General features: G+C 37.0%; 8 protein-coding genes across 10 annotated transcripts; 2 read left to right on the forward strand and 6 right to left on the reverse strand.

Annotated features, from left to right (window-relative positions):
* Positions 1-2206: 2206 nt before the first annotated feature.
* On the reverse strand, positions 2207-5447 carry LOC113702017 (probable serine/threonine-protein kinase PBL26). Of its 3 annotated transcripts, none has more exons than XM_072060225.1 (7): positions 4616-5447; positions 4324-4527; positions 4151-4219; positions 3936-4004; positions 3568-3630; positions 3152-3468; positions 2207-2945 (listed from the first exon to the last, which is right to left on the reverse strand). In XM_072060225.1, the coding sequence occupies exons 1-7, from the start codon at positions 4806-4808 to the stop codon at positions 2406-2408; spliced, it is 1455 nt and encodes a 484-aa protein (XP_071916326.1). In that variant the 5' UTR covers positions 4809-5447; the 3' UTR covers positions 2207-2405. The 3 variants fall into 3 exon arrangements, with proteins under 3 accessions (XP_071916326.1, XP_071916325.1, XP_071916327.1); XM_072060224.1 differs by having other exon boundaries at positions 3152-3474; XM_072060226.1 differs by having other exon boundaries at positions 2831-3002; positions 3152-3474.
* A 7325-nt stretch (positions 5448-12772) lies between these two features.
* Positions 12773-14791, reverse strand: LOC113700946 (NEP1-interacting protein-like 1). Its single transcript, XM_027221375.2, has 5 exons — positions 14496-14791; positions 13677-13855; positions 13433-13516; positions 13183-13350; positions 12773-13085 (listed from the first exon to the last, which is right to left on the reverse strand). The coding sequence occupies exons 1-5, from the start codon at positions 14656-14658 to the stop codon at positions 12963-12965; spliced, it is 717 nt and encodes a 238-aa protein (XP_027077176.1). The 5' UTR covers positions 14659-14791; the 3' UTR covers positions 12773-12962.
* Positions 14792-32361: 17570 nt separating this feature from the next.
* LOC113702273 (probable prolyl 4-hydroxylase 10) lies at positions 32362-37033 on the reverse strand. Its single transcript, XM_072059656.1, has 9 exons — positions 36898-37033; positions 36528-36807; positions 36318-36408; positions 35467-35564; positions 35244-35341; positions 34412-34541; positions 34128-34315; positions 33770-33858; positions 32362-32754 (listed from the first exon to the last, which is right to left on the reverse strand). Exons 1-8 carry the CDS (start codon positions 36926-36928, stop codon positions 33785-33787), a joined length of 990 nt encoding a protein of 329 aa, XP_071915757.1. The 5' UTR covers positions 36929-37033; the 3' UTR covers positions 32362-32754; positions 33770-33784.
* Positions 37034-39161: 2128 nt separating this feature from the next.
* On the reverse strand, positions 39162-41174 carry LOC113701059 (uncharacterized). Its single transcript, XM_072059778.1, has 3 exons — positions 40697-41174; positions 39693-39820; positions 39162-39540 (listed from the first exon to the last, which is right to left on the reverse strand). The coding sequence occupies exons 1-3, from the start codon at positions 40949-40951 to the stop codon at positions 39393-39395; spliced, it is 531 nt and encodes a 176-aa protein (XP_071915879.1). The 5' UTR covers positions 40952-41174; the 3' UTR covers positions 39162-39392.
* A 517-nt stretch (positions 41175-41691) lies between these two features.
* LOC140011178 (uncharacterized protein At4g08330, chloroplastic-like) lies at positions 41692-43145 on the reverse strand. The gene is made up of 2 exons (XM_072059779.1): positions 42992-43145; positions 41692-42270 (listed from the first exon to the last, which is right to left on the reverse strand). The coding sequence occupies exon 2, from the start codon at positions 42244-42246 to the stop codon at positions 41866-41868; it is 381 nt and encodes a 126-aa protein (XP_071915880.1). The 5' UTR covers positions 42247-42270; positions 42992-43145; the 3' UTR covers positions 41692-41865.
* Positions 43146-44953: 1808 nt separating this feature from the next.
* Positions 44954-54205, forward strand: LOC113701806 (DNA-directed RNA polymerase II subunit RPB1). The gene is made up of 14 exons (XM_027222618.2): positions 44954-45246; positions 45374-45637; positions 46930-47229; positions 47380-47538; positions 47694-47855; positions 47934-48154; positions 48237-48378; positions 48453-48788; positions 48885-49171; positions 49479-49737; positions 49825-52916; positions 53142-53213; positions 53366-53419; positions 53519-54205. The coding sequence occupies exons 1-14, from the start codon at positions 45163-45165 to the stop codon at positions 53637-53639; spliced, it is 5553 nt and encodes a 1850-aa protein (XP_027078419.2). The 5' UTR covers positions 44954-45162; the 3' UTR covers positions 53640-54205.
* Positions 54206-55252: 1047 nt separating this feature from the next.
* Positions 55253-58747, reverse strand: LOC113702089 (uncharacterized). Its single transcript, XM_027223075.2, has 2 exons — positions 58556-58747; positions 55253-57834 (listed from the first exon to the last, which is right to left on the reverse strand). The coding sequence occupies exon 2, from the start codon at positions 57698-57700 to the stop codon at positions 55748-55750; it is 1953 nt and encodes a 650-aa protein (XP_027078876.1). The 5' UTR covers positions 57701-57834; positions 58556-58747; the 3' UTR covers positions 55253-55747.
* A 2859-nt stretch (positions 58748-61606) lies between these two features.
* On the forward strand, positions 61607-69130 carry LOC113702018 (phospholipase D delta-like). The gene is made up of 10 exons (XM_072058691.1): positions 61607-63447; positions 64207-64323; positions 64927-65121; positions 66219-66524; positions 66605-66673; positions 66852-66999; positions 67141-67289; positions 67410-67568; positions 68158-68358; positions 68543-69130. The coding sequence occupies exons 1-10, from the start codon at positions 62491-62493 to the stop codon at positions 68843-68845; spliced, it is 2604 nt and encodes an 867-aa protein (XP_071914792.1). The 5' UTR covers positions 61607-62490; the 3' UTR covers positions 68846-69130.
* Positions 69131-69708: the final 578 nt, after the last annotated feature.

Here is a 69708-nt window from a genome sequence, read left to right on the forward strand (position 1 = left end):
TAAGAAAAACCAGCCAAGATAGAAGAGGAAGTTCATGGAAAAGGAATAGAATTGTTTTTACTACATACTTCTTGTACGTATTTCAGTTTGAGGTTTTGAGGAGAGGTGCGGTTTCTTTCACAGTGGTAAAATGCAGAAATAATACTCGGTCCAAGAAGAAGAGGAAGAGTGGTTAAATTTATAATTCCAGCATCCATCTCTGGGGAAATCAAATTAATTTCAACTCTGAGTAAAGATGGCGGATACTACTAGTAATTAATGGGGAAGTTGCACGGGAACAACCTCGGATCCGTGGTGTTCGACCACCCGACTCCCGGCGGAGGGCGTCAGTTTAAGATTTGGTCAGCCTCATTCCGCCGTATTATACTGGACACAGTTCAGTGCGGGACGCGGCAGCATCATAAGCTCAACAACACTGGCAAATTAACCATCCAAGAGCCCAAGCTGGAGCCCGACATTGATCTCACTGTAGTCACAACACTGAGATATGAGTTGAGTAAAGGTAGTATTAGCAGTGGGATTAAGGATCCAACAAACACACCGCCCTCCGAATCTGACAAGTTATCAGACCTTCTGAAGCTATCGGAAAAAGAAAACGAACCGGACGAGGAAGAGGCGGAGGCGGTGAAGAGGAAAGTGGAGGCACTGGAGGAATTGAAGACAGTGGTGAAGAATCTCCAAAGTAGCAGTAGTGGTAGCAGCAGCCAACAACTCGAGGAAAATGAAAACCATGGCTTCTTAGCTCCAGATGTTCGCGTGTTGGAGGCAGCCAAGGAGATTAGAAGGCTCGCTAAAGGCGATTCTCAAGCCAGAACCACTCGTGCTTTGCTCGGAGCAATATCCCCGCTCGTGGCTTTGCTGGACGCCCCCCCGCAATTCTACTTGTAGTACTTATTCATGTTTGTTCCTCCTTCCTAGAGAAATTCCTCGAGGATCCCAAATTCGAGATTGAATCTGTAATCCCAACAAGATTACAGATTCACTCCAACAGGATGTAATCTTGTTGTTACCCCAGTGAAGAAGGAGGAGTTGTTCCCTTTTGCTCAGAAGATGCGGACAAAAATGCCCTTTGAAGAAGCACACTGGCATTCGTGTAAATTGGCTTTTCGATTGTAAAACCGGATAAATTGGTTATAAAAGGGTCACGGTGCCCAGTTTTACAAGTTCGAGAGCTCAAAGTCAACCAAAAATAGATGAGAGACTTATTTTTATCTAGATAAAAAGTTCAAGGGCCAATTGGATAATTGACCCTCAAATTTATGGGCTTTCAAGGGTATGGAATTTGACATTTTGAAGGTGGTTTTTACAAAGGAATTTTTTGGGCCTATTTGATGGAAGCGCAGATTAGCTATTTGAGCAAAGGTTTGTTAATTTGTTCATTTATTTGAAATTGTTAAAGGTTTTATTTCTAATTTACTATTTTCCTAGATTTAATATTTAATATTTTTGTTATGTGATTTGCAAATTTATGTTACATATGCTTAACAATATAATTACTTAGACTAGATTTATGGTTTGTTCAACAAATTTCTCCTTATATGTTATCATCAGCTCGAGTGCGATTAATATTGTGTTGTATAAAATATAACGGTTTTAATCTTATATTTAACTTTTGATATCATATAAAATAGGAATAAAAGGTGTTCTTAATGGTAAAATGATTTACTTTTAATGCTATAGATCATTAGTTACAGTAGCATAAATTTGTTTAACTAATTAGTGACACTGTAGGTATTTAACAAATCTAATTTGATAATTGTACTTGTTATGGTATTTTCTATTTTGTAGTAAGTTTTTCATATTTTTTGAAAATTTTTATGTGCTGTAACGTGCATATCATCTGATATCCAACCGACATGTCACGACGGATATGGAACAACCGCAATCACGACATGAGACCTGCGACGGCGAACCATGTATCCAAGGGTCCAGAAAAGCCAGAAACCTTTAAAGATGAATTTGAAATCATGTCAGATATCTAGAGCTGGAAAACCAGGCTGAAATGCAATGATGGATGCAATCTAGTTGCTACTTTGGATGCAAGAGACGACGAGAGAATTATCTGAAGCAACTTTTGAACTCTGTGGATGACATCGATATAATTCTTCAAGAAATGCTGCAAATTTTCACTTCCTATGCAAAGATATTATGCCTTTTCAGCTTCAATATTTCACGAACTTGAATGCTTACGAAAGAGAAAACCAAGAAAACTAAACTGGAGAGAAATTCTACTTAGAAAAGTTCTTATGTACATGTGCCCCCCAATCCTTGAAATTGGACAGTGAATGCAAATAATCCTCAGAAGAACATAGGATTCAAATCTACCCAGTTGGCAACTCAAGTACCAAAATAACCCTTTACAAACATACAAGCAAACCTTCTCTCTTTCTCTAAAACACACAATGTTATAATGGGTAATGGCAAATCATGCTAACATCATAGTCTAAGCTGAATTCATTTGCCCCTGTGACCTTGTCCTCATCCATGCTTATACTTATCTCCTCAGCAATGCCTCTTAGATTCTTTGCAGCAGCATCCATGTTAATGCTGTGCTCGAAACACGTCAAACTCGAACTCCGGAAAGAGTGACTATCTATGTCTACATGAAATTTTTGAAGTCCAATTCCATCTATGCTTATGGAACTTTGAGAATGACCATTGTCAATCGATCCGCGATCCCGATAACCAGTTGATCCACTACGGAATCCTGATAGTTCCTCGGAATACAATGAAGATTGTTTAGGTATAAAGATTTCTACTGAATCAAGAGCTGTCTCTAGTTCTTGCCACACTTGAGTCATTGTAGGCCTCTCTTTCGGCATCTCCACCACACATCTTAATCCAAGTTGTCCCATCTTCAACATTATCTCCATGTTACATTCCTCTAGTAGAATATTTGCATCTATGATTTCGTCAACTCTTCCTCTCTCCAGGCTAGACCTCGCCTGCACTTTTGGAAGAAAAAAAGATCATTCCATTTCTTCTTTCTCACTCGATCATATCTGGATAATGCATGTGTTGGTGCAAAATACACAAAAATCAGCGCGGACAGCATGATTGCAACAAAAATAAGGACCAAAAGGGGCACTTGTATGTAATGCTGGTATTCACGTTTATTCTACATAATAAGATAGCCGGATCTTTTACTTACCCAATCAACAACATGAATATTAGGGTGTTTTCTAGATGAATCGACTGCAGGTCTAGCAGTAACAAGTTGCAGAAGAATGACACCGAAGCTATAAACATCGGTAAAAGGACTTAAATGGAAGCTTGCACAGTAGGCAGGGTCAAGGTACCCTGGTGTCCCTTTAATCTGACTGCTTACATGTGATTGATCCCCCACAGGACCTGATTTAACAAGGCCAAAATCTGAGACCTTAGCCTCAAAATTCTCGCTTACTAAGATGTTACTTGGTTTTATATCTCGATGGATTATACTTGGCTTTACTCCTTCATGCAGATGAGCTATCCCTACAAAATTAAGCAGATGATGCAGTTTAGGAATTGACCCCTTCTTGTACTTTTTATCATTGAACTGTAAAAAGAGCTCTCGTTAGAACTCACCCTTGGCTGCTCCAATTGCTATATTTACTCTTTGCCTCCAAGTTAAGCTCTTTCCTCCCCTTCCTGTAACAGCAATCATATATTCATTAAGAATATTCATGTACATTATGACAAAAAGTAACTTCAAAAAAATTTTTTTTTTTGAGTTACTGAGATTTGACTAATACCCAAACAAGTGTTACAGAATACAAGGGGTATGCCCCTGGCACCAACACTAATTCAATCCATGGTAGGATTAACAACAAAACACCCACCCAAATCTAACACAATCCCAACTTAAAATCCAACACAAGTTATACAACAATAGAAGATCATTAACGAAAATCATGGTATGTTAGTAACCAAGACATCTTAGGTTCAAAACTTACCCATGATATAATCAAGTAATGAACCATTGCTGACATATTCATAGACCATTATCTTTTCTGCTCTTGATCCTGATGAAACGCAAGCTAATTAGACACTTGGTGCATGATACATCTATGTGCTGTTAGGTAAATATCTCATGTTTAGGTACATCATCTTACAACATTAGTCTGCCTACGCAAGTAAAAATCAGACATTTATCGGTGTTATAGTTTACCAGCTTGCTCGCAGAACCCTACCAGACCAACAAGGTTCTCGTGCTTCACTTTTGAAATCAACCTGACCTCTGTTTCACAAACAAACCTATAGTGAATCAGTTTTACAAATCGGATGGAAAACTATGTGGCTATGAAAGAAATAAATGGTATAGCACAAGTTATGGAGCGTTGCCATTTCTAAATTCCTCGATGCTTGTGCATGACGAAGGATGAAGCTTTTTGATTGCCAATACTCCCTCGGCTTCAAACGATCCTCTATATACATTTCCAAATGCGCCAGTACCAACCAAGCAATCTTGGCTAAAATTATTAGTTGCCTTCTGTAGTTCTTCTAACTGAAATCTTCTTGACCACATCTTTCCCGCAACCAGCTTACCTAAACATTGCCAAGAACTGGCTCAGCCTTTTCGCGTTGAACATGCCTTAGAATCTTATCAAACATAACATAAGACTAATTGACTTACCTTTGCCGTTTTGTCGTAACTTACAGCCTGCATAAAGCTTCCTCTTGTAACAAATAATCAACCAGCCAATCACAAATACGGCAACAATAACTATGATAATCCCTCCCCATACATGTTTGCGCGCAAGAAATGAACCACGATTTTCAGTTTGTGCAGGTGCTAAAGCAGGCAAAGATGGTGTTTTTTCTGCCATGATGCGTTGATATCGTTTCCCAATTAGAAAAATGGCATGAAATCCAACTCGTAAGTTTTAATTCTTGCAAGTCTATTCGTTAAAACTACTACTGAGTTTACTCTCTTCTGTATATTAATTACTCGCTCTTTCAAATGAGCAGTAGCATTATTTGATTCCTCTTTTGCAACAGCTGATTGACTAATTAAGAAGCAATCAAGCAGAAGAAACAAAGAAACATAAAGGCAGATATATGGGGTGGGGGGAGTTTAATCTCAGCCGGCTACCCTCAACCTCAAGTTCAATTGTCGCAGTCCAGTCTCATCTCTGACTCGGTCACTGAATTCTTCTCTCCAGACGGCACACCAGGACAAGGAAGCATGCAATCAAACAATTATTTTCCATAAAGAAGAAGAAAACAAACCTACTCTTAATTCAATAATTCTAAAGATAGTTCAGCCAACTGGTTAATCAACTTCGTGCATTTTCTCAGACATGAAACAGGATACAGCTTGCATGCAAACTGGCTTGGCAGAGGATATTGTTTTATGAAGTAAAACAAGTAGGATGGCCTGTTTCCTCTAGCGGAGATCATTTCTGCTTTTCTTCTTGATGACAAAAAGAGGGGGCAGAGGCGACCAGCAATAGCTCCCATGGTTGTAGACAGGGAAACAAAGGGAGAATCAGAAAAGTACCGAATTTTATTTATTTAGCAAGTAAACTTCAACAAAGAACAAAATACGACTTTGGCAAATTTGTCCATGCATACAAATTTTCTAATATTACAAGATTAGGAGCTTGAAAACGATCCATAATAGTCATAATTTCTTAATCTGTTACTTCAGTATATCGTTCAATTTTTTAAACGAGACATCATAAATATTTCTACTACATTAAGTTTTTATGTTTCTTAATAGTTCCATTGAGCTCTAAACAGCCTTTCAATTGACGGTCTTGTGAATCATTAATTTCTTTGGTTTTAAATTCAATGAATCATACAAAATACAGAAGCCGATCATGATGAACTAGAAAAAGCCATCAACCTTGGATGTCATCCCCCTCGTTTATTTTCAACCGAAGATAATGACCAGTTCTTTTTGAAGAAAGAGGTAATCCCTCGGACTTTATCAAAGTATCTAATAGCTAGTTTGGGAGGATGGAAATGAAAAGAAAAGAAGAGAAATGATAATTTAGAAAAGAAAAGAAAGGATCAAAGTTTCTATCTAAGTTGTTTGGGAGTTTTAAAAAAGAAAAGAAAGTGAGTAATTTTCCTTTGTTTGGGAGTTGAATGCAAAGGAAAGGAAAAGATACTTAAACAAATTATTTTATAAATATGCCCTTTCTATAAACAAATGTGAGAGGGATTCATCAGGTATTAAAATGTTTTGTATAGGATTTTAAGGGTAATTTGGTCATATTAAAAAATTTACTTAAACTTCTGTCCGTTCCTTCCCTTTCCGCCCAATGTTGGGCGGAAAGTTTTCCAAAAGATGTAGGGCGGTGGAATCTTTTCTATTCTTTTCTTTTCCTTCTCATTTTAACTCCCAAACAATGGAAAAACTTTCTTATCTCTTCAAAACCTTTCTTTTCTTTTCATTTCTATCCTCCCAAACTAGCTATAAGTCTCTCTATTAATTAACAGTTTGGGCGCCTACCAGGCCCTCGTTAGTAGGGTTTGAAGGGTTTGAGGTGTTAATTTCTTTAAAAAGTCATTAATTAATTAAAAGCACATACTCCTTCCGTCGCTCCCATTTGAGGTGTTAATTTCTTTAAAAAGTATAGGTAATTTGAGAAGGAAAGTGTCTAAAGACAGAGGATTATATTAATTGTGAATGTGTATTAATATAGTAAGTTAGGTGTCATTGATTAATTAAAAAGCACATGCTTCTTCTGTACAGTCCAAATTACAGTTCACTTTCTAATTGAAGAATATAATTAACTTATAATTTCTCTAAAATAACCTATTTTGTTATCAATGACTATAACCTATCTTATTTATTAATTGTTTGGATTCATGCCTTGAACCGTACAACTTTTCGTAGTACAATTGTTGTAATTAATGTAAAAGTATAGTAATTAGTTATACTCCTAATATTAATGTAAGGGTATTTTAAGAAAATAGTAGGTTAGATTTACTCTTCCGACAAAGTTAACTAAATTTTCTTAAATTATGTTAAAAAAAATAAAATTATCAAAGTGGGACAAAAAGAGCATTTATTTTGGTTGCCAAATGACTATGAACCACGCAACTTTCACCCCAAAACTTCTCTATCTCCCCTATTCAGTAATTCTTGTAAGGGAAATTTGCCAAAGTGGTCCCTAACATTTATCAAAAACACTTTTTTATTCCTTTACATATAAAATCAGCCAGAATGGTCCTTCACATTTAAATTGTGAGCCAATGTAGTCCTATTGCTCGTTTTTGCTCATTTCTCCGGCTAAAAATAGCACGCCCCTCTCACATGGTCGTATTTTTAGGGGCAAAATCGGAAACACATTTCATTACCCGTTGAAAGTAAAAGGAATAGACAACCACCAAAATACACATTTCACCTTTGGCTCTCAAAGTTTCAAGAAACCCTAAATTGCATCCCCGAATTAACAAGCATTACTTGGAAATGTACTGCTGATGATGACGACGGCAAACCTGTAAGGTGTGATTGAGAAATAATCAAAAATTTGGCCAGAAATTCGTGAAGAAAATAAAAAAGATGCAGAACGAATCGGGAAATGGGACTTCACAATGGGTTTCTTGAAACTGCTGTTGGCTGTTGAATAAGTATGTGTATTTAGCTCGAATCTCATTTTTCAGCATTCCACTGCTATTGGCGTTTGCTAAATTCTGATTTTTTTTCGAAGGATCTTTTAGTTTCATGCCCTTTTATATATATATATATCTAGCAGCAGAAGAGATGTCTGTGGCGGCTTCGGCTGCTGCTGCTGCTGTTGGGGCTGGAGCGGTCGCCTTGTTCAGACTAAAAGGTTGCCTTCTTCCCCCTCCACCTCCTCCTGTTCTTGTCTTCTACCGAGCTTTTGCACCATTTCCATACCGATACCACTTCGCTTCTTATTCTACTTCTACTTTGCTTTCACAAGAAGCAGCAGCTGCTGCTTCTCATCTTCCACGCTCACATGCCGCCAATACCTCCTCCAGTGTGGTGGAAATTCTTGAACAGAAGGGCCTGCTGGAATCTCTCACCAGCGATAGTCTCAGGTCCATCTGCTCCTCCTTTGCCCCTAACCAACCACCTCTTCGAGTCTACTGTGGTTTCAACCCCACCGTCGACAGCCTCCACCTCGGCAATCTCCTTGGCATTATTGTTCTCTCTTGGTTCCTTCGCTGCGGTCACCGTGCTGTTGCCCTCATTGGGGGAGCCACCGGCCGCATAGGTGACCCTTCTGGCAAGAGTTCCGAAAGGCCTGAACTTGACCTTGAAACCCTCCAGAAGAACATTTCTGGGATTTTCGCCACCATTCGGGGATGCAATTTAGGGTTTCTTGAAACTTTGAGATCCAAAAGTGAAATGTGTATTTTGGTGGTTGTCCATTCCTTTTACTTTCAACGGGTAATGAAATGTGTTTCCGGTTTTGCCCCTAAAAATACGACCATGTGAGAGGGGCGTGCTATTTTTAGTCGGAGAAATGAGCAAAAACGAGCAATAGGACCACATTGGCTCACAATTTAAATGTGAAGGACCATTCTGGCTGATTTTATATGTAAAGGACTAAAAAAGTATTTTTGGTAAATATTAGGGACCAATTTGATAAATTTCCCTTCTTGTAAAAACAAAGACAGAGTTACATCCTCTGCAACACTTGCACGCATGATGGCTTCACAGGCATTCAAAAGATAGTGATGGAAATTGTATAGATTGTTTCAAAAGGAAACTCATAATGGAGAAAAAAAAATTCAGAATTACAGATATCCTGAGGTCTGTAGATCACCGGTTAACTCCACCAAAAGGTAAATGATGAGGCATTAGAGATATAAATAATAAATGAGTACTGCTACAACAGCTGTTCGTCGTCAGCTTCCGTTGTTTTTTGTGACAAGGTAACCTAAGATGAATCCGAAAGAGCCAAGACAAGCTAACGTAAGCCCAGGCCCAGCCTACTCGAATCATAATGGAGTTTGGGTTGCCGCCGTTTGGGGTTGGACCGTCGCAGGATTTTGAAGATTGATTCCACGGAAAAAGAGTACGTACTTGTTCTTTAAACTTGATGAAGCCAGAGACTTGGGCCTTAGAATGCGATATTTAACATCACAAGTGCGGATCCTTTATTCTTGTCTTTTACTTTCTCTGGACCAAACGTGTGCTCATAGTTAAACACTTTTCCACCAGCAAAAGAATTTGTCAAAATAAAATAGAAAAACCAGATAATGCTATTTATAAATCGATCAATCTAAAAGACAAAACCTCAGCCTTATGCTACAATTAAGGTCAATTTCATGTTAGCTCCGCTAGATTAAGCTTTTATTATTAATTATTATTATCATTATTATATCACATGTGATGTAACCCACAATTATGAGATCAATACAACAAAATTACAACTAACCCATGCAAATTATAGCTCCTTCAACATACAAGTCAACTAACCTCCATTTGCTCAAAAAGGGCAAAAAAAATCCATTACTAGTAAGACAACTACTACTAGCATAAGTTAGAAAAAAACTCGCAAGTTTTGAGACTCGAACCGGAATCTTTTAGATTTTGAGGTCCTAATTTTGATATGTATTCTTGGAGAAGTAACTTATACTACATGATAACCAACAGAATTGAGGTCAAACGTATGGAAACATCGAAATCATGAGATTGGGATTTTCCCTAATTTGGATCGAATTGCCCAGTTCGTGCTCAAGAAGCTTCATTTCGCAAGTTAAGACTAATCCTTTCGTGTTGTACACTTTGGTGCAATTTGAAACTTATCAACAATGACGAGTGAATTGACTTTATAAGTTGCAACTCCTTCAACCTTCTTCTGACAAAGACCATCTTCATATGTGGGCTTAAAGAAGCTGATGTAGGACTAGGATGTGTAAAATAATCTGTACCACGTAGCATTTCCCATTTCTTGTATTTGGATTTAATGTATTTCATACTCATAAAATGATTTTGTTTGGTGTTGGACGGTATAATTCATAATTTGAATTTTTCAACAAGTTTAATAAAATATGTACACTAGTTTTCAAATGCATTCCAATTCCTATCCAACTTAACAAGGGGATGATGTATGTATTACCATCACGTTTGATTCCAAATGCTTAGGATACCTGCTTCGGTTTTCTTGTTAAGCCAATAAGCCAAAGACCTTGAGCATATCTGCCGACACAGATTTGGACAAGCCATCATCATTCCGAAGTTCAGACTTCAGACATGAAAAACTCAACATCTAAATGTAACTCTTACCCTCTTAGACAAGTGTCATACATGTCTGTCTTTGATGTGGGTAGTTATGAGCTAATGGCAGATGTACCGAATCTGATGTACTGAATTTTTATCCCCCATTTTCCACTATTTTCTTGTTTGAAAAATACGTTTGGATGGATTCGACTCCGATCATCATTATGAACCAGAGCATGTCTAGATGAGATTATAAGTCGCTTATAAGGGCTCTTACATATCGCTTATTAATACAATTGTCACTATTGTTATTATTATTATAAAACCCGATAAGGATATGCAACGAATTCGAATTCAACAATTCGGAAGTTTGAATTAGGAATTTTTCGAAAATTTGGCAGCAGAATTACCGATCGAATTCGATTTCGAATTCACCAGTTCCGAATTCGATTTTGATTCAGTAAATTCGAAATTCACCGAATTCGGAAACCCTTTTTCCCTTTTTTTTTTCCTTTTTTGTTAGATGTATATAATATAAATTTTATATTACATATATTATAAAAAATATTATTATTATATATAATATATATTATAAAACGAAATTGAAATCGGAAATTTCAATTTCGATTTCCGATTTCGAAATATGAATTCGAAATCGAAAATTTCGATTTAAAAAACTCTATTACCGAATTCGAACCAAATTCGCATAATTCGAAATCAGAAATTCCAATTTAAGTGTCGAATTCCGAATTACCAATTTTGAAAAATTCAAATTCAATTCGAATTCGATCGGTAAATCAAAATTTTTCGATTTTTCACACTCCCAGAACTCGATGCCTAGTGCTTCTTAGTCCTCTTTTGTTTTTTTGGGGGGTGGGGGGGGGTGTATAATTTTTGACAACACATCTTTCTCTACCAAGATTTTTATTAGATTAACGAACCTTTGATAGTTCAAGTGGTTAAGTGGGTGCTAAGCATGTTACTCTTTGCATTGCAGCTAGAAATAGTTATAAAGTCCTTGTACGCTTACTAAGGTGAAAATACAGGTCTCTTCAAATAACACAATTCTGATGATTTCTTCGCTGCGGAATTCAATCAAGGGCCGCCCTGCCAGTACAAGAGGTCCCCAAAATAAATTCCTGTTTGGATGCATCGTGTATCATCTTGGGCAGGTGTGGAATAAACTAGAGATACAAGACTAACAAAATTATGGAAACATCTACGTTCAAATTTATGACTACCACAATTTCAACGATTGCTGTAAAAATCACATTCACAATCAATTGACTTAACCATTCATAAGTTAGTCCCAACATCATCTTTAATGAGCCATGCATACACCTCAAAAAAAAAGTCCCTAGTGACTGCTGTACTGTGGGCAACCTACAACATTTTGCAGACTGCAATTGGTGAGGATGTCAGAGAATTGGAAGGAAAATCCAGGTTCATCTCATTTCCTGTAGTAATATGGTGGAAATTTCAAAGATGTTAGTTTTTTTTTTCTCACAAATGATCAAGAACACACGCACACAGTTAGATAACACTCGGAGAACACAAAAGATGTTAGATTAACACGAAAGATGTTAGTTATTCTCACATCTTTTATCTCCACTCTCTGACTTTCAAATAAAGAAAAAACCTTCTCCTTCCTTGCAAAGGAGGCTTGAAACCCTTTCAGGATTGAGTTGCTTAGCATACAGCACAAAAATTATCATAAGCTATTGTAACATTCTTTGGTCAGGTAGGACTCTAGTGTCAGAATTTGGTAGCTGTGCTTCAAACGAGTTTGAAAGTCTACTGTTCATGGCAGTCATAGTAATACACAATCTTTAACTAATCTAAAAACCATAAGTCCTTTTATCAAGCAAATAGTAGTGCTTTGAAAGTAACAGGTTTCAAAATATATGAGAATCCTATCAAACTTGCTCCTGGGGATACTTATCGTCAAATCCAATTCAACACTCCAAACTTAAACCTAAAAGGACGATATAGAAGAAAGAAACAATAATAGTCTTTTAACTTGACTGACCCAATAATTTACGTTGGCCTACACGGATGTCTTCTTTCAATCCTAACATAGGGAGTAAATAAGCTTGTCCCCAGCTCCCAATTAAATGTAAACAACCAACAACAATTACAGATGCATTTGTATCAGGGTCCCAGTTCCAGTGGCTCATAATTGCATCTGGTCGGTGTTGCTCACTTCTCTGGCACTAAAGAGTGACAGGCAGATAACAAGACCAGGAAAGTTCTCAAGGGCTTGCCTCATATGCAGGCACGAAGGCCATACCCTATAGGAGGACGAGTACTCCCCAAATTAGCTGTAGGTAAAAAATTGATCTCCTGTACTTGAAATGATAAGTTCGCCTAGTACAGTGCGTTGAAGACCGAATATGGGTTATATCCCTCGGCCAAGAACACTCACAAAGTGGTCCTGATGACCTTATGGGACAGGAACAAACACACAAACAACCCCCACCCAAAAACACCAAAAACAAAAGATTTGAGACCATAAACATGCCCTTGATTCCTGCTTCCTAATCATGCTCAAGACGACTCTTTCTACATCTTTAAGACAGAAATTTTGACATGAAAAGTGATATGAGATTTTGATCAAAACATCACATGACGAGAAAGCACTAGGGAATCAGATCACTATCATAAACCTCAAAATTTTTTTACAAGACTGATGATCAAGTACAAGACTGAACTAAGCGTGACAAACTCGTGCTAATTACATGTGGCTGTTTGGAAAAATGGTATAACTGAGGGTTTAATTGAATAAATAGAAACCCTATATACTAATGTATAATTTACAAGAACAGAAAGTTTACAGGTCCCTTCTGCACAATGGACAAGATCCATGCCTCACCAACCATGTGTCGATGCATGGTAGGTGGAACATGTGGTGACAATGAGGTAAACTTCTAACAGTCTCCCCAATCTGAAAGTCCTGCACAGAGAAACAACCAATACATTAGATGAGAATTTGCAAGCATTCTGGACTAATAATCAAATGGCATAATACAAAGAGTAACTTGTAAAAGTACCTGAAGGCAGACGGAACAAGAAACTCGCTCGCCAGAATCATCGACATTGTTATCGTCCGTGATCACAATCTTTGGTATCTTTTCAACAGAATCTCCAGGCAAACCCTTGGCACCCCCAGTGTCAAATATGTTGGGGACCTCTTCAAATGTCGTTTCAACAGCTCCCATCTGATTCATCAGCAAAACTATAAGCAAACGAAAAAATTAAAAAGAACATAAGATTTTCTGAGTAACAGGAATTTGCTCTTGCCTGACTTTGCACTGCACTTAACATAGCAGGACCAATCCGCTCACGAACAAGTCTGCCGCTTAACAGGCTCGCAATGACATCGATCTGATGAAAAAATTCATGATATTTACACATATTAGGCACACATATTTTCAATGAATAAGATGACTGAGTCGCTAATGAAGTCACAATTGCAATACATTTGCAGAATTAAGGACACCAATTAAGATGTTCAGATTATGAGAAAATATAGAACTTTGCTCACCAAATAAAGGAGGCACCCAATGCCAGATTCATCAGACTGCCATAGGAGAAGGGATGACTCGAAGACCTCAATGGAGAAAACAGCTCCAGATATTGCACCAACTGCAGCCCCTCTAACAAATCCACTTTCAGTCTCTTGGCCTATCAAGGCTCCAGTCATAGCTCCTAATAAAGTACCCACTGCATAACCAAAAGCAAGTTAATTTCCCCTTCAGTTTTCCTTTAACCAACCAAATAACAGAGTTCCACAGGCCAAGGATTACCTAAACCTATTTCATTTTGTAATACATACATAATATACATATATGAATTTCTGACAGGTTGAAGCCCAAAACCCCTGCCTATTTGGGGAATTTAAGAGAGAGAGAAATTTAGATGAAAAACCGTCTACAGCAAAATGCTCAAGAAGATTTCAGAATGATTCCAAAGATTCTCGCTTTTCGTGCAAGTATCAAATGATCTAAAGACAATACCGCAATACACCAATTTTGGCAACATTATGAACTATCAGTCGCGAGATCTCAGACAAAACTAAAGATGAGAGAAAAGGAGGAGGTTAGTAAAATTCTCTCTTTTTTCGATAAATAAATATGGGCAAATTCTACAAGCTAATTTGCACACAACATCATTTGAAAAATCGACAACATCCCAGATCGCATATGTGCAAATTCACATCAGATAACACAAGTAAATCTAGAATCAATGGCCATTTGACCACAAAATTGCAAACTTTAAGAGAAACAGTGCAGGGTAGAGGGCAAGCGGGATAATTATAATGAAACAATTAAATTAAAAGGAAAACTAAAGGATTAACACTCACCTAGTGCAAAGAAAAAGGTGAAGATTGCAGAGAATACATTTCCAATAATAGCAGAAACTGCAAAGCTGAAATATTGTTTAACTTTATCGGCCAAATTCCTGAATGAAAATGAGAAAGAAGAAGAAGAAGGCAAAGAATGAGATGGATAAGCATAAAACTCCATGGATTCTGTCTCCAATCTCAAGAATTTAGAAAAGGGTTTTTTTTTTTTTTTTATTGGGAAGAAAAAGAGGATTTTGGTTCAGGTCTATAACCTATAAGGAACCAGCTACATACAGAAATATCTAAGCTTAATTATGTACGTGTTGTTGGACATATATAGGGCATAGGGTAAGACTAAGAGGAGAGGGGGTCCATATGGTGGCGTTTTCGTAATATTGTCCTTAGTCCTTAAGAGAAGATAAAAGGAAACCACATAAACCAACTGGGCTTTTCTTCTATTGTTAATTTTCGCAGAAATCAGTAGTGTGTAAATAGAGGATTTATAACTTTTTCTTCTTCTTGTCCTGTGGGACTTGTGGATTCCCTTCTTTATTTCAATATTTCACAGGCTTTTTCTTGTTTCTTTTACTTCTTGTTTTCCTTTGTGTGAAAATTATGCCATCTAGTATGTACAATTTACAGCAGTGATTCCTAAATAAAGATTGTCACTATTCGGTAAATTTTATTTTACTTTTTTTTTTTTTTATCAATACAAGGGATATCCCAATTTATGCTGCTGGACTAATACCCTATGACTGTGCACCCTTTCAAGAAGACACAACCAGTAAAAAGGGGCTCGAACACACGATGATTAGATTCGTAACTGCTAACCTGCGGCCAACCCTGGTGGCTGTTCGGTGAATTTCATCTGACTACTTAGGTTCGTAAATCAGTTTTGTTGTTGTGCTTCTTTTTGCCGTTGAATAATTATAGCATGTATGATTCCCTAGTACACGTTGCTCCGCTACGTTTTCAGAGGCACGAGAAAGCGAAGCCTCCCTTTGACAAAACTGAGCGTGTTTGTTTGGTTTGGGGTTAAATGGTCCAACAAATGATCACATGCCGAGTCTAACACTCGTTTTCCCTCAATCCAAAAGCAATGGGAAAAAAAGAAAATTAAAAAGAAAATAAAAAGAGAGAATGATATATTTTCAATTTTCATTTTCCTTTAATTTTCTAGTTGCCTCTTCTACCATTTTTTATCCTCCTTTGTTCTTTTTTACTGTAAAGAAAAACTTTTCTTATTTTTTTGGTGTCAAAACTAGCTTTGGGAACAAGTTTTTGTGAGGGTTTGCTAAATTATGCTATATTTGACAATGAGACGTGACTTAATTCATAAGACGATTTACCGGTGATCAATAGATTGCGGGTTCGAATTATCAAAGGAATAGGTGAAGAATTATTCCTGATCCTTTTTAATAAAAAAAATTACTACTACAACAGATCCTGTTTTCTTTTTCTTGTCGAGAACAGCTCAAGGGGCTGGTTCGAATTTATTCCTCTGTCAGCTTCAAGTTCATTTTTTTCCAAATTTTGTTGTTGAGGTGGTGGGGGTGGACTTTCATCTCCAAGTCCATTCATAGTTCCCTTCTACCCTTTATTCCATTCTCATTTAGTTAGAATCATGAATATACATTTTTGCCTCATTTTTGTTTATTGTGTTGACATTAGGTGATTATAAAAAACATTTCGTAGCAGATAAAAGTTTGTATCAAAAACCAATATCAAAATAGTACAATATGCCCTAAAACATTTTCATTAAAATTTGTATCCCGAAGACAAAAAAGAAATGTGTGGAAAAAGTCTTGCTGATATATAAAAATATATATATATATATAATTCTACAAAACTATAATCATGTACTAATAATTATTTCAAAGCTTAACAATACTATTTATTTAATCCCAAGGCTCCATTATATGAGGCTGACTACAATGGAAGGGTCACCATCTCTGCCGTCTCAGCTCAGCTCTTAATTAAAGTGCAGAGAGGTTTTCGCACTGTTTCTTAAACACCTTTTCTCTTTCCCCGCCAGTGGGCTTGCTGCAATATCACAGAATTCACAGGCCCTATTCCTTTTTCTTTTTCTTTTTCTTTTTTTTTTTAATACTGTCCGAACAGAAATTGCAGATGCGCGTATTTGCAGTCGAATTTATTATCAAGTGTTAATGCCATTAGTAGCAATTAATCACTTTCAACTGTGATAGTTCAAAGAAAGTTCCTTCTGAAGTGGACCCAAAGGGCCAAATCTCAAAATTAAAGTTTAAGCATGACATCTACCAAATTTTAGCGAGGGCAAGGACTTAAATCGCCGGCCACGATTTTATTTGAGAGATTTTGTTGAGAAACGTACTGATTAGAGCTTCTTCTCAGAGACGTACCCTCGCCTAGCTTTGTCTCTTAATTACGCGTTTTAATAGTAGATGATTGAATCGGTAATTCTCTGTTTCAAGAATACTCTTTGATATTTTGTATTCAGATTAATACACTATTTTTTAGGCCAGAATATTCCCCACAACTAAAGAAATGGATCTGTCTAATAGGTGTCCATTACACACACCGGTTAAGATGTAATTCAGGTATTAAATTTTTCAAAAAAACTAGCATTAATTAGAAAAAGTGCGTAAATACAAATAAGTGTAATAATTGTTTAAGTATGTATGTACACGGTAGTTTAGATGGAATTCAAGTGTGCTAACGATGCTCATTTGGACACATATACATTTTTGGTCTTTTCATTTAATGTTATGACTATTATTTTTGTTATTTAAATGTTCTGTATTTGTATCATTTTATTCTTGAGGACCCGATGACACTCATTAATCACAACTTACCATTGTAAAGAGCAAATGCATATTTAATTATTTTTTTTAAGTACACCTAAACAAATCATTTATTTTCCCCACTCAATTAGCCGCTATGAAAACACAAACAGCAAGAAGCTAATTTCTGTGCGGACAACAATACTTAAAAAGTTAAGTGGCAGCTATTAAAAAGATCAATCCCAGTACAAATGCCCTTTCTATCGTTTATTATTTGCAAAGTGCGATTAGCAGTTAACATTCTCACTACCTCATTTAAAGAACTTTTCTAATATTTTCCATAACATATTTTCAAAGTGCTTTTGACAATTTTTGACAAAAAAAATTGATTTACTTCTGTAGAGTACATTAACTCTAGAACAGAGGAATGCACTCTTTCATAAAAAAAAAAAAAAAAAGAATTATTGTTAATTATACCAAGCATTTAGCACCTACTGTACCTTTTGACAATATGAAAAAAGGATAAATTTTACTTTATACCCTTGAATTTGTATCACTTTTCTACTTTACACCTTAAATTTAAATTTTGAACACACACCCTAAACTCTTAATTTTTGGTATTTTGCACCATAAACTCTCAAATTTGTCCCATTTAATTCCAATGAATGACAACTCTAGAAAAATTAACGGCATAAAGGACACAATAAATCAATGATAATGTGCTGAAAGTAGTCAAAGCTCAAAAGGTGTCAAGATAACATAACAAAAATAAAACAATACATTGTTATTAATGTATATTATCTTGTTAATTTTGCTAATAATATTAGTAATCGAGACCTTATAAATCAATGATATGTACTAAAAGTGGTCAACAAAATTAAAGGATCGCATTAATTTTTATAGCTCTTTATCTCATTAATTTTGTGACCGTAGTCATTGATTAGAATTAAATTTGACCAACTTGAGAGTTTAGGGTGTAAAGTATCCACAATTAAGAGTTTATGATACAAAATATCTAAAATTGAAATTTATGATGTAAAGTGATACGAGTTCAATCATCCAAAATGGAAATCGTCCATAGGAAAATGATAAGCAGAATATTACCACATAAAGTAGTGTGCTATATATAATAAGCTTCTTCACAGTTGCTAAATATAGACCCACCGAGAGAATTAGCATGGCTAATTATAATAAGCTTTTGACCAATACACAATTCATATGACAATGCCCAAGTTCTTTTGTTCCGTCATTTGTACCCATCAACCAATTTGATTGCTAATGCTCAGGGTGGCTGTAATTTAACCCGGTGTTGATGATGACGGGTTTTTTTCCACGACTGCACTAGGAATAGTTGAATGAGAAAAAATAACGTAAAGTCTGGGATTAGTTGAAATGGTCTTTGTTCAGCAATTCATCATTGGAATAATCGCAAAGGTACTTTTCGCAAGTGCATTTGGACCAACATTTATATATTTATTGAAAAAGATTTGGAACAAAAACCACCACGTCTGCTCGGAATAAATTAGTAATTTACGTAGAAAATTTCATACTACTACTAAACTTTCTTGGCGGCGCCAGAGGCTTAAAATTTCAGAAGTCCACACCTGGCAAATTTATGCTTCTTTTGAATTTAGGAAACGAAAGAAGAGCCACGACATCCCCTCAGTGGAAAAGGAAGGACAACACCAAACCGCCTTCCCGTTTAGTTGACTTTGTTAAAATATTTGCGTTGCATTCCCCGCCCTCAAAACAATAATAATGCTAGCCATTACAAAAGGAGGAGAGCCAAGAATACAGATGATGCCATGAGAATCGAGGTATCTTCTCAATTGTTTCATTTCATCCCAATCCAAGAATGAATTCCGCTTCATTCTGCTTGCAAAAGCAAATGCTATTCTCCTTTTTTTTTTTTTTTTTTCGAGACGATAACTGTTCTATAATCTAATCTATCCTACATTAGGGGGAGGGGGCGGACCTAAGGAGATCCAAGAATAACCCAGAAGAGGCTGAAGCATCACCGGACCAAATGCTATTCTCTCAAGTAGGGAAAAGTATAACGAAAACTCGACTCAAAGTGAAAAAAATTTAAAGGAGGTGTCAGAGCACGTTTTTGATCTAGTCGGATCTGTATGCTGTCATTTATACAGTTTCTTTAGACCATCTTTTCGTAAAATATGATAGATTAAATTATAAGAATGTATGGTCGTGGCAATAAAAAATATTACTTAAATTATACCTGTTTATATCAGACATTGTGAGACCCAAGTCAATAGATAAAATTCAAATTGTCAGCCCCGTCCTTCATATACCGCGGTTTCACGTTATCAATCAATGCAGAATTAATTGATAAAGCTGGCAAGCAATACTACGACCGCATACTGAATTACCGTTGTTCTCGATGAAGTTTGCCTTAACAACTAAGGAAATAGACGAAGAAATGTCGAGAGTCGATGGAGGCACCATCAAATTTCGCTGTTGGATAGCAATATTGTCATGGGTCCTTGGCAATTGAAACTGACTGAAGAAAATACTCAACTAACAAAAGTAACTCGGAAAAAGAAATGAAAGATGAATAGCATCTTGATGTTATTTCTCGGACATTAAGGGTCCGTCTGTTTCGGATGAAAATGTTTTCCAGGAAAATATTTTCCTAATTTCCCGTGTTTGGTTGCACAAAAGTTACTGAAAACATTTTCCTATGTAAAATATTTTCACCCATCTTATGGAAAACAACTTCCTTTCTAAACTTACTGAAGTTGTTTTCCGAAATGCATGCATCCCGCCTGTAGTATGTTCCAAACTTACTGAAAACATCTTGTAGTATGTTCTTTTTTTTTTTTTTAGTGTAAACAGGAGGATTCGAACCCAAGACTTCTTCCTTACACTCCCTCCTCCATACCACCCAACCCTCCCCCTAGTATATTCAAAATAAAAAAAAAAACTTCATCCTGCTCATCCTATGCTAGTAATTATGTATAATAGGGACATTCTTTTCTAGAGAAACTTTCAGCAGTGAGAGTGCAAGATATATGTCACAATAAGCATTGCATGTGATTGATATTTGACACTAAATAGCCAGCAATTTGTTTATTGCTTAAGGAGATATTTTTTATTCATATATACATTTCTCCAAGATTTTTTAAAGTTAAACAATGAGATAAATTTTCTTATTTTGCATGGGAAGAAGTATGTAGTTATAATGTGTAGAAAGTAAGGATAGAGATAAAAGTGAAAATATTTCAAAAGTTAAACAAACACCAGAAAAATGAAGTAAGAAAATATTTTCAATAAGCTAACCAAACACCTGAAAATGATGAAAGGGAAATGATTTTCATGGAAAATTACTTCCACGGAAAGTATTTTCCCAAGGAAAATATTTTACTTCCAACCAAACAGACCCTAAGTGTAATTCATAGTTTCCTGAGACGAGAGGCATCGACAAATCTCATTATTCCATAGCGGATGGAATTCCATTATTTAAAAGGTTGATGCAAAGAAGCATTTTGTAGGTTTACATATGAAACTTCTAAAAAGAATGATTAAAACTAGAAGGTGGTAAACAAAAAATTACCAACTAACTCGTAAAAAATCTTGGTCGTGCCGTTTTACTTTGCTTTGTTCTTACTTCCCTTTTTTAGGCATGAAATTAATTATATAGTACCTTAAAATTTTGAAAGACGAGCCAAAACCAACCACCATAGAGCCAACCCCCCAACCTCCAACCCACCACCATCCCCAAAAAGGAAAAATAAAATGTTGTCGGACTCTTTCTTCTGGAGGTTACTCTTCCAACATTATTATTCTCTTCATCCATAAGATTCAAAATCGAAATCTTGATTAAGGGGTATCAAGCTCTTTATTACTTGACCTAACAACTGTTAGTAAATGTAAGTTTGCTCCAATATTACGAGATCTTGATCAGTAGAAACAAATCCTGAACTCCTCTACTCAGCAAGAAACCAGTAGAGTCTGGAAAATTTCCATACTACTCGACTAACTAGTAATTACGTACTTCTAGATTTGGCCAATAAACGAACTCCCCAGCCTGCTAGATATATCTAAACCGGAGAGAAATGTTTAACGAACATGCTTTTTCTTCTACTACAATTAAGCAGCGTAACTCCCTTCGCTACAAGCAATAAATCTAGCTACTTGATTGGGCCGGATTGCCAATTGGCTTTCCTTTTCTTCTCCTCAGTTCCTTATCCTTTTGGCAACCGATCGAATGTATCAGCACTAGCTGGCAACATTATTCATGCTCCTGTTTCATTCGCTTCTAACTTGTGTCCCTGTAGACTGAAGTGCGAGTCAGGATTTTCCCCAAGTATTAATGCCCTTGTTTTACATGACTGGATTATCTTATTTGCTACGCGATTTCTACTTTTTGTTGACGCACTGGATAATGGCAGACTTAGTGTATAAGCTTATTGTGTCCTGTGGGTTGACATCAAACCACACATGGATCGATCTAACGTATGAGTACCACAAATGACTAAAAAAACTTTGGCGATCGAGTTAGGCCGGCCACGCAAGATACAAAAGATTTCCCATGAATGATGATTTGCAAAACTGGGGACCAACAAGCTTAAGAAATTGAATATTGTTGGCGATCATTACTTGTTTGGATTACATATCACTTAATTTAGTAGTCTAGTTGCAAAAGCAAGTCTTTTGTTTGTTAATCAAGTGTCTCGACCACCTCAAAACTACACAAGCTGGATGCCAAATTCTTACGAGGATCATGTCTAAAGAAGACGTATGCATCATGAGGTGAGCTGATGTTAGAATCTCTCAACTCGATCTTATAAATACCTTTAGTTGATCAAGTTAGCTCTAGCTAGTAGTGCCCATGATGATTTATGTTACCTAATATATGACTTAACCAAATTTGATTGCTTAAATGGCTTTCCTTTGCTTATTATACTACCTAATCTCAACGCTCACACAGTATTTAAATGGAGTAGCGTGCATGTGTTCTGCCTCAAAAGCGAAACCCGGAATCCGTTTTCCTCTTATTTTTTTCAAGAAATTATAGAAAATCATGTTACCAATAATTGAAAAGAAAACCACATCAAATCAACCCGTCTTATTACCTCTAGAAACCGCATAAAGCATAATAATTTCCACATTCCCGTGAAAAAACTTCTGTTCTTAGTCAAATAATTGGAAATGCACTTAAGAAGAGACGAGAAAGGGGGAGAAAATGTGAGCGAGAATAATTCAAGTCAAGGATATTTCTTTATTAATTTCACAACTCGTCATTGTTACATGTTGTATAATAATTTACTGGGCTTTGGCTGTACATCGATGTTCAAGTACCACCTACTCAAGAAGGGCTAGGGAGATTTTTTTTTTTTTTTTTTGTCAAAACGATAACAAGCAAGAAGGACTAGGGAGATGGTTTATCAAGATCATTCAATCCTTGGGTACAAATTTGGAACGGGAACCCGTCAGCATCATGGATTCTTGTATGAGGTGATGTTTTTGCTCCCAAATATAGACGCGACAGTACTGTTAAATTCCCACGGAGTTAAAATGTTAAATCAAGAGAATTATTCAGGAGACCATCCTACCAACAACATATATTTTAAGTACATAATCTGTTCAAAAAGGACAAAATAAATAATGGAATAGGTGTAATATGGCCCAGGATATCATTGGTGCATATCTTAATATAATATGATGCAAATTCTTCATTATTTCCTCGTTCAAGACTTCCACACAATATCTTTGCCATGTTAATCCACGACAACCCATTGTGTACAACAATGATAAAAGCTAATGTCTAATAATTCTATCACGTTCGTGAAGTATCCAAGAAGTGTGTTTGGGTGATGCTTTCTGCATACACCATTTGCAAGATTGTAGTAGTATTAATTATTATTATTAGTTTTTGGGTTCTTGAATGTCTAGAGGGCCATCCATCGAACTGGTAATATTTTTTTCTGCTAAGAGTTTTATAAGGAACCTGGAAAAGAAAAGGTAAACCAACTAAATAAAACAGCCCGTTGTTTAATCACTTTTTAGGCTAGATTTCAAATCAAGTTTTTTAGTTGAATAAACCCAAGGCTGGTAGAGAGACAAATCTAGAAGTAAATCCGTGGCAAGTAGTTTCCAGATCAGTAGATATTACCTCAAGAGCAGGCAAAGTTTGATGCATTAAGTCCACGGATTATGTCACATTATGGATTGGCAGACGATGTCTAGAAATCTCTATAATGGCAGTATTTATGGACATGAAAATTCTTCCTCTAAAGACATTGCATTGGAGTATAATATGTCATATGACTCTTAGTTATCGTATGCAGTTAATTAACTTAACCACCATTAGTAATCCAGTCCGGTTCATGAAGTCAGGCACCAAAACTCCACAAGCATTTATGAGAATATATATATATATTTCAAAAAGTAAAAAAGTGACTAAACAGATGTTCCTAATTAAAACCAAATGGTCCTAAAACAATTCCCTATATTGATTTCTCACCACTCAGGAGTACGTACTAACCAATATTGATTTCTGATAGAATGGTAATTGTTTGTGGTTAGGATTATCAAAAATCTCTATTTGGTAGCTGCAGCTTGGAAATCACGACGGGGCTTTTAGCTTTAGGAAGACAAAGAACTGTGTTTGTACTTTAGTCGTGACTCATGAGGCACCAACAAAGTCAAAAATCAAGTATTAGTTGTACTACCTTTTCTTGTGTCGAAATACATTTTACTCAATTCTTTCCCTGAGATTGACATGGGTGATTCTGCAATATGTTCTTCAGCAACCCCATGAAGTCGTGGGCTTCAATGGCTCAGGACGGTCCATACAAAAATTGCATTGCGGTAAATATCCGTCCATGTACGAGCTTCGGAAAAATGGTTTCTTATAAGATCTCTTGATATATGGTCGAAATCTTGATGATATTAAAAGGTTTTCTTGAGCAATGATAACGTAACAGTCCAAACGCTGTTATTGATGATGATATCTCAAAAACTAGCTTCAACAACCAAACGCAGGAAGCCAGGAGAGGGATCAGATTTCTGAACCACAATATAGTTAAGGATCCGGGGAAAGCAATGGTGGAAACCCTGTTTTACTAACTAACGTATTTGGTCTCCAACTCTGAGAATATCTTGTGTTTGCACATGTTCATGCAGTTAAATTCTCTACTAAGTAAAAGATTTTCTAAGCAATCAGCTGATTAAGTAAAAGATTTTCCAAGCAATCAGGTGAAATAACTAATCCAGTAAGCATTCATGTCAAATCCCACACAAACCTAACATCATTACACGTGATTCATTTGACAAATTGATCCACATTTGAGGAGGTTATACTGTGACCAATTGCTAAGTCAATAATGAATTTATGAATCTGATGGACCAGTAAAATTATTGTTTTCTTGAAAATTAAGAACACACACACACTGGTAATAGACAGGCATTAAAGCAATCCTTGAATGAATTATCTGCTCATTTAGTTGCAAAAGCAAGTGGAGCTAAACATGTGAAAGAAAAATATCCAGAATAATTCAAGAATGGTAGACTTTAGATATGAAAAATGTAAGGTGACCATGTACTAAAATAATCTGCAGCAGAAGAAGAGCATGCACCATGAGGGTATTTGATATTAGAAATTCAACTTGATCGATCTTAGTTCCCCTTTTCTTCCGAAATTGACTCCACTACGCATGAATGGTCTCTGTCTCCTAATATATTAGCTCAACCCAAATTTGATTGCTTAAACCACCTAATCTCAACCTCCACACTTTATTTTAATGATGGAAATGTTATTAATATTAATAATCCAAAACAAGATCAATTCAACCGGTCTCATCATTCTACTTATCTCCAGAAACCGAATAGACGACCATCTTTCCCCCCCCCCCCTTTTTTTTTTAAATAGGGATGCCATCCCTTAATTTATTTATAATCGAAAAGAGTACATCGAATTAGAGGAGGGCCAAACCTGACCTCTGTTAAGTAAAAAGAGACAACTAAGGATGAACAATAATACGCACATATGGAAAAATCTGCGTACCTAAACACATAACAGATGAAGCGAACGAAATCATCCACATGAGGGTGCCCCACATTTGTGGGATTGTGAGTGAGCATGGGAATTTGGTTTAACATCTTGACATACGTGAGCATGCCATCTTTCCTATTTGACATTTCTCTCGCCTGATAAAAATGAAATAACTTCTGTTCAAAGACAAATTAACGTTATGCAGTATGTAGAAGAGATGAGAAAATGGGATCAAAACTGAATCTCCCAAATTGAAGACAAGAATATTTCTTTCTTACCCAAGTTGTCTAATTATCTTTGTTATGTTTTGTCGCACAATATAGTCAAGATAGATCAAGAATTCGCCATTATGGACATGTTCAACAGTTCAAGTGCTCGTCAAGAAGGCATGGAGTTACAAAATTTAAGCCAAAATCGTCACTATGATACGGAATCTTCTATGAGGTGATGAATTTGTTGCATTGGGTTGAGATGTTAAATCACGAGAATTATTAGGACACTCTACCATTCTTTTAGACAACATTAAATGTTGTAACTAGTCAGTTCAAGAAAGGCCAGAAAAGGAAAACTAAAATCAGATTTGTTCAAAAAATTAACCTTAATACTGTGTCAATATACATAGACTCTATTCCACAAAATGCATATTGTATTAATGATCATTAGCAATAACCTATGTTATCCGGAGTCAGGCACTAAAGTCCCGCCAGCCAACATAGCCACTCTAATGCAAAAACATGGGTATGGCAAGGCAAGGTGAAGAGTCCGAGTAACATATATAGGCAATGACAAAGATTAATGTTTCACACTTCCAATTTCGTGAAGCGTCCTAACCTTCCATTATCAACCGACCGGGAAGTGTACTGTGATGATGATTTTATTTTTTCTGATCACTTGATTTGCAAAATTTCCATCAAGTTGTCTTTTCCTTTTGAAAATTTAGAGGGGAGGAAATCTTCTTATTTGCTATGCCAAGAGTTTTACAAGGAACCATGACAAGAAAAAGTAAATAAATTAAACAAAAAGCATCAACTCCTTTTAATTACTTTTAGGTGACATTTCAACTCACGTTTATGGTTGAAGATACGCAAATTAAGTTGGTGGATATACAAATCTGGAAACCATGCCATGCACACGTCCCCACCGAAAGAAAGTAAACCATATATCTCCAGATTAGTACATTACCTCAACAACATGCAAACTACTAATTTCTTGAAAAGCGAAAGAGGCCTATCCCAAAAAAGGGAAAGAAACAAGAGGGCCCTCCCTTGTTTTTTTTGAAGAAAATACTACCCTCAGCAATATGTTCGAAAAGGATCAAGAAAATAAAATATAGAAACTAAAAGTTAATGTGATTCTAGCACATAATGCAATGCTGGTGGCAAACTTTATTTGAAGAGACACATACGTGAGTAAAAATATCAAAAAAATGAGAAAAAAAAAACTTCATTGAAACAGGTAATCCGGCCCAGCATGTCTGAATTTAATATGGTGAAAATTCTTCCATTCAATGCCCAAGATTTCCACAGAATTTTGTTGATGACAATTAGCTGTATACCGTTTATATACTAGATCAGTGCCTCGTACGTATTTCTATCAAGTTCGTGAAGTATTCGAGCTTTCCCTCTCTGTAGTTACTTTTAGCTCAAGTTGATGACTTTATGGTTGAAGAAACGCGAAACTGGTAGAAGACACAAGTTTATCTAGGTAGCTTCACAAACATGTGGCCAAGAAACTGATCGGTGCAGGCCAATTGATAGGCTACCTCAAAACCATGTGCAAACTTTTGATGCATCAAGTCCACGAAGAATTATCTTGACAGGAATTGCCCCGTACTAACAGACACTATCCAGAAATCTCGATTTGGCCGAATTTGTAACCACACACAGAAGCTTATCTTTCTTCCAGAGTTATTCTTGGATGTGCAACATGACTGATTCTTTGTGTAGTCACGTATCAAGACTCCAGAAGCAGCCATCCAATAACACTGCATTCACTCATGAACATTTTCTTGCTTAGCCTCTTTTTATCTAACCAATATTTATACAGATGTATAATATTTACGAGTTCAAAATTTTAAGGCCTTGGATTCAAACCCTTTTTCCCTTCCCTTCTCGACACCCTCTTCTACTATAATTTTTTGTTTGAAAAAATAGATGTATAATAATAGAGTGTTTGTGAGAGTACCCAAGCTTCAATTTAGAGATCGAAAAAAAATTTCCCTTAGTTAGGCTTTACGTTTTGAATCAGTAAATCAGTGCTCAACTCTATGATCATTGATGAGTTGTAGCAAATTTGAAACTACTATGCTCAATTATTTATATAGAGTTGTAGTAACAAGGATTAAAAGAGGAATCAAAGTAGATAATTAAAGTTTGAAAAGTTGTTTTGCCCGAGACTTAGCTTGGCAGGTGGGAACATTAGTAAGTGATCCTAAGATATTTTATTCAATTCTCAATCCTCTTTTCCCTTCACCTTGTAAGGCTCCCCTTGTAAAGCTTGCTCTCCACTTTTCCCCTTCCTCTTTGTCCCCTTAGCAGCAATGTAGCTAGCACCACAATTTGACAAAGCATCTTCTGATCTCTCTTGTTTATACAACTTGACCCGTTATCCTTTTCCAAACAAGACCTGTGGTATAAAGAAAACACATGAATTGGAGTCCATGGTGGAGTTTGGATTGCATTTTTATGAAGCGTTTTTAAAAGAACAAAATTTTAAAAAAAGGAGGAATATTTTCTGAAACAAAGTAGATAACAGCATCTTTGGTATAGCCTTTTTTGATACCTCTTGTTTCTACAACTTGACCCCTTAAGAAGAGCTTTTAAAACGAAAAAAAATAAAGAATAAAAAATATTTTCTGAAAAAAAAAAGTAGATGCCAGCAAATTTGGAAACTTTTCCGAAGTTTATTAAAAGTAAGTGCACGTCGGCCAGAGCCCGGATTGGGTATTATCATATTATCGCGTCCAAATGCATATAGCCAATCTTGAAGTATAAGTTGAAATTATTCTAGCACACAAACGAATCACAAGATGTACATCAATAAAACCTTGAAAACGTACGGATGAATGTTCTAATATAATATTTTGAGGGACGCATAGACGTCTATACTTAACTATTTATTAATTTCATAACACCTCTCATTGGATCGATGTCTATTAGACAAAGAAATTGCACTATTAAAATCTTAGTATGAAAAAACTCAGCTGGATTCAAAAAAAAGAAAAAAGAAAAAAAACTCTAGTGGATGAAAAAATAACACATATTCTTTATGTGTCAATATTGCAACTATGGTTTGAAATCTTTAAACCGAAACATTCTAATTTTTTTCACCAATTTTTCAAATATCGCAGTTATCAATGCCTTGATAAATAAATATGTCAAATTTGAGTCTCAAATTTGTTTCTCATCATTAGATTTTTGGAGGTGCTCAAACTGTGATGTGTGCTTTAATGAAATTAGGAATTTGGGACCAAAACAACTTGATGGTGGAGAATTATTGTTTTGTGGCAAAGACATACTGGAGTTGTATTGTGTGTGATATGTCCAATTTGAAGGTTGTCAGTGTGTGATCAGTTGACAGTGAATTGAGACTCGCAGCCACCGGAAATTCACATAGGCGGTACAAAACAAAATGATCTTCATAACTCAGATAATGATCTTTCTAGCCAGATCATCAGAATATTAGAATTTGAACTCTCAACGCCCACCACACTGTTTTGACAGCAGTAGCATGCATGCATTGTACTGTTCTGATAACAGCGGTAGGAGCATGCATGCATGCAATCTGGCTCCGCCGGAAAAGCGAAAGAGGCCTATCCCGATTCCCGAAGGAAGGGCAGAAAGAAAGAAAGAAAAGCTGTTTTAAGAAAATATTACTAGTATAATTAGCAATAATCGAAAAATGGCATTAGTAAAATATGTTCGAAAAAGATCAAGAAAATAAGACATAGTATTCCAAGATGCAATGCTGGTGGGCAACTTTGCTTGAAGAGGTGCTCGCGCAAATTAAAAAGAAGAAGAAGAGGACGAAGACTTTATTTAAAGAGGTAATAGCGTACGGCCCATTCAATATCTGGATTTAATATGGTGAAAATTCTTCCATTCAATGCTCAAGATTTCCACAGAATGTTATTGATGACAACTAATTGTATACCTCGTGTTTGTAACTTTGTATCAAGTTCGTGAAGTATTCCAAATATCCCCCCTCAACAGTTACTTTTAGCTGGAGTTCATGGATGACAAAAAAAAAAAAAAAAAAAAAAGCAAAGCTGGTAAACGACACAATTTTAGCTAGCTTCTCAAACATGTGGCCAAGAAAAGAACTAATCGGGTGTTGTTCAATTAGTACGTAGATTACCTCAAAACCATGCAAACTTTTGATTCATTAAGTCCACGGATTTGTCCCGTATTAGCAGACACTATCCAGAAATCTCGATTTTTCCGAATTTCTCATCATAACAAAATTTTTCTGTCATCCAGAGATAATTTTTCTTAGTAACTAAAGTTAGATTATGCGACTGAAACTACTGTTGGAGAGAAACGCTCGCTCGAGCAGTATTAACTTTGGAGACATTTTCCTTATAATTGTTCTAATGTTTTTCCATATCGATCGGTTGTTGCAGCAGCAAGTTGAAGCTTGGAAACTAAAACGGGGCCACTAGCTAGATGACTCCAGAAAACAAGCTAATATATATAATGGTTAGCCATGAATCTTGTGACACCATAAAGTCAAAAACCATGGACTGGTATTACTGGTTTTTCTTTTCTGGAAACCATATCTTTCGCTGGAGAATAAGCTGTCCTTCAACAGCAAGCTCCCCCGGGGGTTGGTGTGGCTGGTTTTATCATATATACGGTTTGTTTATTGTGCATTCAGCTCTAATTTGAAGTCATGGACTTGAAGTTGATGAAGAAGCAGGAAATGGGTAAACGTTGTTATTGCAATACAGCATCCATCCATTGATGAATATTTGAGCAATAAGAGAAAGCGCACTTTTTATTTTGCCAAAATAAATAAAGAAAATATTCAATTAAAACTGCAAATACCGTACTGAATATATATGTTGAAAAAACCGAAGCAAATAAAATTTTCACTTCTTTAGCACGTGATTTATTTTCACATAAGTCAAATGAGTTGGCACACCTTAATTGAATATTAGCAACGGAAAGGATTTATTTTGCATTTCCTTACAAAGAAGGTTCTGAATTAGAGATGGCAAATGGGCGAGATGGGTGGGACTACAAAATATAGGCTATACCATATTAGTCATGTGACCAATATGGATGCGACAAAACGAGCTAAACCCATTTTAATACCCGCTCAAATATCCAATAAATTCTATTTTATTTTTTCAACTCTTTTTTTCCTAATCAAATGTCTCAATATTACCTTTTGTTTTTTTCTAATATCATTTAGCTAGTTTGTTTAACTCTGTGAAACTGTCCACCATCAAAATCATGCGTTCTCCTAAAATGTTTAATGATTCAGTTTTGTACCTGTTCAAATTTCTACTTCCCATGACTAAACACTGCCCATGTTTCCTCCAACAGATGATCTTATATACATATTTGTACAGTCCATGTCAGAATGAAGGTGATCAGCTTTGATTCTTTGCATCGTGGAAAAACCGTGAAACAAAATCTATGCTATATTTTTCTTTCTAAATTAAGTTTTCAAGGACTAAATTTCATGAGATTTGAAAGTAAACTTACTTTCTGAAGTTCAATTTGGATATAGCAAACTTTGCTAATCAAATGTTTTAATATTTATTGTTGGGTGGTTTTTGATTTTTAGAAAAATCAATAATGTTCTTAAACTTTGGGGGAAAGAAAGATCCATGATGGAAGTTGTAAATAAGTCCTAGTTAAACCCATATTTCAAATGGATATTATTAGGTATATTTCTAGTTTAACCAAGTCCCATATTTTATACACCTGTCCCACCCAAATTAAATTTGGGTAGGGGAGTCCATTGGGTCTTGGGACTTTTTCCCACCTATATTCCAAACCAATCTTTTTTTTTTCTTTTGACTGAAACTCTACACGGAAAAAAGAAAAAAAAATGGAAAAAAAAAGGGGTCGGGTGGGTCGGTATGAGATAAGTTAAGAAGGTATACATCATGCACATTCATGTAGTTTTCAGATAGTTAGAAAGTCCCTCGACAATCCCCCCCCAAAACCTACATCCAAAACCTACTTTCTCGCACTCCATTGACCCTTTTTTTTTTTTGATCATTCTCTTTCAATTCGACCTACTACGGAGATTTGATTGTGACGAATAAACAAATTGCACCTACATATGCAAGCGGTAGCTTGGTTAGGGCCAGAAAAATCTTTTGCTTGATCTAATTCTCTACGTACTGCCAGAGTTTTGTAGACCGAACTTCAATGAGAGATCAAAAAGAATTTCCAGCTCTATGACGAGTGATGAGTTGCAGCAAATTTGCAAAATAGTACCATGTTCAATTATTTAGGGAGAGGACGTTTGGGAACTTTCCCAAAGAATTTTTGTCATAGAAGTGCACGTCAGAGACAGAGCCTAAGTTTTTTTTTTTTTTTTTTTTTGTAATAAAAGGGACTATATATTGAATAAACTTAAGTAATAGGTACAAAACGAGAGAAACAAATTCCCTTAAGATCTTAAATTTCTCAAAGCATAAGAAATACTATCATAACATACAAAATTCACGTCTTGTTAAGTACCCAGTTTCGTCAATTTGTTAGCACACTGATTTGCTTCTCGATAAGCATGTCTCAGTTAGGTGTTAGTAGAGGGTGAAAACCGCGCTGGCAGACGAGGATAAGAATATTACTAACAAATTACAGCTCACAAAATAGGCCCCTACAACATTGAAACTTCAGGAATACCATAAATTTGCATTTCTTGCTTACAAAATGTTCATAATTTAGTCTAAAATCTTGGAGTTCTGTGTGAGCATTTTCCAAGTGGCGCACAAAAAAGAAAAGAATTTTCTCCAGTCCATATATACATAGAACGACATTCTAAATAGCGCAATAGGTACCTTTGAAAGCCACAAAACCTGTTCACCACATTTCTGGCTACCAATTTTCAGACCAAGATATTCACAGTAACGTTTTTGGGCAAAAAGGGAATAAATAAACTGCTATATGAAAGAATACGTGCCGCAAGTGCCAAGAATCATGCGACGGCAGAAAATACACTATAGGAATCGTATCATCATCAACTATATATTTGCGGTTTTCTACCTATTAGCTTCTGTCATTGTTCCTCAGCTGACACCTAGAACTCGGAATGATTAGAAGCAGTGAAAATTCCCATCATCTTATTCTTTCTGACCATAACAGAGATAAATACCAAAATAAAGGCCAACAGCTCGTACAAAAACAAATTATACATGAAAAAGCCATGGCTTTATGGGTATGACTTGGCTACGAAAGCACACATAATTTGATGGCTCAACAAAGCTCTCGTCAAACTCCTAGCCGAGGGTGTTACATTCCATACAACAAAGTTTGTGTACCTGCCAAACAGCAGTTGTCAATTAGAGCAAACGAGGACGGGTTTACAACCCATGCGTTCAAATTTTCATCAGAAAACTGAAAAAACAAGCACCTGACGTTCATGAATTTACAACAATATCCAACATCTTCTTTCATAGCCATGATTCTTAGTTGATCACTCGAAATTAGACTCGACAACCATAGAAGAACCAGGCAAGAGATCAGAACCACTATATGATGCTTCTTCAGGGAAAGTTTCTCTGCCTTATTTAAAAGGCATTAGAAAGGTTTGATGCTCAACATCAGAAAAACTAGCTCCATCGGTTTCCTAAATTTTGAATTTGCCCATTAATGTTTCAATTCAACGTCTCCATTTGTAGTTTGTACTATGTAAAGAGGAGGGCAATAGACGTAACAAAGTGAAATGAATTAAATAAGAAGAATGCATAGAATGACAGCTTAAACATGCAAGTGATTTGAACTACGACCATGAACTGACAGTACCAAAGACTTTGTATGCCAAATGAAACTTGAAAGAAGAATATGAGCGGACAATTTTGAAACTATGATAAACCATCTGCCAGGTATGTCTATCCAGTTGCAACTAGGAGACTGATGAGCATGGGCAATATATACAGCAAATAGAAGGATCAAGCAAACAAGATGTTCCCCGAAGAAACTGCAAAAAGAACGCCTCCATAAAGAACTATTCTATATATATATAGAGGCCTAAGAGCTTCAACAGAAATTGCTTTACTAGAACGCAGAAATCTGTATTTAGAATTAAATGCATTGAACTATGTGAAAAGAGTCAAATGCATATATCAATAACCATTAACCATTTTTTCTAAATAAGTGTACGTGGGAGGGCTGAACCTGGGACCTCTCACTTACCAATAGCTTTAATGAAGTACAAGACTGCGGTTATGAGAAAAAATAACTAAGAACATATGCACATGATTTAGCTGGAGTAAAATGACATTCAGCAGACAAAACATCAAATACTAATATTGTCATCCAAGTTAGGAAGTATACCTCTTGCCTGGTAAATTACACCTTGTACTCATGGACCCGCATCCACTTTGTTGATGACCACTTATTCCCTCTAATAACAGGGCAACCGCCTACAGAAGCACAATAGAAGAACGATGTTAAGAATGGCAATCATTCAATGTAGTACAAGGAGAAGGAGAAAAAGAAAAAAGACGAGCACTTGAAAACCAGTTGAGTTCTACTGCAGTGAGAACTACAGTTTCAATACATACTGGAATAACCTCCGAAACTGATCTGTCCCATGATTAGATATCAAATGTACTTGGTACACAAGGGACCCAAAAAAAAAAAAAGATGAAAAAAAAAGACCACCATAACTTGAAGGATCAAAAAAAGTTACCGTGCAAACTTGAAGGATCAAGAGTGGCATCAGGCTTCATGCTCCAAAACAGCAAAGCATCACCCCTCTTTGGTTTAACAGAAAGCCCTCCTTTTCCACATTCAGACAGCTCATTCCACCAAGGTACAGCACTAATATTTCCTTTGGCTGCAGGAAAAACTGTTTCTCCGCCCTCTTCAATATCTGACCTGCTCATAATTATGTGAGGAGAGGAAACTAGACTATTAGACTAAGATACACAAACATACACTACATACAAAACCACAAGAAGAAAGATAACTTACAAATACATAAGAACTGTAGCTATGCGTTGGCCCCCATTCCTGGTGTTGAACTCATCAAGAAAGTAATCATAATGAGGCTCATACTTTTGACCCACCTCATAGTGCAGAATTTGAAGTCCCTCCCCATGCTCTGTACATTCCAGGATTGACTCATAAATATTTTAAGGTGGGATAGATATATGAAAGGTCATCCAAACTAATCGTAAAAAGGAGGAAAAGTTCAATACTGTCAACAAAAATCAGCTTGAAAGTAGTGAATTAGCATGAAACCAGAATCAAACAAATGCTCTCCCTTATCATGAAATAAGTTCCTGGAAAACTTTATTATTAGCTTAGAAAATGAGAAATTTGGCACCAATAGACACTGAAGGAGTCAAGGAAATAAAGCATATAAGATAGAGATTCAAACACTGTAAGAGCAATAGCTATTCAATGGCAGCAAAGAGATGGTGAGGCAGAAAAGGTAGTGCCACAAACAACAAACACAGTAACGAGGAGAGTTCATAATGCTGAGAAACAAGAGCCATGAGGCAAAATCGTAAGGAAGCTCAACATCACCAAGACTAAATGCCAAGAAAAATACCAGCAGTCATCAAAATTTCCTAGACAACGTAACAACCACTAAATGCCACAAAAGATGGGCCCAAAAACCAGACAGGTCAGAGTAAAAAAATTACATGGTTGACATCCTTAGTCTTCCTGCCAAAAGATTATAGTGAAAAAGTCCTGAAGGAAAACACTTGGTAACACTACTAATGATTATTCCCTATCTGTTGCTAAAACACATGCATTCTTATAGGCAAAAGACATAATAACGTATCTTCAAACATACCTACGGGTATGAAGGCAAAATCTGCAATTCTTTTCTCAATTTCCCTGACCGTTTTATCACGTCCTCTAGCAAGAAATGTTCCGGAGCTTGTACGAACTCTGCATGCAAAAGAAATCACAGAAGATTTCAATTAAAAGATGACAGACAGAATGAATGGCCAAAGTTTTCGTCTTTTTAAGCAAAATTTACATTTTGGTGGCAGAAAAGAATAACGAGTACAAACCTACTATCTTTACTTTTGCCAGTAGCACTATCCACAACTGTTGACTTTTGCATATGTGGCTTGGCAAGATTGATCAGATATTCACACTCTTCTATAGACTGCACAAGCCAAGAGGAGGGGAAAAAAATCGAAATAAGTAACTTCGAACCGATCTTCTCTCTTTTCCAGAAAAAATAAAAATCATACAAAGGCTTCAAGCAAATCAATATCTTAAGGAAGATAATAGAATTTCTAGTGAAATGGCAAAAAAGATTAAAGTAAGCCTGATATGACACACATCGCACATCATGTTTCCTAATGAAACTTGAATACATACATCTTCCTCACTTATAAACATACAGCACAAAATTGCCTACAAAGTCAAGCAACAATCATTTCAGGATTTATAGGATCACATATATGTACCTTCAAATCCTAATCCTGGCAACTAATCTACTAGGCAGCTAGCAATGCCAAGGCACATCTCAGTTAAAGCAACCCTCAGTTATGAACTTAATTACACGCAAATTCAGAGAAAACATTTGTAAATTCAGCCACATAAATCAACTAGCACAGAAGATCTAAACGAATTCAATGAAACCAATTAAACTGGCAGATACATAACAAATTTTTATCGACTTCTTCAAATGAATTTCATTTCCAATCAAATTACATTCTCACGACTCCTGCAAATCAACATCTATAACCACCAAATATACTGATTTTTCTCCAGCCTTACTATTGGGCCTCTTCCCTAATCAGTTCTTCAACCATTCGCCACGGATATGCATACAAAAACATGCAGACTAATTCACTAATAACAAATAAAAATACCATATGACCCAACCAGAGAGGGGGGGAAGAAAGTTTACCAAGAAATTGTGGTAAACAACTGCTCTAGGTTCCCAAGAGATAACTTCAACCCACTGATCTCCCCTCCCCTCATCATCATCTTCATCACCTCTGCACCAAAAAAACAAAAAGCAAAAATCAAACTCCAGATCGCAAAAAGTTCAAACAGGAAAACAAGAAAGCAATTTAACAATTCAAACACCCGTGATTTCATTTCAATGTATCGTTACCTATCAATACTGTTATGGGCAATTGTGCTGAGATCGTGCGCTTTCTGAGAATCTCTAGAAGTGCTGGGAATGGAGAGTAATCCGAGGGATAACATAATCAACAACAAAAAGGAGAACATGATAAACATAGCGAAAATCAATGTGGAAGACGACGTCGCTTTCCGCGACGGACCCCTCAGGTGGCGCCCCTTCACCGCCATTGCAAATTTCACTTTCGGAGATCTTCGGGGGATGAATTTAGGAATCGACCAACAAGTCTCGTTCAATTTTGTTGTGTAATCTGGGAATTTTTCAGTTGAAATTGGAGATAGTACGCCAAGAGAGAAGTTAGGCTTTTAATTAATGAATAATTAAAGACTAGTACTCATACACAAAGCAGTAGCAGCTGAAAATATGGCCATACACCGCCACTCCAGCACACATTCTCCTCCTTTTCTAAATACGTTATGTATTCATTCTTGCACTTCAACTTTATACTTGATACGGAGTACTAGAGTTGAAATATATATTTTGTCTTGTAATTTATATATGATATTGGCAACCCATATTGTTGTTGTTTTTTTGTTGGGAAAATGACATGTTTCGTCCCTTACATTTTGCAAAAATATTTTTTTCATCCCTTACTTTTAAAATGAAGCAAATTCATCCCTGACATTTAAAAATTAAAGCTATTACATCCCTGAACCTAATTTTCAATCTGAATCAAATCATCCAATAACCCAGTAATAAATTTCGAAAATAGAATTGATAGATCATTCGGTTAACTTCATCATATTCACATGACATTTATTAAACCAAAAAAATAAAAATTATAACATAAAAGACCATTATTTGTCTTGGAATAGTAGAGTTTTTTTTTTTGTAAATCTTTTCATGCACCGTTAGTATATCCGCTTGCGAATCTAAATGTGTATCATAAATATAAAATTTGGTGTTTAAATTTAAATTAAAATGATATGGTGGTACATAAAACTGTCAGTGTATACAATGATAATATAGAAAAGATTAATCTTTCTTTTTTATGTTATAATTTTTTATTTTTTATTTTTAGGTTCATTAATTTTCACATGAATATCAAGTTGAGTTAACCAAGTGATCTACTAATTACACCCCCGAAATTTGTAATCAGGTTGATTGGTGGTTTGATTCAGATTGAAATTTGGGTTCAGGGATGTAATAATTTCAGTTTTTAAATGTCAAGGACGAAATTGGTTCATTTTAAAAGTGAGGGACGAGAAGAATATTTTTGTGAAATGTGAAAGATGAAACCGATCATTTTTCCTTTTTTGTTTTACATTTTTCCCCTCTTAAAAATATAAATTATGATTCTAAAACAAAGCTGGGGATTGACCAAAATAAAAATTCATACTAGTTGCTTTAATTTGATGGCAACAAGTCAAATTATTGTTTGAAACTTTGAATAGCAAAAGCGCTAGTTTTGATTAAGTTAGCACATTGGTTTCTTGAAATAATTATTTCCAAATAAAGAAAAAAGGTCTTTGCGCAAAAAAAAAAAAACTTTATATTATATGTTAACCAATATCTATCTAATAGATACTCAATAAAAAAATTTTTTAAAAAAAGTGTAATGCACGTTCACCCATGACCATGAGTTGGGGTCAACTCCCCCGTCCGATGCATATTGACATTTTCTTCGAAGATGCGTTGAGATTGTTATGTGTTAAAAAAAAAAAAAATTAAGGACTGGCCACTGGCATTAGTTGGCAAAAGTGTCGAATAAAATTACCAATAGCCAATGCATCCCTTCAAGTTTTATGGAGGAGGGCATGCAACCGTTCCTGAAGATTTATGGCTAAGATTTGATCCAAAAAACATATAAGACTCAAATTGCATATTGTACGTCATTTTTCACGTTATATATAAAATTTATAAAATTTTATTTTATAATTATATATTATTAAAAATAAATTATACCGTATACATACAAAACATAATTTGTACATTTTACACAAAATCATTCCGAATAATTTTCTGACAAAATGTTCCGGTCCCTTGTCCAAGTTCTACCGACAAAAACCCGAGTGAAGGAGGCACATGGGTTGGGTGTGTTTTGGAGCTGGCGCTCATAATTCTGACTAGTGCAGTTGCACTTGGGTTAAGTTCATTACACAAACGTTTTGACTCTACACTTGCTGAAACGCAGATAGCGTTGAATTGCGGATAAATAAAGTTGGTAGTTTTGGTACAAAACCGGCTTTATCATTTTTATTGATGAACATTGGAATTTGGAAGGAAATCCTTCTTGGGAAAATGCCCCGTTTGGATTGCTTTTATCTGGATTTTTTTTTTTGTAGAAAAATTACTGTATCGATTTGATACATATGAAGTAAAAAGGTGATAGAAAAATATGTTCACGAAAAATATAATAATTTTTTTGAGAAAAAATCGCAATCCACTTTCCATCATCATAGACTATGAACAGTGGGTCTATACAAGTATCCATTGTCCACGGCCACGCAGGGAAAACACGGCATTTCATTTATCTATTGATACTTGTGTATAATTTTAACAGGTTCGTTTGACATTTCTCACACGCCTACAGCTTTTTCATTTATGATAAGAGGCAGTTGAGAGGCGGTCAATTAGAATATCTAACAATTTCACAATCAGATCGGTAGACAACAAAGCACTATTCAATGATCAATGGAAAAACCTGGAGGCAAAACTCGAGTACTTGAAGAGCCTTCTGAAAGCTAGTAGTTCTCGAAGAGAAACCAGGATGGCTATCACATACATAATTCTTATATAAAAAGCAGTGAAATCAAAGCCAGCAGATAAGGGCTTGGATGCATATCAGAGCACTTTTCACTTTTAAATTGATCGTGTAGTACAGCACCTACATTCCTAAAAGATTCCCAAATTTCTAGTAGCTGGAGGAGGAGCTGACATGTAACAACAAAATTGCGGGATATGGGTTGATGCTCTTCGTTTGGGCGTATCCATGGACTCGATGACTGGCTGGTTCAGATATGCATATTTGCTCTTTGTCCACCTGCATATTTGGGTAGGAGAGAAATTTATATGACAACTAAAAGCATAACTGAATATTGTAATCTCAGCAATGTGGCATAATAAAGGAGTGTGGCAGAGCCAGCTACAATCAATGAGATTGCTAAAACATCTCAGTGAGCCTCTTCAACTTACCAATCCTTTATTCCTACTCGCAACTCTTTAATCTTCTCATCCTTCTGGCTAAAGCTTTTAGCAGTATCCTTTTCTTTACCATCATCATCCTCCTTCAAAGATTCCTCAAATCGCCGATAATCATCTTCCTGTACACCAGATATTCAAGAACATTAATCACCAATACCAGCATTTAAAATCAAAATCATCCCTCTTTACACGTTTCCCCAGACAAAGTTAACAAAAACAAGATCTACAGACAAATGCTTGCCCTTTAAACCGAAATTTTTTGTCGAAAAATGGCCGGAAATACTGTATGTTAATGGGCATGGTTGGCTGTTGAATTATCCCACTATACAAGTATTAGAGAGGAAATTCGTGACCGCTCTGCAGTTAAGTTGAAATTGGATGCTAGCAAATGAAAGACAATGGCCTGTATCAAGCAGGTCTTCTATTTAAATGCAGTCCAAGACCATGTCTTTATCTGAGAAAACGAAAATTTATCCAGGAAATAAGATGTTAGGTGATGAGAATAAAGCCACAAACATGAATCAATCAAGGGTTCTAATGATTTTGAATTAAAGAATGCTTATAAAGTACTCTTTTGCATTGATTGACCGGCCACCATAATCAGTTCTATCAAGCTCCTTATTTCTAGCATACCATCACCAGAACCGTGAATAAGAATAAAAAGATAAAACAGCAGTAGCATCCGTAAGTTTATAAACCAAAATGCAAAATGGAAAACATTGGTGATATCCTTGTAGAATGGACTTGATGTGGACCAAGTCAAGCAAGGAAGCATGTTTCTACTTCGTCAAAATTTAGTGACTTTTCCTTTTTTGATAAACAGAAAACTGTTAATAAAATCTCAATGCCTGGAGCATACTTTGTTAGATAAGAATCTTCGTTCCAGTATCCAATAAAACTGAACTCAAATGCAATTCATGGTAATTCTTGAAAGCCATTTTTCCAGGATCCTCAAACTTTTGTGTTTGTAGCAAGAACTCTACGATGAAACTTACTGACAGATTGCGCGCCCTGATACGAGCAGCAGCTTTGATTGCAGCAAGCAGGTGATCTTCCTCGACCATACTCCTTTGCCTCCAATACATAGCAATCTCTTGATTAGTCACGCTCACCACTGTTGGTCGCTTTATTGCTGGATTGGCAGTACACGAAAACTTGGGTAATGGTGGCAGAGGAGGAGGAGGTGGTGGAGTAGAGCCCATCTTTAGCCTCGAACTATGAGTTTCGCTTTTAGTTTCGATTTGCATCATTTTGAAAATTTCTAACCAATTTTACTCATGCAGAGAGCCCCTAACAAATTTGATCTGTTGTTTCTCCAATTCTTATAGTGGAGCTCAAGTCCTTGAGAGTTAAGACGCACAAGTTTCATGAATGTGCTGCAGCTAATGATTCAACTTCCAACCTAACTGTCAGAGAGACTAGGTGACCATGATTTGTCTTCTCTAGGCGCAACTCTTCTGCATAAATAACTTGCACAATTCTGTTAGTCCATACACTGTACAAGCAAGTGAGAGCAAATGAAAATCTGACTGACTTGAAAGAGAAAAGGAGCAAAATCTGACTGGTAGATGCAACCTTGACATTTCCAGTGAAAGGGTAAGATTGACAGCATGTTGCTACTTACTTTCTCGAACCAAATACGAAACATCTCATCTGCGTACGGTTAGATGTCAATAACCTACCAGTCCACAGGAGACACTCAAATGCTGGACATCGAATGCTGCTAGAAACCAAGTTGGGAACTCTACTTCAAAAGCTTTCAATTTTATCATAGTTTGCCTGAAAATGAAAGAGACTGCACCTCGCAGGGAAAACATTAACAACATAGAGATGGACGTATCTACCTTAATCACTCTTTAGACATATTTTAATAACGTGCTGCCATCATCATTTCTCAGCCAGTCGGCAGCTTCAAACAAATCCATCAATTTCCTCAAGATTGCAATTGGATTCTGAGCAGCTAAATATACCAACAAAACCAACCAGAACATAACAAAAAAGAAGCCTTTATTCCAACAATTCCATTTTTTACAAAACAGATTCAAAAATACACCTTCTATATCAAGACTCTCTAGAGTATAGACGCCCTAAAGGCCACAAAATACAAGGGAAGCACCCATCATCATAAAACCCAAAACCCAAGGGAAAAAAAATACAATCTTGCTCAGGTCTCTGAAGTGATCCTTAAAGCCTTGGTCTTGAATCTGTACCTTGGAGCTCTAGGAATAACCTGACTAGGTCCCATATGGAGCTGGCCCGGACTATCAGTCATGGGTGGCCCGTCATCGTAAATATAACCGACCCGTTTGCCGCAACTATTGCACATGATCTTGGTTCGATTCCTTTGGATGCCCCAATAATTGACTGTCTCGAAAAAAGGTACGAACTTGTTTTCCTTCTGGTAGCTGAATTTGGAAGAGTCAATCATGGCAAAAGAAAGAGTCCCTTTATTGCCTGCCTCAAAATAGAAATCCGGTGGGTAGAGATGGAACGTGTGGAGGTTTAGATTGGCTCCGCACTCTTTGCAGCTGTAGACCGATGCCATTTTTCGTTGCTTGTATACCTTTGGCTGTAGAGATGAATGTGGTTAGAAATTGCAAATGGGTTTTGAAGGCTTAAACAGGTTAGAAAATTGCCGTGGCCAATCGTTGTCCGTGGAAAGTTCTAAGTTCTAGATGGCAATGCCGGTACGCGGCAGCAAAATGGAGGATGTTCTTGAAAGAAATGGTTAATTGTTTGCTAAAACTATAATTAGATCTATAAGTATTGAAACATTACAATCAACCCCCTTGATTAAACAAGGGTGGACTCTCCATTTGGAAAGTATAAATGAACATTTGACCAAACAAGAACAGATAGATGGAAGAAAATGAACAAAAACCCCATACAGAAGTTTTACAAAGCAATCAAATTACAATTCTTTCATACGTTTCATTCTCAGGTAGAGCTGAAAGGTAAACCAAATTACTTAATATTTGAATGAATTTGATTTGGTGAGAGTTTGTTCAAGTTTGATTCACTAACTAGTCAAATAAAGTTTCAACAGTATTTTGTGTTTAATAATATTCAAATTCGATAAAAAAAAATCATCCAATATCAGTTCAATAGATAAATAAATCAAAATTTAACAAAATTTCAAATTCATTAAAATAACTAAACAAATTTAAACATTATGACGGACAAAACTGATTTACACCTCTAATATCAAGTCACTTCTGTTTCAAATTACACATCATTAGCTTATGCCCTAGCTAGCCCAAATCTTAAAAAACCAAATAGTAATTCTTTACCTCTGCTTTGCCTCTACTCCAAGATGCCTAATTCCCAATTGAAAAATAGGAATGGTAATTGAGGCGGGTGCTCATGGAGGGCTAATGGGGTGGTGATTGAGAGGGCGCCGGGGAGGGGGGAGGGGGGGATTTTTTTTCCCCATTCGCCTCGTCCCCCCATTCGCCCCGTCCCGCCACCTGTTAAAATAAATAAATAAATATGTATATAATTATATATATATAATATTTAATTTAATTAGTTACAAACTTATAATAATTATATTATTAGTTATAAGTATTATATAATATATATTAATATATGTAATATAATTAATATTATCAATTATACTAATAATTATGCATGTCTACTAATAGAAATTATTAATTAGTTATACTAAATTTACTAATACATTTATACTAAATTTCTAATTACACTTAACACAATAACATTTTTTTCTAAAAAAAACACAATAATGCCTTAGTAATTGTATTTGTATCAAAAGTAAAAACTTGACTACTTTAATTGTATTAGTTTTATCATGTTTGATTGTATTCAAATAACTTTTTTTGATTGTTTTATGGGTTTTAATTGTGAAATTACAATGGATAATAATTTAGTGATGTATTAATATTTTAGTATTTGATTATTTACTGAAATTTAACTATAATAAAATTATATGACAAATTTTTTATTAACAACGTGAGGGAAGTGGCACGAGGGAGGGGGGAGGGTGAGGGATGGGGACGAAAGGAATTAGTGGACAACGGTGCCATTCCTATTGAGAAACGTGTAATTTAGCGCAAATCTTTAATAGGTCAATGCAATTAACCCTAGACGAAAAATGGTTTAAACTCATTATTCGGGTTTGGAAACGGTCATTGAGAATTTAATCATGCTTAGCTTTCTTGAAAATGCAATCACAGTACTTTAATATTTGTCATACTATATAAGGTTTATAAGGTTTGTCATACTATTTGTCATGCTTAGATTTACTTTTTATTATTGTGGGTTTCTATTGTAACTTGCAATCTTGTTCTCATGTCAACGAATAGTTTAGTATAAAATAAATTAATGGTCATGCATGTTTCGGCATTCCAATAATAATGAAGCATGGAAAAATAACTTTTATGTCAGTAAATTAGCTAAACTGTTACAGGATCTTATCATTATGCTTGTTAGTAGTTACTGGTATTTTATGCTTTCAAGAATTTTGACTGATGAACTTGTATTACAGGGCAATTTTGGTTCTTATTTTTATTGATTCTTTTTTTTTTTTTTTTTTTTACAGTTTTTTTCCAAAGAGAAACTTCAAATCTCGAGTAAGGTAATGAATAGTAAGTCGTCTCAAAATGGTACGAGGGCTATAGGAGAATATTTTAAAGAAAGAAAGAAAGGATTTATACTTTTCATCTTGTGACACGTGTTTGGATAGCTTTTTATTAAAAAAATAATTATTTCATTCTATTGTAAGCACTTTTTTAAGAATTTTTTTAATCACATTTTCACATCATATACATAAAGTCACAAAAAATATTATAATTATTTTTTTAAAAAAATACTAAGATTGCAAAAAATGTGGTGAACAAGTAGAAGATCTTGAAATAAATATTTTATTGTAGTCACTTAGACAAAAAGGTAATTACCACCTCAACATAATTATGTAAAAACTACCCAAAAAAATTGCAAATATAGTAGCTAGGAATTACTAGCAATTATTTATTGAATAAATTACTACTGAAATTACGTATGACTGGCAACGGCCAATTCTGATAGGACTTGCAAATCGAATCAAGCCTGTTTTTGCTTCTTCTACTTCCTTTTCTTCTTTCTTTTACAAATTATTGTCCTTTTTTTTTTTTTTAATTGTTCGATAAGACGCAATTACACCCCGCGCATATTAGCCGCCCCGAAAGGTCGGTCAACAGATGGCGTACAATGGAGGGTCTCCCTTCTATAAATACCCCCCTATCCCCTCATTTCTGAGGTTTCTCAAGGGTCTCCTTCCTCCCGAGTGAGAAGAAGGGAGCGATCGCTTCAGATCTCAACTGAGGAAAGACTGGTAATAACAGAAAAAAGGGAAGAAGGACAAATTAAATTTTAATCCAATTAATGAAAAGCCGCCGTAACGTTTTAGCTGACAATTCTTGTGTGGTTTGAGAAACCCTAAAATTGGGTCTCGGTGCCTGCTACCATGGATGTACGATTCCCGTACTCTCCGGCGGAGGTGGCCAAGGTCCGGGTGGTCCAGTTCGGCATCCTCAGCCCCGATGAAATTGTAATTTCTCTAAACTCCATGCCCTTTTCGCAAATTATATCTACTCCAGGGTTTTGGATTTGGGTTTTGATATTGATTTTCACTCTGCCTTACTGGAGCTGAGTTACTGTTTTTGGATTGATTGCAGAGACAAATGTCAGTGGTGCATATAGAGCACAGCGAGACGACAGAGAGGGGAAAGCCGAAGATAGGGGGTTTGAGTGACCCCCGGCTGGGGACAATTGATCGGAAGATGAAATGTGAAACTTGTATGGCTAGTATGGCGGAATGCCCCGGTCATTTTGGTCATCTTGAGCTAGCAAAGCCTATGTTTCACATTGGTTTTATAAAGACAGTGCTCAGTATTATGCGTTGCGTATGCTTTAACTGCTCCAAAATACTAGCAGATGAGGTACCTTTGCACAAATCATTACTAAAATTAGCCCTGAATATTTTGGAGTTTTCACATGCTTAGTAATTAATTTTTCTTCAAAAGCATGAGAATTTAACAAGAGTAATGCATTAGACGTATACCGACAAACTGTGTTGATCTTTCTTTCCAACTTAATTGGTGGAGATATTAGCAGACGAGATATCTGTATGCAAGTTGCTATATTACAGTTTAGCTCTTAACATTTGGATGTTTGACATGTTGAATAATCATCTGTGGTTTTAAAATTCCCTTGTTGCAGAGCAATGATATGTAAATCAATGAACCCTGATAAGTTTTCTTGCCAATTCAGTCGTACATAGCAAGTGCTGGTTGAAAATTCGTAGGCCCACAGCATAGCTGTAAATATTGCGCAACCTGCACCTAACTCGAGTTATGGCTGCATTCCTCTTGTCACATGCACATGGGCGCATTCCCTGTTGCTCTAAATTAGTGTAATTTGATGAAATTCTAGGATCTCAAATATTTGCTATCTAGTTCCTTCTTTTATAGGGTTAACTGCTTTATAAAGCTGATCATATGAAATCATTTACCCATCTATACCTAATCTTTGCTTAGGCTTGGAAAGTTTGATTGTCAACAAATGTTATGAATTGCACTCTGCTTAGAATTAAGGGAAGATATTTTTAGAGTCAGTAACAACTATTAAATGATGTTATGTGTTGTTCCTTTGATGCAGAGGATGCAAGATAAATGGAGGTGTCAAAAACATTTATGATGGCTTCAGTTGGAAAATCACTGTATAGTTATGCAGTTTGTTTTAGGTTATAGGTGTTTGGATGCTGAATCTATGGTACTGAAGAATCTTTATTTCCACTTAATCAGCTCTTGCATCATACCCATTGTTCTCGCTATATTTAGTTTCTCAGTGATTGATCTTTTTTGTATCTATAAAGATGTAATTGTTTTGTTTTTGTGGCTAGGAGTTTTAAATCAGTTGATTGTACAAATGGTTCATCTGTGACATGTTCCTCGATTCCATCTATATGTGCTGTTTGGCTGTCCTTTTTTTTTGGCACTGGCATTAGGCAGACCTTTGTGCAACAGGCAGCTACTTCACTTAGTACATACTAGTGGAGGCTGGAGCTTTACTTCCAATACTATTTGAAAATTATATTTTTATACCAACTCTACCCCTGACAGAAATGGTTTAGAAGGGTTCTTATGGATGATTTAAAAGCATATCTGCTTAACAATAGTGAATAAATGGGTTCCATTATCTTAACAGTGGTCTCTTCTTGTTGTAAATACAGGAGGATCCCAAGTTCAAGCAGGCACTCAGGATAAGAAATCCTAAGAATAGACTTAAGAAGATATTGGATGCCTGCAAAAACAAAAGTAAATGCGAAGGAGGTGATGAAATTGATGTTCAAGGTCAAGATTCTGAAGAACCAGTTAAGAAGACACGGGGTGGTTGTGGTGCTCAGCAGCCAAAACTTACTATTGATGGAATGAAAATGGTTGCTGAATACAAGGTTCAGAAAAAGAAAAATGATGATCAAGAGCAGTTGCCTGAACCTGTTGAGCGAAAGCAACAGCTTTCTGCAGAAAAGGTGACTTGTCTTGGAGTCTAATTGACTTTTGGGAATGGAATTCACCCGTATCTGTTGGCTTTCTCTTTATTGGGCATGAAGGGTATTTTTTTAACCCCTTCCGACTGTGGTGCTCCATGGAACTGAACATTAGTTTGCCTGTTTATTCAGGTTCTTAGTATTCTGAAAAGGATAAGTGATGAAGATTGCCAGTTACTAGGATTCAACCCCAAATATGCTCGTCCAGACTGGATGATTCTTCAAGTTCTTCCTATACCACCACCTCCTGTTAGACCTTCTGTAATGATGGACACTTCTTCAAGGAGTGAGGCAAGCCAATTTCTTCATGCTTTGAATTCTGATTACCAGCTTATTCTTACTCTATGCTTTTACTTTGATTGCACTGGTTGAGTTGCTTAATTGGTAACATTGCAATCAGCCACTTCACCCATGGACAGATTTTAATCATCTATTTGTTAATGCAGGATGATCTGACTCATCAGCTAGCTATGGTCATAAGGCACAATGAGAATCTTAAGAGGCAAGAGAGAAATGGTGCACCTGCTCACATAATCTCAGAATTTGCACAGTTATTGCAGTTCCATATAGCTACATACTTTGATAATGAACTGCCTGGACAGCCAAGAGTATGATTTTTTCTTTGTTAAAGCAATTGAAGTTAATGCGTGAAAAATATTGTATCGACTTGATTAGTCACTTTTCAGGCTACACAAAGATCTGGTAGACCAATTAAATCAATATGTAGCAGATTGAAAGCGAAGGAAGGTCGGATTAGAGGCAACTTGATGGGTAAAAGAGTGGACTTTTCTGCTCGGACTGTGATTACACCTGACCCAACAATCAATATTGATCAACTGGGAGTGCCATGGAGCATTGCTCTCAATCTGACATATCCAGAAACTGTTACTCCTTACAACATTGAAAGGTCTTGTAGTTGCTTTTTCTGTTAACAGTTTTGCTTCTATATCATGATTTTGAATAGACAACTGCACTCGAATATTGAACAGGTTGAAAGAGCTTGTTGAATATGGCCCACATCCACCACCAGGAAAAACTGGTGCCAAGTACATAATCAGAGATGATGGTCAGAGGCTTGATCTTCGTTATTTGAAAAAAAGCAGTGATCAGCATCTGGAACTTGGATATAAGGCAAGATTCTGTAATATCTTGATAAGAGTTGTGATTTTTTGCTACTTCTGGTTAACTGTATTGTTGTGGTGCAGGTGGAGCGGCACTTAAATGATGGGGATTTTGTACTTTTCAATAGGCAACCTAGTCTGCACAAAATGTCTATAATGGGGCATAGGATCAAGATCATGCCATATTCAACATTTCGTTTAAATTTGTCAGTTACTTCACCATACAATGCTGATTTTGATGGGGATGAGATGAATATGCATGTTCCACAGTCATTTGAAACTAGAGCAGAAGTTCTGGAACTTATGATGGTCCCTAAATGCATCGTTTCACCCCAATCAAATCGGCCAGTAATGGGCATTGTCCAGGATACACTTTTGGGATGCCGCAAGATAACTAAAAGAGATACATTTATTGAGAAGGTACTTGGTTTGTTTCATTTCCTCCGTTTGGACCAGACACCATCCTTCACTGTTTCTTTCTTGAATCTGAACTCTTAATTGGTCCTTATTGTGCAGGATGTCTTTATGAACATTTTGATGTGGTGGGAGGATTTTGATGGGAAGATACCTGCTCCAGCAATCTTGAAACCAAGGCCTCTTTGGACAGGAAAGCAAGTTTTCAATCTTATTATTCCAAAACAAATTAATCTCCAGAGAAATGCGGCATGGCATCAAGATGATGAACCTGGGCCTATAACTCCGGGAGACACTCAAGTTCGTATTGAGAAAGGAGAGTTGCTTACTGGTACCCTTTGCAAGAAGGCACTTGGAACTTCCACTGGAAGTCTTATTCATGTTATTTGGTATGATTACAAGTTTCTGAAATCGTAACCTTTTGTCTACAGCTTGACCGTGACAGCTTGGAAATATTCTATTGGCTTCATGAACTAATGAGATTCTTTGCTTTTCTTGATTAACTTCTGGTTTCGCTATACTAGTTTCAACATGCAAGCAATCGGTATTCAGTATTGTTGCTTAATAGCAACATACTGGGTCAGTGCATGAAAAGTTCCATGGTTTTTATCCATGATGAAACACAGCTGCAACTTGAGATAGTGCTTCTATATGGAACGATGAATTATTTTAATTGACTTGTACTAATACATGCAGGGAGGAGGTTGGTCCAGATGCAGCTCGCAAGTTTCTTGGACATACACAGTGGCTTGTCAATTATTGGCTTTTGCAGAATGGTTTTAGCATTGGAATTGGAGATACTATTGCTGATGCTCAAACTATGGAAAAAATCAATGAAACTATTTCAAATGCGAAGAATGATGTGAAAGAACTTATCAGGAAAGCTCAAGAAAAGGCACTGGAGGCTGAACCTGGACGAACTATGATGGATTCATTTGAAAACAAAGTGAACCAGGTATTTATATTTAATGGACGATCTTATATGCCTTTTGTATGCTCTCCTATCTTTTGAGGGTTGAGATGTGCGATCTGGTTGTCTTAGGTGCTGAATAAGGCCCGTGATGATGCTGGAAGCAGTGCCCAAAAGAGCTTATCAGAGAGTAACAATCTAAAGGCCATGGTTACTGCAGGATCGAAGGGAAGTTTCATCAATATATCCCAGATGACTGCTTGTGTGGGGCAGCAGAATGTGGAAGGTAAACGAATTCCTTTTGGATTCATTGACAGGACGCTGCCTCATTTTACTAAAGATGATTTTGGTCCGGAAAGTCGTGGTTTTGTGGAGAATTCATATCTGCGTGGGTTGACCCCCCAAGAGTTCTTCTTTCATGCAATGGGTGGTAGGGAAGGTCTTATAGATACGGCCGTTAAAACTTCTGAGACTGGTTACATCCAAAGACGATTGGTGAAGGCCATGGAGGATATCATGGTTAAATATGATGGAACTGTCAGGAATTCCCTGGGGGATGTTATTCAGTTTCTTTATGGGGAAGATGGCATGGATTCTGTGTGGATTGAATCACAGAAACTGGAATCCTTAAAAGTCAAGAAAGGTGAATTTGATAGCATGTACAAATATGAGATTGATGATCCGAATTGGAACCCTGATTACATGTTACCGGAAGCTGTGGAAGATCTAAAGACCATCCGGGAAATCCGGAGTGTTTTTGAAGCAGAGTTTCAGAAACTTGAAGCTGATAGGTTGCAACTAGGGACAGAGATTGCAACCACAGGTGATAACACCTGGCCTTTGCCTGTAAACATTAGGAGACTTGTCTCAAATGCACAGAAGACCTTTAAGATAGATTTCCGAAGGCCCTCAGATATGCATCCCATGGAGATTGTTGAAGCAGTAGATAAGCTACAGGAGAGGCTTAAGGTTGTTCATGGTGATGATTATCTTAGTGCTGAAGCTCAAAAGAATGCTACCCTTTTCTTCAATATATTGCTTCGGAGTGCCTTGGCGAGTAAAAGAGTATTGAATGACTACAGGCTTACTCGTGAAGCTTTTGATTGGGTAATTGGTGAGATAGAGTCGCGTTTCCTACAGTCACTTGTCGCTCCTGGAGAAATGATTGGTTGTGTTGCTGCACAATCCATTGGTGAGCCTGCCACTCAGATGACTCTTAATACATTCCATTATGCTGGTGTGAGTGCCAAGAATGTTACCCTTGGTGTTCCTAGGTTGAGGGAGATCATTAATGTGGCTAAGAAGATAAAAACACCGTCTCTCTCTATATACCTGAAGCATAAGGCAAGTGAAACAAAGGAGAAGGCAAAAAATGTCCAATGTGCTTTAGAATACACCACCTTGCGGAGTGTTACACAGGCCACGGAAGTATGGTACGATCCAGATCCAATGAGCACCATAATCCCTGAAGACGTTGAATTTGTGAAGTCTTATTATGAAATGCCAGATGAAGACATCGATCCTGATAAAATTTCTCCCTGGTTGTTGAGAATAGAGTTGAATCGGGAAATGATGGTAGACAAGAAGCTGAGTATGGCAGACATCGCGGAGAAGATCAACCTTGAGTTTGATAGTGATCTGACTTGCATATTCAATGATGACAACGCTGATAAGCTGATACTTCGTATTCGGATCATGAATGATGAAGCACCCAAGGGGGAGCTGAATGATGAATCTGCTGAGGATGATGTCTTCCTTAAAAAGATTGAGAGCAACATGCTTACTGAAATGGCTCTTCGGGGTATTCCTGATATTAACAAAGTTTTTATCAAACAAGCTAAAGTAAACAAATTTACTCAGGAGGAAGGATTTAAGACAGACTCCAATGAGTTTATGTTGGACTCAGAAGGTGTTAATCTTTTAGCCGTTATGTGCCATGAAGATGTTGATGCCAGCAGGACGACAAGTAATCACTTGATTGAAGTTATTGAAATTCTTGGAATAGAGGCAGTACGTAAGGCATTGCTGGACGAATTGCGTGTTGTCATATCCTTTGATGGGTCTTATGTAAACTACCGGCACCTTGCAATATTGTGTGATACCATGACTTATCGTGGTCATTTGATGGCAATCACTCGTCATGGGATTAATCGAAATGATACTGGGCCATTGATGAGGTGCTCTTTTGAAGAAACTGTTGATATACTTCTCGATGCTGCTGTTTATGCGGAAACAGATTACCTCCGGGGGGTTACTGAAAATATAATGTTGGGTCAGCTTGCACCCATTGGCACAGGAGACTGTGCCTTGTACCTCAACGAGGAGATGTTGAAACAGGCTATTGAGATTTCTCTTCCCAGTTACATGGAGGGTAACCTAGAATTTGGGATGACACCTGGTCGTTCGCCTTTTGGTGGAACGCCCTACCACGAGGGGATGATGTCTCCAGGTTATTTGACAAGTCCAAATGCCCGGTTGTCACCTCATGCAGATGCTCAGTTCTCTCCTTTTGTGCAATCGATGGGATTAACTTTCTCTCCACAATCATCTCCAGGTTATAGCCCATCATCCCCTGGATACAGCCCCTCATCCCCTGGTTACAGCCCCACTTCTCCAGGTTACAGCCCTACATCCCCTGGTTACAGCCCCACTTCCCCTGGTTATAGTCCAACTTCTCCTACTTATAGTCCCAGTTCTCCTGGATATAGCCCAACTAGTCCTGCTTATTCTCCAACTAGTCCTTCATACTCACCCACTTCTCCCAGCTACAGCCCCACATCTCCCAGTTATAGCCCAACATCTCCAAGTTATAGTCCTACTTCTCCCAGTTATAGTCCGACCTCTCCGAGTTATAGCCCCACCTCCCCAGCATACAGCCCGACCTCCCCAGCATACAGCCCGACCTCCCCATCTTATAGCCCCACATCACCTTCTTACAGCCCTACCTCACCTTCTTATAGCCCTACCTCACCTTCTTATAGCCCAACCTCACCCTCTTACAGTCCAACCTCTCCATCATACAGTCCCACATCACCTGCATATAGTCCAACTTCTCCGGGTTACAGCCCCACCTCCCCAAGTTATAGCCCTACCTCACCGAGCTATAGTCCCACGTCTCCTAGCTACAATCCCTCGGCAAGGTACAGCCCTTCACTTGCATACTCCCCAACTAGTCCGAAGCTGTCACCTTCAAGCCCATACAGTCCTTCCTCTCCAAGTTACAGGTACCTTTTTGTCCGTTCTACAAATTTCAAACTTGCAGGATGCTGATCCTGCATGTAAGGGCTTGGCCCTTTGCAAAAGTATTGGTTGCATCTGCTGCAAGTAGGCAGTTGCTTGGTTATTTTTTTGATTTGTAAATTCTCCTCTAGTCACGCATGTTAACATTAAGTTTGATGACTTTAGTTTAGTTCCTTGTCCACTTACATGCTTTAATTTTTGTCATGCAGCCCAACATCACCTTCGTATTCTCCAACATCCCCATCATATTCCCCTTCGAGTCCAACTTATAGCCCAAGCAGGTAACATCCTCAACAATTGTGTTACCACTTTCGTATGGGTTCCTTGATTTGTTTGCTTTCTTTTACATGTGATTTCCATCTTGTTTTCTCTATTTACGCTAAAATCTGCTTCCTGCTTTTTCACATGCTTTCTGATTTAATTGCTATTTCAGTCCACACAACTCTGGTGGAGATCCAGATTATAGCCCAAGTTCTCCACAATATAGGTAAGAATTCAAGTCCCCCGTTCCAAAATGGGATTCGACCCTTCTTTCCCCTCCCTCTCTCCTTCTTCTTCTTCTTATAGAAACTATTGCTTTGTTTAGTCCAAGTGCTGGATATTCACCTACTGCACCTGGGTACTCTCCATCATCTACAAGCCAATACACTTCGCGAACAACTGAGAGAGATGACAAGAGCGTCAAGGATGATAGGGGTCGTCGCTGAGGTGGGAGGAGGGTGACTTAAGGGGCAGGAGGCTGAACCTCGTCAGTAGGTTGAGCTCTCAGACCGGACCATGATATTTGTGGACTTTGAATTGCTCTCTCTCTTATGCTGGCCTTATTGTTGTGATTTGGTTTTGTATTCGGCCTTCATGGAGCAGGTTGAAGTGGGAACTTGTTGGTCAATGGTTGATAATGACATGCTGTACAAGACATTGTATTTAGTAGCACGATATTTTGCATTAGGTTTGTCAAACATTACGAGATGCCTATTCGGGCTTGTGTTGGCGTTTGAAGGATTTCTTCGTTGTTATTATTTCGATAGGTTTTTTTATCAAAATGTGCTGAGATTTGTACGAATAGTACTTTTTCACGTTATGGTAGACTCCTAAAGGGACATGTTAATGCCTTGGGTAGGACAGAATTGTAACTGATGCTTTCAGCTGTCTCGAGGATTCTCTTTTACGTTGGCTCGTGTTTTTTAGCTTAGTTGAGTCTGAGAGGATGTGGTTGTCAAGGTTACAGGCCTGCCGCTATATATATATATATATATCTTTTAATTTGGTTCAAGGCTTTTGGGAACTTTCAAAATCACATATTCTATTTTACATCGTATTTTTAGTGACTGCTTTTGTTTCGAGACGATTAAAAGAACGATGTCATTAACTTAATGACACGAGCCTTCCGTTCCCTCTCTGTCAAGTACACGCTCAAAAATTTCAGGACTGGACGGAATCGCTCGTCTGCTAACAAAGACTCTTGCGAGTAGAACTCAGGAACCTCGTCACATAACACGAACGAGTTTCCTGACACCGCAGGCTCCGCATGGATGGGTTTCCTTATTAATCCTGTGCAGAATTTTACAGATGAATACTAACATTACAGTAAGAAATTGAAGCAATTTGATCATCGCACTCTAGATTAACATAATATGACGCGTAGAAAGAGAGAGAACTATTTTATTTAGGATAGTAATAAATATGCGTGAAACAGAATCTTATAGGACGAGTTCATTTCGAGCGAGGATCGACTAATTTGATTGTTTTTTATCCTACTGCAGCACTACTTTTCCCAAAGCATCTCCAAAGAGTGAAGTTCAGATGAAATAAGCATAAAACATTTGGTCAGTGCAAGTTTTGAGGAGTATGGCATGGATCAAAATTTCGATAAGGAAGGAAATCTTATTGTTTTTTTCAGCACAAGTATAATTAATAAAATTTGTCCAAGTTTCCTTTCCACCACACCCTCTCACAATATGTCTTATTTTCTGTCTTTTGGTATTTCCTTTGCGATGTGTCGTATGCTTGAGTCAAGCATATGTGCTGAAGCTTAGTTAAGAGAGTCCCAGCAATCAGGGACGAGAGGAGAGAGACGATGAGCCTGTGCATATGCATTATTTAGTATTTACACGCTCGATAACATCAGCGGAGTCAACTTCTACTACTCACAATCTTGCATTTGGAAACTGACATACAATCCATTGCACGTTCAAGAAAAGGAATTGATCTACCCAGCGTGAGTTCCGGTAGGCTGAGCACAGTTCAGCAATTTCGTGCGCAAGGAGGTCATTTTGCTGCTTAATCACACCCAGGAACGGAATACAACGAGATACGAATATAAACAGCAAAAGCAAGTGCCAAACACATGCCCTCTCAGATGCTTTTATATGAACGAGCAAGACATGAGCAACAACCGCGGCTCTTACATTATTTTAAACTCGCTCATCCAAAAATTTTAGCACTCTTATCAAAATAGTTCTAATGCCATAGCCCCAAAAAATAAGTGGAATTTGAATAACTATCAGAGACCTCCTCGGTATTCGTGCACACCTTTGTAGATCCCAAAAATGTGTAATAAGATGTGCATCGACAAGGGCCCAAACACGCGATGGATATACCTCCTACAGCAACTATGTAGTTCATATAAGTACGAAGATGTCATACGTGCTTACACCTATCTAGGTCCGGAGCTGTATGATACTCCGTGCATCCACATCAGCCGAAAAATGGATGTCAATACCTCCCAAAATGCCCTCAACATGTCTACCCTCCGCTTGGAAGAAGAATTAAGACCTCGTGTCATCATATCCATTAACAACTTAATTAGAACTAGCTAAACAGCACTTTTCTTGTTTCTGAAGCTCTCTTTCAGCAAAGCAAATTTCTTCTTACACTGGACAACAGTTTTTCCTGGCACTGCAGCAGCAACTCGCTCCCATCGCTGGTTAGTCTCCTTCGGAAAAGTTTTCAATGCTTGAACCAATGCTCTTTCTTGAACAGCAGACCATACGTCTTGGTCTCCAGTTGAAGATACCCCATTTTCAGCAGACACGGCAACATCTGAGTTTTGCTGGTTTGCAGTTTGGCTGGAAGAGTCTTGCAAATTATCTGGCTTACCAGCATGCTTCTGAGACGCATTACCATTTGATACTCCCTCTACTTCCTCTCTAGTTGTGAGCGGAGATGCTATGGAAGGGGCTGGCTTTCTTTTCTCAAGAAAAGAATCAAAAGCTTTAGCTGAGTCAGGCTTCTGGAGAAGAACAGTTTTTGTTGCCTTCAAGATCTCTTCAACAGATCTTCCAGTACCAATATACTCAGAAATAACTTCCCATCTTCGTGATGTTCCTTTCGGGTACTTCTGCATCCCCTTCCTCAATAGCTCAATCTCTTCTTTGCTCCATGGTTTCTCTATTTTCTCCTTCGTACCTAATGGAAATTGTCCATTAGCCTCCAAAGCAGCACCATTCCGCAGTGCACCCTTCACATCCTCTTTCTCATCCTTCGAGTTATGACCATGTCCAAGAGCATCTTTCACAATTTTCACTCTCTGCACATCTTCATTTTCTTCAATCTTGTTGCATAAGTTCCGTAAATGCCCCATGTCAAGTGACATGCACAACTTTTCAACATCCTCTTCCAAAAGATCACACGACAAAAGTGGAGCCAAAAGTGTTCGAAGACGGGTTCGCTCTTTGCGCAATAGCTTCTTTTCTTTCTCCCTCACCTTCTTCTGATGTAAAGCAGCTTCAGCAGCTCTCTTATCTTCCTCCTCCTTCCTGAGTCTCTCCTCCTCAGCAATCCTAGCAGCTTCTTCCTCCTGCAACTTCTTTGCCAGAATTTTGGCCTCCTTTTTCCTCTGCTTCTCAGCTTTCTCCTCCTCTTTCCTTCTCAGAATTCTGGGGTCCCTTTTGTAAGCATTGTCAACAAGAGCACGTATTCGAGCTGATTCTTCTTTCCTAGCCTTCTCTGAGAGCTTCGCATTCTGCCTTTCCATCCACCTTCTGTGGTCCCTAGATTCTGCCTGCTCAAGATCAAACTCATCAGCATGAGGAAATTCCCTCCAGCTTTTAAAGCTGTACCAAAAATTGTAGAAGTTATCGACTTCTTTGAGTGGTGTGGTCTCATCCCCTAAAGATGGAATAGGCTGGCTAACAGACCAACGACCATTCCTCAAGAATGCCGGTCCAAACACCTTGAAGAAGTCCTGTGGGGCACAGTCAGTAGGTATTTCATCATCAAACTCATCAGTTGAGTCATAAATTCTTCTCCTGGTAGGGTCAATCAGGACCTCATATGCTTCTTGGATGGCTTTAAAGTGGTTCTCGATTTCATCTTTCTTTGCTTGCTTTGCAGCTTCTGTTTCCTCAGCAAGAAGAAGGGCAGCCTGCTTATCAGGGTGATGCCTTAATGCAGCCTCACGATAGCTCCTTCGTATTTGATCCTCAGTAGCAAGATACCTTAAATGACCCAATCCCAGTAGTGCATAATGATCCTGTTGCTTCTCTCCAGAACCAGACTTCTTTTTACCTTTAGTGCTGTACGATTCCGACGTTTGGGTATAACTCTGATCCTTGTCACTTGTAGTATCACTTTTTTCATCGTCATTATCATTATCGTCATCCTCCAAAACACCAGAAAGTCGAAGAGCAGCCGAATGAAATGCATGCCCAGCTGGTTCAAAATTGAAAGCCTTAACAGGAGAGCTGTTGGAGGATACATAGACTGCCTGTCCATCTATAATCTCTTCGGCGTAAGATATAAGACGCATGCTACTAGTGGCAGCCATAGGTTACAAAAAAATGAAGTTCTCTATAAAGTCTACACCATAATACAAACAAGATCACGATATTGTTTTGGTCAACAACAAAAGTATGACCTCTGCACCAACAGAACCAGGCAACTTGCTCTGGAGCTCGACACCTGCAGTTTGCACCCAAACACAGCTCTTAGCTCATTGCCAAACTGGCATAAGATAAGCAGTTAATAATCACGAAACTCGTGCACAGAATATCACGTAATCTTCAGAGACTAAACTAGAGTTCACACCTTTCATAGGTTTTCCTACCTAGGCACAGATTCAAAGGAGAGAATGGCAGACAATTTAGCCGTAGGTTTAAAAAACAAAGAAGAGTGTTAATAGAAGCAGCACATCAACGTTTCAGTGCTTACAACTTCATGCCGTGTTACGATCAATCAGGGGCCAAAAAAAAAAAAGACCATATTGAATAGAGTTCCAGTTAAGTGAAGTCCTGGGCCAATTACCAATATTTATAGGGATAAAAGCAATAAAAAAAAAGGTCTCCAATCAGCTTCTTTCAAAACGATTTCTTTAACAACTACGAATTAGAAGCTGTCGCGTCAGCGGGATCAAATTTCATTTGTAGCTCACAATCACATATATAAAAGCCCAAGCCAAAAGAAATAAGAAAATAAATAAAGAAAAAGGAGATATGCAGGAAGGAGATGGATGCGGCAAGTGAGAGACCAAAATTAATCACAAACAAGTTAAGTTTCAATCAATTTTTGCCCTACAATTTATGAAATCATAATTCGAAATCCACCGGAACACATAATCCTACAGATGTTGCAACTTGAGCAGGTAGTGAATCATAACAAGAATTGGTCAATTAATGGATTATACCTCAGATAGATGAATTGCAGGTACCGCGACCTTCGGCCGTAGCTTGAGGAAGAAGCGGCGGATGAATTGGGCGGAGCAGCAGGAAGCCGGGGCTAGCGTGGAAAAGGGTTGAGCTGCTTAGGGCTTTTGTTGTCCGGAGAATGTAGAGGCTTAGAGGTTGAGGTTAGGGCTTCTGGGATTTTATTGCTTTGCTTTTGGCACTCAGCCGACTATAAAAGCGTTTAAGGTCGGCTAAAACTAGTCAAATCGGGTTTAAAAGCGTAGCCAGGTGTCACGCGTTCACTTGAAAAAAGGGCTTTCTGTATTTCTATTCTTTTTTTTTTTGGGGTATGAAAATTTCAATTTGAACTGGCATTTACTTGATTTGGTAATTATAAAACATATACATCTTATAAGTTATAATAGCCCCCCACTAAAAGGGAAGAATAACAAAGGCAATAATCTCTTAAATTGTTTTCTCCACCATTTATTGTTTTCAAAATTTTTTGTCTTTCAACAGTAAATAATAAACACACACACACATAGAGAATCTAAGGTAATTCTACAGGTTTATTCAAAAGATAATTGCTGACTTCTGGGTAAATCCTGAGGACCTTAAATCCTAGTACACAGAATCTAAGGGGGCGTTTGGTAAGAGGGTATCGGATTCGGGGAATGGAATGAACCCCATAAATGGTGTTTGGTTCACTGGAATGGGAATTGAAATCTTGGAATGATTTCTAAAAATTTGGTGTTTCTCCATTCCCAAGTATTTTGGTGGGTTTTGTCCGATTCCCAAGTTTGATTCCAAGAAACAAATCCAATTACATATTATAATTATACAATGATATAATTAATATTTATATATATTATATTTATTATATATTATAATATATACATATATATAATATATTATAATTATAATATTAGTACATTATATAAATATATATTATAATTATTTAGTTAAATATAATTATATTTATATAATATATATTATAAATTTATTAATATTATATAATAATATATTTATAATATATATGTATATCTATAAATGTATATTATATGTGCATATAATTAAAATAAATACATGTATATAATATTAATAAATTATATAATTATAATTATATTTATTATTTTAAATATAATAATATATAATAACTATATCTAATTAATATGCATTATATTTATATAAAATATTAGTACAATTAATATTTATATATTATATAATTATATATTTATATTTATATTATAACTTTCATATAATTATAATTAATTATATATAATATTTAATTTAATTAGTTACAAACTTATAATAATGATATTATTATATTATATAATTATATATTATAATTATTTAGTTAAATATAATTATACTTATATAATATATATTATAAATTTATTAATATTATATAATAATATATTTATAATATATATGTATATTTATAAATGTATATTATATGTGCGTATAATTATAATATATACATGTATGTAATATTAATAAATTATATAATTATAATAATTATTATTATTTTAAATATAATAATATATAATAACAACTATATTTAATATGTAATATATATTACATTTATATAAAATATTTGTATAATTAATATTTGTATATATTATATAATTATAATTGTATATTTATATTATAACATTTGTATATTTATATTTAATTATATATATAATATTTAATTTAATTAGTTACAAACTTATAATAATAATAATATTAGTTATATATATTATATAATGTATATTAATTTGTGTAATATAATTAATATTATCAATTATACTAATAATTATACATGTTTACTAATAGAAATTATTAATCAGTTAGACTAAATTTACTAATACATTTATACTAATATATTTAATTAGTAAAAATTTCTTATATCTCATTTACAAAGAGCCAATAACTATCATTTACAATGTGATTTATAATATATTTATTATATTCCATTCCGAAAGAGTCGACGAACCAAACATCAACTATAGTAATGATACACATTCCAGTTCCAGGTACTTGAACCAAACAAATGTATTGGAATGAATGACCTCATTCCAAACCCAAGATATCCGATTCCGAATCCGAATCCAATTCCGATGTGCGAACCAAACGCCACCTAAGATAATCCTGGTTTCAAAGTTTTTTGTGGACCTTTCATTTCTCTCCCTCATTTATTCAATCCATTAGACAAAAAAAATTTGCTTGTAGCTTTGGAAACTGAATAACCAATCAAAGCGGCCCGTCCCAAAGTTTATGAGCCCACTAAGGAACATTCCTATCCATGTCCAATGGCATAAATCATTTCCTGTGGCATTATTGGCGAGCCCTTCTTGTCCATTGTCCATTCTCCTTGAATAGGCTCAAAAGCCATACCAACTTTCCAAGCAGGCCGGCCTAATATTGTTCTGGCTCGCGGTCACAGAAGAATGAGCCCCCAACATTATCAAGTGAAACTGGCCCAAGAAGGTCATTGCATGCTTGGGTTTAATAACTATTTCTCTCTTTTGCTTCAAAACGAGATAGTTGTCTTAGTCACTACATGCTAGTACTTTTTTTTTTTTTTCTTTCTTAACAATTGCATGACCTATTCTATCCTAATCTACAGGGAAGGGGGAGCTTAAGAAGACTTGTATGTAAGGGACTGGTAGGTGGAGACTTGTGTATAAAGGATTAGTAGATATACAGATCTGATTAGATAAGAAGTGTTACGGCATCACTTTTAGATTTTTTTTGCTGTAAATAGGGGTTTCACAAAGAGATACTACGACGTTACCCTTGAATCATTTTTTTATGCAGACGGGGTTTGAACCCCACCTACAGCCCTCCCTCCCTGCTTCAGTGGTTTATACATGCTAGTACTTACTGCTATAAATAACTAGAATGCAGCAGTAATCAGTTCTGCTACCCTTTTATGGGTGGGAATAATCTCCAATCCAATCACATCACTGCCGCTTTCCAATTTCCCCGTCGCGTTAAATCACATTTATTATTGTCTGCCCAAAGAAAGGTAATCAAACCTAATCAACTTACTTTATCTATACGAAGCTAATAAGCAACTCACAGTTGAATCAATTCTTTCTTTCACTCTCTGGTCTACACCCTTTCCAAAGATAGATAATCACCATGTCCTTTTCGTCCTCGTCCACGTTACTAGTTTACCCTCCACACCAAAGCACGTTTCGCTTTCAATTTTCTTGTACAGACCAGCACAACCACTTTGATCATTTATCACTCACTAGTCACGAGGTGGGAAGGGAAACCTGTTGAACTTAAAACAGAGCTTTGCTGCTCCAGTTTTCTAGCTTCCCCCACGGGATAAATGGTGTACATCAAGAAAATTATTCTACTAAGTCCGGGTGTACGTTCCCCAAATTTAACACATGTAGATTTGCTGCGCATTATTGTAGATTCCAACCCTGGATCCCACATACTAAGAAAAAAAAATTACTCTGCTAATTAGTTTATCTGTGTGGACAAGACAAGATCTGGTGTAAAGGCACAGCTCTGAATCTACTGCTGCATCTTCCGGCAATTTCTGGTCCATTCCTATACTATACACTCAACCAACGGCCGCTCCCATATTCCCAGCCGGCTGGGATTTTTATGCAAAACCCAATCCCCTCAGCTACCGACCTTCTCCTTTACCCCCTCCCCACGATTCAGGATTCCCCCACCCCCGCCACTCCGTTCACCAAACCTGTAAAGAAACAACGTGCCAAGATCCCTTTTCCCACCAGTACCGGTTTCATTAAAAATCTATCCCTTTCTTCACTTTTTCAGGTGTCTTCTTATGTTGGAGTATTTGTTTCTACTCATAAATCTCACTCAAATGTATGCTTCAACAAACCATGCCTTCTTCCCTGTTCTGCTCCCGAATTAGGTAGGCTTTCTGTTTTCGAATTCAGATTTACAGGAAAAGAAGAAGAAGAGAAAAGAAAAAGAACTGACCATGGCGGCTGAGGATTCAACCAAGGGATCGGTTTACTTGTACGGCGACTTATATTTGCACGTAATTGAGGCCCGTCATCTCCCCAACATGGACCTCACTTCTGAGCGTCTCCGCCGCTGCTTCACCGTCTGCCAGCCCTGCATTAAACCCCTCTCCTCCGACTCTTCCGACCCCGGACTAGAACATCACCACCACGATAAGAAACTCATCCACCATCACCCCAAAATCATCACCAGCGACCCTTACGTTACTGTCTCCGTCCCTCAAGCCACTCTCGTCCGCACCCACGTGGTGCCCAACTCCCAGAATCCCAAGTGGGACGAGAGGTTCAGTATTCCCATGGCTCACCCTCTTCAGTTTCTGGAGTTCCGGGTCAAGGACAATGACGTTTTCGGAGCTCAAAGTATGGGGACAGTGAAAATACCCGTTGATAGAATCGCCTCTGGAGAAGTGATCTCCGGGTGGTATCCGTTGACTGACCAAGATGGGAAGCCGCCGAAACCGGACTCCGCTCTCCGCTTGGAGATGAAATTCGTTCCTGCTGATAAAAGCCCGTTTCACAAGCATGGCATTGCGGGCGACCCGGACCAAAATGGGGTGAGGAATACTTATTTTCCGCTAAGAAAAGGGCATTCGCTTACCCTTTATCAGGATGCTCATGTTACTGATGATGCCAAGTTGCCTAGGATTGAATTGGACGATGGGATGGTTTATGAGCAGAATAAATGCTGGGAAGATATCTGCTACGCGATAGCAGAAGCTCATCATTTGATTTACATTGTGGGTTGGTCCGTTTTTCACAAGATTAAGTTGATTAGAGAGCCCACTCGGCCGGTGCCGCGAGGTGGGGATTTGACTCTAGGAGAATTGTTGAAGTATAAGTCACAAGAAGGGGTTCGGGTTCTGCTGTTGGTTTGGGATGATAAGACTTCTCACCATAAACTCTTCATTAAAACGGTATGAATGACGACATGGTTATTTAAGTTTGTTTGCCAATGATAACTTCTTGCTTGTTGGTCGTTTCAACTATAGTTTAGTTATTAGGTAGGATATGTATTATAAAATTGTAATATGTTGTCAGCTGCTAGAATGTTGTGTTACCTTTGCTGCTACTGTTACAATTTCGGTTAAAACTATGAAGAATGATTCTTTACTTCTCTGACCTATTATATCCATAAGCTTGCTGAAGATTTTGCGTTTGAGAGTTCAAATGCAATTTTTGTTGCTATTGGTAGTCTAAACAATAGCTTTCGGGAGATCGATTCTGCGTTGTTTGTTCTGTCACTGAACATTCGACTTATATGCTGTCTGATGCCCTTGGAAACTGTCCACTAATTTGTTAGTGGTACGCTGCCAGACCCATTTATTGGTGATTTTTCACATGGCAAGTGCTGAACAGTTGGCTCTGGAAAACTGTTGTTCTACTCTGCATTCCAGATAAAAGTGTTCAATTACCTCTGTGCGGGCTGTGCAAGGAGGGCATATACTTTTCCTTGAGCATATCAATATATCATACCTGGGAGGACAAATTCCTAGGTTATGTTACATGTCAACAGGCTGCTGTCAATTCTGGGCAACTTATTCTTGAAAATTTGGATCATTTATATCCTTAAAAATCCAATATGCAAATAACATGTACTTATTGAATCTGTAACTGAAGTCCTTGGGCATTTTTTGTTTTTGTTGAAGTAATGTTTGAAGTGTTACTTGTTGCAGGAGGGGCTGATGCAAACCCATGATGAAGAGACCAAGAAATTTTTCAAGCATTCATCCGTGATTTGTGTTTTGTCACCACGTTACGCCAGCAGTAAGCTCAGCTACATGAAACAGAAGGTAGTGTGTACTATTCCATTAAGTTGATGATCTGGAGATATTTCATTCATCTTTGTTGTGCATTGAGTTACTTGTACAAATATTCCTAATGGTTGAGGCACACGCCATGACTGCACTCATAAGGATCAGGAAAGTGCAGGAAAAAAGGGGAGAGGTGATAGGTAGTTGGTTAAAAGAATAGAAGAGAGAGAGAGAGAGTGGATTGTTAGTTAATAAAGTGAAGGCTATTTTTACTGCACATAAAATTGCCATACCAACCTGCCCTTCAGGTTTTGTTTTGTTAGATGATGCCAGAACAATCTCATGGAATGTTTTGAAGGCTACATGATATTATAATAAAAAAATCTCAAAAGGGCTTTTGTTTTTATCTGACAAAATCCAATTCAAAAAGTCAAGATTTGCAGAAGAACTGGGTTTGGAATTAAAAATTTATTGGCTAATTACTTTGAGCTGACAGGCACTTGAGTTGCTGAAATTATGAATCTAATCTATTAGCCACATAAACAAATTTTCAAATCTGATTGTTAGCTATCTGATTCTTTGCCATCTAATGAGCAGATAAACATATGCCTTGACTTGTGTTTTCTGAACGACTGTTTTCAGGTTGTTGGCACTTTCTTTACCCACCATCAGAAATGTGTTCTTGTAGATACGCAGGCTTTTGGTAACAATCGAAAAATTACTGCATTTTTGGGTGGTCTTGATCTCTGTGATGGTCGCTATGATACTCCTGAGCATCGAATATTTCATGGGCTTGACTCTGTATTTAAGGATGATTTCCATCAACCTACATTTCCGGTGAGTACTTGGTGATTACATGCTCTTCTGCTCTGGCAAGGTTTACAACTCTCAATGATTTTGCAGTGAATGTTCATTTATACAAAGATTCTGAAATATTTGGGTGGAGCAACTGGAGAACCATAAAAGGTTATAGCCCAGAATCAGTTGCATTAAGATCCAGACAAACAAGGAGATTATTCACTTAGCAAAATATATTTTAAGTCCTATTGATCTTCTTGGGACCTTTAATAACTTCTACTCAGTCATACTGAAACACCAACAGAGTACAATTTGAAGTGCACTGTAAGGCTCTTTTGATGTTGTTGAGTTGATTTGCTAGAGATCTAGTTAATGCATGGTAAACTGTTTCACGTGTATGGGTAGGTTAGCTTATATTTTACTCATCAGTGCACAGAGTGAAAATTTGGAATTAACATTCCTTCATGCTAGGCCATGTTAAGCCACCATGCTTATCTTTTATACCTATATTGATTACCTGTTTTCTTGTGTTGTATCCTGTTGGAAGGTATGATCTCAAGTTCTCATTATCAGGTCTAGTTATCATGTTTCAGTGGATATCAATGTCAGATACACTAAGTTTGTCTCTAAGACCAGCTTTATCATCTTCTCAATTATTTTAATCAACTGAGTAGTTTCCAGTAAATTGGAAAAATATGTAGTGCCTTCGGGTATGGCTTGGATACAATAACCTGGCTGAACTGTAATGGATCACTGGTCACACTCTGTCCTGCATTATATGCCCCATGGTAGGTCCCATTCTCCTACCTGCCATATTAAGTCCAATATTAAGTACCAAGAATCCCTGGTAAGTAACGGAACTTTTGTGTTTAAAAATGCTTCAGTAGGCATGTCTGAATTAGAGGTAGATGGCAGTTGATAAATGCATCCTTAATCACACTTTCGATTATAAACATTGTTTCACAAAAAGTAACTACCAGAAGGACAGAAGGAAGTAGAAGAAAATTGATGTTTGCTCTTCCGCATTGAAAACACTTGAATAAGTTTCAAATGATGCAGCTTGTCTTTTCTGGTGGATTCATTATCTTAGTGCATCCTTAATTCTTTTTACTCTCTTCGTTTGGTGTCTCTACTAGGTAGGAACGAAAGCTCCTAGACAACCATGGCATGATTTACATTGCCGAATTGATGGGCCTGCTGCATATGATGTCCTCCTGAACTTTGCTCAGCGTTGGAGAAGAGCAACAAGGTGGAGAGAATTTAGTATACTAAAGAAGCGGATGGCCCGTTGGCATGATGACGCCATGATAAAAATTGAACGTATATCGTGGATACTCAGTCCAGCGCTGTCTGTTTCGAGGGATGGAAGTGATAAGGTTCCTGAGGATGACCCCAAACTATATGTTTGTGGTGTAGATCACCAAGAAAATTGGAATGTGCAGGTAGGATAGCCTATTGGCATGAGTGGCTGATGGTAACTCGTCAAGTGATTTAAGGACTTCCCCTGTCTTGTATTTTACAGATTTTTCGGTCCATCGATTCAGGATCAGTCAAGGGCTTCCCCAAGTACATTTATGGTGCTGAGGCAGAGGTCACAATAAAAGTCCCTCTTCATGCTTTTCATTCTTCTACATTTTTGGTGTTCTGGATAAAAATGATAAAGCTTTGGGCTAACATTAACAATTTGAAGCCATTGAGTTGTTTGCAATGTTTTCCATCATATTTCCTCGTTTTGCATTTTCTTTAGCTTTTTTGACTCCTTATGGCAGAAACTCAATTACTCGAAAAAGCTGGTGATAGACAGATCCATCCAAACAGCATATATACAGGCTATCAGATCTGCTCAGCATTTCATATACATTGAGAACCAATATTTTCTTGGCTCATCATATGCTTGGCCATCATACAAAGATGCAGGTTACATTTAAGAGTTTTGCTGCATTTATGACTTTTTAATTCTAAGTTACAAAGATATGTTCTTGGACATAGTAGCATCCTTTATACACAAAATCCATTGTTTGATCATCATTTTCCTCAAGATAGAGTTTATATGTCCAGGAGCTGATCATCAAATCCCAATGGAGTTGGTGCTGAAAATTGTGAGTAAGATAAGAGCTGGGGAGAGATTTGCGGTGTATGTTGTTGTACCGATGTGGCCTGAGGGTGATCCCAAAACAAATAGCATGCAAGAAATTCTTTTTTGGCAGGTAACATGCCTCCAACTTTGCTCAAGAATGATTTTGCAAAGGTTAATTGATGTCTAGTTAGTGGCCTATATTGGGAACTGGACATAGAGATCATATTCGTGACATCTTTACTTTTAACAGAACCAGACAATGCAGATGATGTATCAGATTATAGCTGAGGAGCTTAAAACCATGAAACTTGTTGACTCTCATCCCCAAGATTATTTGAATTTCTATTGCCTTGGCAAGCGTGAGGAGATTCCAGATACGATTAGTCAGTCTAGTGGAGATGCTGATAAGGTAATAATCCAAATGAAAATTCTCTGGGTTTTATTTCAATATGCAAATATGTGCTAAGTTGATGTTTGTTGAGTAATGTGTAGAGATTCACCAAAAACCTTTAAAAGTTGATGTTGAATTATTTGGTTGTCTGATACTTGGTTTGGCTTATAGCAGGCTACTATTATGTTCTATTCTTTCACCTAAAGTGTACTTCACCCTCAGAATCTAGGCATCACTGCTACTGATAGGAACCTGGCCACCTTCCAACTACCCAAGCGTTCACTATCATGAAATTGATATAATGCCTTGCCTGAAAAGGACAATAACTAATCAGCCTTTGTAAGTAGTCTCCAATGGGAAGAATTGAATGTGTATGATCCACTCTTTGTTGCTTCCATTATGTGACAAGTGGTTGGGATTTAACAGAGTTGTTACTCTGGTACACTTGGAGGTGCATCATTTGGTTACATGGGAGCTGAGTCTTGTAGGTGGTGTTATTATGATTCAGAAAAATCAATGAATTTTTCTCTAGCAACCATTGATGAGCATGGGAGTTGTATTCTTATGCTAGAAGGTTTTGCCAACATTATACTTATTTTGCAAGCAGGTGTCTGACTCCATGAAGTATAAGCGCTTTATGATATACGTTCATGCAAAAGGAATGGTAGTGGATGACGAGTATGTAATCATAGGGTCTGCAAATCTGAACCAAAGATCTATGGCCGGCACAAAAGACACTGAGATTGCTATGGGTGCATATCAGCCCCACCACACATGGGCCAAAAAAACCCAGCATCCGCGTGGGCAGGTTTGCTCATCTGCTTCTGCTTGTGCATCATTACACATCAGCCTTTGAAATGAACTTTGTGATTGTGAAACAAATTCTCCTGTCATTATTTCTGACTTGCGAAACTGCAACTGTGAAAAGCGATACAAGTCTTTGCATCCAGCACTCATTTTCCTCATTGTGATCTCTCTACATCTCTATCTAGATATATGGCTACAGAATGTCACTGTGGGCTGAACACCTTGGTCTGGAGAATGAGGAGAAACATTTTGAAGATCCCCAAATGTTGGAATGCGTGAAAAGAGTTAATGAGATTGCTGAAGATAACTGGAAGAGATACACGGATGAGAATTTCAGCTTGCTGCAAGGCCATCTTCTCAAGTACCCAGTACAGGTAGATGCTGATGGCAAAGTAGGCCCCTTGCCGGGATGCGAAACTTTCCCCGATGTCGGGGGTGGAATAGTTGGAACTCATTTCACTGCTATTCCTGACGTCTTGACAACATAGTACACTTGATCATTGAGACCAAGAAGTTTGTGAAAATGGCATCTGGTAGCCAGTTGCATATCTGTGCAATAAATCTGGAGTGGTTGTATGGGTTGTTTGGGTGTAAAGTAGACGTGTTTGTACATGTACTGGTATTATGGATGCAAAAAGGGGAAAATAAGAGAGAAGTTGTACTTGATTGTAAAAAGATTATTCATTATTTGGTTGATTCTTTTCTTCTTTACCCGTATTTGTAAAGGCACGGTGTTTTGGCTGGTCGTGTAAATTTGAGTGCTGTTGAATTGAGCGCTTGTGGTTGCCCTTTTACGGAAAGCTCTGAGCACACTTGGTTAAAGCAGAATCGGGACTTTCTTGAGGATGAAAGCCAAATGGAGCATTTGCGTTAAGCTTTTCTTTAATCAGACAGATTCTTGTATTCTATTTGCTTATCAGATTCTTGCGATCCAGTTGTTTAATACTGAAACATATGCATGCGATGGTATGTTTCTGAATATATGTTTCATATACAAAGCGTGAAGCTGCATGTCCAACATCACTAAAGACAAGCAAAAAAGCTATTAATAAGTAGGCTGTACGAGTTGTGAGACACCGGACTTTGATGCTACCTTGATGAAAAGTAAATGGTCCGACTTGCTTTTCACTCGACTGAGAAGGGGAAGGTAAATCTGATTTGTTTTTCTTCTTGCTGTATCTATTTACTATTTTAAGGGTTGACTGACGAGCACCTTAGGGCACCAGTAAAGTAGGATGTCAAATATTAAAAGAAAAAGTGAAATAAATCAACAAAAATTTAAATACAAGGGAATAACAGATATGAATGCGTTCAGTGTTAACTGGATAGAATGTTATTCGAAATATTATTT

This window comes from Coffea arabica, chromosome 7e (genome assembly GCF_036785885.1).
Source record: "Coffea arabica cultivar ET-39 chromosome 7e, Coffea Arabica ET-39 HiFi, whole genome shotgun sequence".
Lineage (NCBI taxonomy): Eukaryota > Viridiplantae > Streptophyta > Magnoliopsida > Gentianales > Rubiaceae > Coffea > Coffea arabica.

Coding starts and splice junctions, on each gene's coding strand:
- LOC113702017 (XM_072060224.1), bottom strand. CDS start 4,808: ATGGCAGAAAAAACACCATCTTTGCCTGCTTTAGCACCTGCACAAACT. Junction 4,528..4,615: donor GTTACGACAAAACGGCAAAG/GTAAGTCAATTA, acceptor GGCAATGTTTAG/GTAAGCTGGTTGCGGGAAAG. Junction 3,475..3,567: donor AGCAATTGGAGCAGCCAAGG/GTGAGTTCTAAC, acceptor TTAATTTTGTAG/GGATAGCTCATCTGCATGAA.
- LOC113700946 (XM_027221375.2), bottom strand. CDS start 14,658: ATGGAGTTTTATGCTTATCCATCTCATTCTTTGCCTTCTTCTTCTTCT. Junction 13,856..14,495: donor CACCTTTTTCTTTGCACTAG/GTGAGTGTTAAT, acceptor TTGGTTATGCAG/TGGGTACTTTATTAGGAGCT. Junction 13,351..13,432: donor TAAGTGCAGTGCAAAGTCAG/GCAAGAGCAAAT, acceptor CTGATGAATCAG/ATGGGAGCTGTTGAAACGAC.
- LOC113702273 (XM_072059656.1), bottom strand. CDS start 36,928: ATGGCCATATTTTCAGCTGCTACTGCTTTGT. Junction 36,808..36,897: donor TTCAGCTGCTACTGCTTTGT/GTATGAGTACTA, acceptor AAAAATTCCCAG/ATTACACAACAAAATTGAAC. Junction 35,565..36,317: donor TTGTTTACCACAATTTCTTG/GTAAACTTTCTT, acceptor TGGCTTGTGCAG/TCTATAGAAGAGTGTGAATA.
- LOC113701059 (XM_072059778.1), bottom strand. CDS start 40,951: ATGATGCAAATCGAAACTAAAAGCGAAACTCATAGTTCGAGGCTAAAG. Junction 39,821..40,696: donor TCAGGGCGCGCAATCTGTCA/GTAAGTTTCATC, acceptor TCTGGTGTACAG/GAAGATGATTATCGGCGATT. Junction 39,541..39,692: donor CGAGTAGGAATAAAGGATTG/GTAAGTTGAAGA, acceptor CCAAATATGCAG/GTGGACAAAGAGCAAATATG.
- LOC140011178 (XM_072059779.1), bottom strand. CDS start 42,246: ATGGCATCGGTCTACAGCTGCAAAGAGTGCGGAGCCAATCTAAACCTC.
- LOC113701806 (XM_027222618.2), top strand. CDS start 45,163: ATGGATGTACGATTCCCGTACTCTCCGGCGGAGGTGGCCAAGGTCCGG. Junction 45,247..45,373: donor TCCTCAGCCCCGATGAAATT/GTAATTTCTCTA, acceptor GATTGATTGCAG/AGACAAATGTCAGTGGTGCA. Junction 49,172..49,478: donor AGTCTTATTCATGTTATTTG/GTATGATTACAA, acceptor TAATACATGCAG/GGAGGAGGTTGGTCCAGATG.
- LOC113702089 (XM_027223075.2), bottom strand. CDS start 57,700: ATGGCTGCCACTAGTAGCATGCGTCTTATATCTTACGCCGAAGAGATT.
- LOC113702018 (XM_072058691.1), top strand. CDS start 62,491: ATGGCGGCTGAGGATTCAACCAAGGGATCGGTTTACTTGTACGGCGAC. Junction 64,324..64,926: donor TCAGCTACATGAAACAGAAG/GTAGTGTGTACT, acceptor GACTGTTTTCAG/GTTGTTGGCACTTTCTTTAC. Junction 67,569..68,157: donor CTAGTGGAGATGCTGATAAG/GTAATAATCCAA, acceptor TTTTGCAAGCAG/GTGTCTGACTCCATGAAGTA.